This window comes from Dendrobates tinctorius, unplaced genomic scaffold (assembly GCF_039654945.1).
Source record: "Dendrobates tinctorius isolate UK_male_01 unplaced genomic scaffold, ASM3965494v1 ptg000069l, whole genome shotgun sequence".
NCBI lineage: Eukaryota > Metazoa > Chordata > Amphibia > Anura > Dendrobatidae > Dendrobates > Dendrobates tinctorius.
The window spans coordinates 2,983,871-3,055,959 of record NW_027361737.1 but is presented as its reverse complement, the minus strand read 5'-3'; positions in this window follow the sequence as shown (position 1 = coordinate 3,055,959).

The following is a 72,089-nucleotide window of genomic DNA, read 5'->3' as shown; positions in this document are numbered from 1 at the left end:
AGGGGAACAGGAGAAAATGGACCATACATTTTGTTTTGCAATTTATCCTGATCATGCCAAAACCTCATATGTGGGGGAAATGTATTGTTTGGGCATACAGCAGGGCTAGGAAGGGAAGGTGCACCATTTCACTTTTTGAATGTAAAATTTGCTGGCATAATTACTGGATGCCAAGTCATGTTTGGAGTGCCCCTGATGTGCCTAAACAGTGGAAACCCCCAACAAGTAACACCAATTTGGAAATTAGTCCCCTTAGGGAACATATCTAGATGTGCAATGAGCAACTTGACAAAATTGCACAACACATTTTGTGGTTTATTTTCTCCTGTTATCCTTGTGAAAATGAAAACATTTTTGGCAAAACCTACAATTTTTATATAAAAATATAATTTTTCATTTTCAAGGGTAAAAAAGGTCAAAATGATAAAAACTCTTTGAAACAACTGTGGGGTCAAGGTGCTCATCACACCTCAAGATAAGTTCCTTGAAGGATATAGTTTCCTTAATGGGGTCACTTGTTGGAGGTTTCCACTGATTAGGCACATCAGGATCTTTCCAAACATGACATGGCAGACCTGCTTTCGATTCCAGATAATTTTGTGCTTGAAAAGTCAAATGGCACTCTTTCCCTACTGAGCCCTACACCCATACAGTAGTTTTCCATCACATTTGGAGTATCTGTGTACTCAGAAGAACCTGCACAAAAAAAATTAGTCTCATTTCTCCTTTTACCTTTGTGAAAATTAAATAAAAAATCTAGACCCCAGAGCATAATAAATGTAGGATGTAAAAAACTTTTTCTTTGATCAAATGCATCATCTTCAATCCACTTCACTCTAGTTTTGTCAACACCTCTGAAGATGCATGTCGGTGACAACATTCTCTTTGACTGCATGCAGTGACGTTGGATGCCTGGTTGAGCCAGACACCCTGAACCAGAGTGAAAATGGGAGTGATCTGTTATAGTGAAAAGAAGAGCAGTGGACCAGCTGGCAGTCTGCAGTGGCGGAGGTAAAGGTGAGCAGTGAGGTATCATTATGTATTTTTTATTCCTTAACCCTGAACTCTGCGGCTCAGCAAAATCATGGCTGCAGCTGGTCACCAAGTTGCTGAATTTACACGGGATGAGCTACAGGAAAATCTGTATCCCCGACAATACAAATATTAAAATTCAATTCCAATGTAAAAAAATTTGCTCACCGCTGCCATCCAACTTTGACTATTTTAATATAAAAAATAAGTCCCATATTGGATATAGTGCATCAAATCAAGTGTAATTTAGATGGGAGAAAGTTTCAAAAAGCAGAAATGCAACAAATGCATAACAGTATGAAGAATCAAAGAAATCTGTTATATCTACTTTCACATGCTTTGTCCTGATGTAACTGTTTTTTCCTTTCTGTTGCAGTCTTTGTCCTGTTTTATTTCTGTATCTCTACATGGTGACCCCTCAACAATAATCTTCTGTGATGAGCCCAACTTTCCGACACTGTCTATATGGGTCATTCTCTATAGAGAGTGGCCAACAGCGAGCATGTGCTATGCAGCATATGACTGGTTTATCAACATCTCTTCCCAGCATAACTTTGAACCATGTGTTATAATAATATATTGGCTCATATAATTCCTTAAGAAAATAGAAATGTTCTGTTTAGTAACCTCGATTCATGATTAATTTTATTTTAAATCGCTTTTGCACACATCATAATTTTTGTAACTTACAAGGACTGCCAAACTTTAAACATGAAAATTGAGCCTTTTTCTAGTAAAATTACCAGCCTGTCATTTCCAGTATTATATATGGCAAATTTCTTCAAACAAGTGGCGGTGATGAGGTAATATCTACAGTAGTAGAAAGAAGGTGCTGTCAGTTTGGAAGCTTATTTAATATTTTCAAAAACATTTTGGAAAAACATTTTCATAGTACTTGTGCCGTGGGGTTGAAGATTCAAAAAAATATGAACAAATCTAATTTTTATGCTGCTATAATGTGTACAGCAGATATATTGCTGCATCTTACTTCATTGTAGTATGAGTGTCATGTTAAATTATGCAGTTTGTCTGTAAATATCAATAACTACTACATAATGAATATAATACAACTTTGAAGTTATTTGTGATTCAATACAGTACTGCTTTCCAGATGTCTTTTTGCTGTCCGTGAATAAAAGGTTATGTGATTACATTCAAAGCCCTTACAAACCTAATATTTCTCAAAAAAGTTGATGGTTTCCCTTAATCTTGTATGTAAAAGCAATCCAGTGTGAACTAAACAGCCTAGATTAATGGTTTACCTATTTTGAAACAAACTTTAGGGTCAAAAATACATTTTTGCTCTTCATATTTTTACTTTGAAAAAGACTGCAAAGTCTAGGACATTGGACCAGGAGAGGACACAGACAGAAGAGGGCCCTTGTGCCAGAACAACTACTGTATGGGCCTTTTGCAGTCCACCAGATCATGATAATGCCTAATTCTACCTGCTTTGAATGTAGGCCCCTTTACACCTTAGATTCCAGTGTGGATGCACACATTGCACCAATAATGTGACTGGACTACACATTTCAAAATATAATCATGGTTAAATAGAGGTAAATATTTTAAAATTGACTATTTTTTTCTTAGACTGTACACCCTGTGAGATACTGAACACTATTTTTATTATGTCTGCTTGCATCACACTGCTTGTTGGTATATAAAAGTTTGATTTAGAACATAGTTTGGTATACAGTTTGTCAAATGATTTTTCAGTGTATCTTCTGGATAAAATTGTTGCCTACTAATTACCATGCTTTCTTTTTTTCTGACAGACATCAGAGAAAATTTCCTTTAACCTCACTAGGCCCCACACTAAGATGGCTTTAATAAAACATGTGAGGTTACATCTACAGTGGATGCTTGGAGAATTCTATGATCTGATATATTCTTTATGTACAACTAGCCGAAGAGTCCGGCGTTGCCTGTGCATAGTAACTACTGTAACTGTGGTTAGTTATAACAAATTATAATGATCATATTGCCCATAAATACATTTTACATCATATATTCAACACTACAGATTTGCAACACAAATTAACTAAATTATTACCCAAGTATTGATAGTATTTTATTTTCAACTCATTCAAGAGCCTTTTGATTTCCTTCCGGTGCAAAGATGAACAATTTTTTGGCAGTTCCAACTCTTGAACAGGTCACGTAAAGTTGACCATGAGAAAAGCATGGAGTTTGCAAATCGATCTCTACTACTTTCAAGGACTATCCCTGAGAATTGTTAATGGACATTGCAAATGCCAGTCGAAATGGAAACTGGAGGCTTTTAAAATTAAAAGGCAAATCAGATGGATTGAGTGGAATTCTTGGAATGAAAATGTCCTCTCCTTTGGCACATCCTGTCAAAATGGTTGCTTCAATTACATGTGTAAACAGGTTCTTAATCAAGAGTCTTGTTCCATTACACAGCTTTGGTGGATCTAAATTTCTCAGCAGCAGAATAGGTGCTCCAGGTTTTAGAAAGTTTAGGAAGAGGAAGTCCTTGTGGTTCCAAGGAGTTGAGGAACTCTATTGGATAGAATAATGCTTGATCAGGATCTGTTTCTGTATCCACTGACTTGTAGGTCGTGCACATACCTGGAAGGAAACATAAAATTTGAAGATTGATCTTTTTTACACTATCATTTTTTGGAGCTAAAATAACCCTTTCACACAACCAGCCAGATTTTCTGAAGTTGCATTGAATGTTTGGAAAAACATTTTCTTTTAGCTCCTCAATTGATGTAATGATGTAGCAAAAGTTGCTTGGAAACATGATCTGTTCAGTGGTTGAGTTTATTGGTGCCTTGCCATCTCCAATAGTCAACAGCTGGCTTGAGAACAGTCCAGTAGAAACATCGGCTGTCATGTGGACCCTCATATTTGTATTCAGCGACATATTCTTCACTTGTCTCCAAAGGTATCAAGCTTTTAGGCAGGCATTGAGTACATCTGCAGGGGTTGATCTTGGTATAATGGGTAGTGTATAGTGTTTGTCGAAAGTCACCTGCCAAAACAACAACTTCACCTCCCAAGATAGAATTGTTTCCACGCAAGTATTGCAGAAGTCTGTTCACTGCTTCTAGAGCTCTCTTGTGTGACATCGTGCATCCCAAATGATGGCACTGCACTTTTGAAGCAGTTTGGCCTGTCCTGATTCTTTGGCAATGTTGCAAACCGGGCTGCCACTGTGAGACAGGTTAAGTCCTACCACCAGTTAAAAGTGTAGCTGTAATTCCAGAAGATGCCACTGCCAGTGCAATCTTTTGTTGTTGGCGAAATTTTGCCAGGAGCAAGTTGATTAAAAATGTCTTTCCTGTTCCACCTGAAGCATCTAGGAAGACAATTGCACTTTTGTTGTTTGCAGTGAAGCTTAAAATTTGGTTGTAGGTGTTTCTTTGGTCTGGTACCAACAGTGGCTCATCATTGTGAGAGACAAATGCTGTGAGTTCATCAATGTTATAGTTTGTTTCTCTGAAAATCTCCCTGGACTTTTGGCAAGCTACAAACCAGACAGGCACAAATGCATCTGCACTAATCCAGGGTGCAGCGGACCCAAGTAAAATGTCAGCTGCACAGGTGCATAAATACCAAATGAAACAGTCAGCCTACAATCAGGGATTGGCCGTGTGGTACACCAGTGCAGAAAAAATAATCTGCATGTGGCAGTGTTCACACAGGGAATGCAGGGCTTCTGGCTCACAACCTCTTAGTAACACCATATAGGGGGGCTGCCCAGTGCCAACTAGAATGCATCCCATGTGAACAGAGGCCACAAGTTTGCAGAACCATTTGGGCCCAACTGCACCCTGGAAAAAATATAAAAAGTGCACAGGTGCATAAATACCAAATGAAACAGCTAACCTATAATCAGGGATTGGCCGTGTGGTATACCAGTGCAGAAAAAAATAATCCGCATGTGGCAGCTGCACCGAAATGATACCCGAGTTGGATAAATCCATCTTGTGTTTCTTTTTTAAACCTGTGTTTGAATTTTTAAGTTAATGAGATGCTTCATGCCAAACAAAGAAGTTCCTGATTCTGGGCTCCCCCTGCAGTCTGTGTCAGATGGTGGTCTGCATCGGCATGGTAATAAATTGAGTTAGTTCCAGCTTTACCAAAGGACGATAACACCATGGAAATGATAAGAATAATAGGCCTCAGTTACCACAACTGTCTGCAAGGAAAATGGTTGCTATGAGCAGCAGATCACAGGTCAGCTTTCATCTTTTAAACAACTCTGGTGAAATGAAAGATGCTTAGTGATTGGTTGCTATGGGCAACACAGTCAATAAGATGTGCCTATGAAATATATATTAGAATATATATACTATATATATATATATAGATTAGAAATTTATTGTTTTATATATATTAGATATTATACGGGGATTTGCGTTTGGAGTGAGTGGGGTTATGCAGAGTGGGTGTGGCTTGATACATACACATGCACATACATACACTCAGTGTTGTATATAAATATGTCTTGTGGACCAAGGAACATCTGTCCGAGGTGTCATTGTGTGTCCCTAATCACCAGATATATGGAGCTGACTTTAAAACTGAAAACAGCCTGTTGATATGGTAGACAGGGACCCAATATTTGCAAAAGAAAGGAAACACTCAGAGGTATAAAAATAAATGGTTGTTTACTGAATGGATGAGTAGAACATAGTGTTGAGCATTCTGATACCGCAAATATCGGGTATCGGCGGATATTCGCGGTATCGGAATTCCGATACTGAGTTCCGATATTTTTACAATATCGAATACCGGAATCGGAAGTTCCCATAATGCAATGAGCCAGTTGAGGGTCTATGATGTCATCATGATGCGTTATAATGGAGTGTGGGTGGTGCGTGGGCGGAGACTGCGTGTCTGTGCGGGCCTGCCGGGGGTCTGTGCGGGCCTGCCGGGGGTCTTTGTGTCTGTGTGCAGGTATCTTCAAGTCCCATCGGGCTATACCTGCTACAATGACAGTGATTGACACATTAGCCAATGATGGGACAGTAGTAGTCCCATCATCCGGCTAATGTGTTTAATGTAAAAAAAAACAACAAACAAACATACATACTACATACATACTATATACACACTACATACATACTACATGCAATACATTCATACAATACATACATATAGACATACAGTACATATAACATAGAGTACATACTCACTATCGCTTGTCACTTTGATCCCCGAAGCCAGTGTCATCTGTAAAAAATATTAAAATAACAAACAACCAATATACTCCCTGATCCGCAGAAATCCACGAGTGTCCCACGACGATCTCCCCTATAGAACAGTGACATCTATAGGACTTTCAGTGACACACTGACAGGAGACAATGGCTCCTGCAGTGCATCACTGAGAGGTTACTATAGTTCACTAGTCTCACTTTATGGCAAAAGCTGCATGGGAACTTTCTCACATAGCAATGCCAAAAGTGAGACTAAGGACTATTTTTTTACAGTGGCGGAGGAATACAGTGCGGAAGGATACCTTCCTCCCATCATTGTATTTCTGGAGCCCCTAGAGAGTGGTCGCATTAGCTGATGCTGCTGTTCTCCACGGGAGATCGTCGTGGGACACTAGTGGATTTCTGTGGATCAGGGAGTATATTGGTTGTTTGTTATTTTAATATTTTTTACAGATGACACTGGCTTCGGGGATCAAAGTGACAAGTGCTCTATTTTATATGTACTGTATGTCTATATGTATGCATTGTATGTATGTAGTATGTATGTTTGTTTATGGGTTTTTTTTACATTAAGCACATTAGCTGGATGATGGGACTACTACTGTCCCATTATTGGCTAAGGTGTCAATCACTGTCATTGAGCAGGCTTAGCCCAATGGGACTTGTAGTCCCATCGGAAGATGCCTGCACACAGACACAAAGACCCTTGGCAGCCCTCACAGACCCCTGAGAGGCCCGTACAGACCCCGCCTGCACACACAGACACGCACAGTCTCCGCCCAAGCACCTCCCACACTCTTCCCCCCCCTCCCGAACTGGATGTGCAAGGAAAGAAATGGTTTATTTTCATTCTGATATTTGTGTCCCATTGACTTCCATTGGTTTCCGGTATCGGAATCGGCGATACCCAATATTTTTGGGGTATCGGTCTGATCCGATATTTCCCAATATCGGAAGGTATCGCTCAACACTAGTAGAACATATGTACAGTAGGTAGAAGTTATCAAACTTATTTTTTACATCTTCTACCCAATGCAGAGGTTCATGTTTTACATTTTCAAGTAGCATAAAATGTCTTGTGAACAACATTATGGAAATGCAGCATACGTCACTAGGGGCTTCTATCTCAACTCTTAACTCTTTGATTTCTCAACTTGCTCCCTAAAATACTCTTTTCCAAGACTGGCAAACCCAGTATTTATTCACCAATGCTCTCAGGTCAACCTCAGTCCCACTTCGCCTGTTGCAGTCTCAGGGTTACCCACATACACTGCTATCTCCTAGACATCTGCCTTTGCACTTCAGAATCGGAGCTCTCTAGTCTTGTTCTTCTAACACAAGGCACCTCAATCTACCTTCTATCTTCACATGTTTCTGCCACTTCTTAAATCCAGTTTCTGGCTTGCTAGTTGCATTTCCAGGTCTACTCTTTAACACACTCTCTTACCCAATTGTTGTCTGACAATATATCACCTTCTCTCTTCACTGCTGAATCTCAAAAGGTGTGGTAGCTCTCACAAGAAATGTTCAGAATAAAGACTTGTTGAGATGGGCATAGGAAGTCACTACTAGAGTTGAGCGATACCGTCCGATACTTCAAAGTATCGGATCGGAATGGATCGGCCGATCTTAAAAAAAAGTATCGGTATCACCGATTCCGATACCGGAAGTCCCATTCAAGTCTATGGGACTTCCGGTATCGGAATAAGAAAAACCCTGTTTTTGCCTTGTACAGCCTCTCTGGGGTCTGTACGGGCCTTTCGGGGGGCTGTGCCGGCCTGCCAGGGGGTCTGTGCAGGCTCCGGTGGTCTGTGCCGGCCTGCCCGGGGGCTGTGCCGGCCTGCCGGTGGTCTGTGCAGGCTCCGGTGGGCTGTGCCGGCCTGCCGGGGGGCTGTGCCGGCCTGCCGGTGGTCTGTGCAGGCTCCGGTGGGCTGTGCCGGCCTGCCGGGGGGCTGTGCCGGCCTGCCGGTGGTCTGTGCAGGCTCCGGTGGGCTGTGCCGGCCTGCCGGTGGTCTGTGCAGGCTTCGGGGGTCTATGCAGGCATCGTCCGATGGGACTACAAGTCCCATCGGGCGATGCCTGCTACCATGACAGTGATTGACACATTAGCCAATGATGGGACAGTAGTAGTCCCATCATCCGGCTAATGTGTTGAATGTAAAAAAAAAAAAAAAAATTACATGCTACATACATACAACATGCATACTACATACATGCTACATTCATACTACATACTACATACATGCTACATTCATACTACATATATACTACATGCAACATACATACTACATATATACTACATGCATGCAACATGCATACTACATATATACTACATGCAACATACATACTACATATATACTACATGCATGCAACATGCATACTACATATATACTACATGCTACATACTACATATATGCTACATACATACTACATATATACTACATGCATGCTACATACATACTGCATGCTACATACATACTACATATATGCTACATACATACTACATATATACTACATGCATGCTACATACATACTGCATGCTACATACATACTACATGCTACATACATACCACATATATACTACATACATACTACATGCATGCTACATGCTACATACATACCACATGCATACTACATACATACTACATACATACTACATGCATGCTACATGCATGCTACATGCTACATACATAACACATATTTACTACATGCATGCTACATACATACTACATGCTACATACATACCACATACATACTACATACATACTACATGCATGCTACATACATACTACATGCTACATACATACTACATATATACTACATGCATGCTACATACATACTACATGCTACATACATACTACATATATACTACATGCATGCTACATACATACTACATGCATGCTACATACATACTACATGCTACATGCTACATACATACTACATATATACTACATGCATGCTACATACATACTGCATGCTACATGCATGCTACATACATACTACATACATACTACATGCTACATACATACCACATATATACTACATACATACTACATACAATACATTCATACAATACATACATAGACATACAGTACATATAACATAGAGTAACATACTTACCAATACTTGTCACATTGTTCCCCGAAGCCATTGTCTTTTACGGAATAAATATTAACATAACAAACCACAAAAATACTCACCCACGATCCGAAGCAGTCCACGAGTGTGTCCCACGACGATCTTGGGTAGAGAACTGCAGCATCAGCTGATGCTGCCGTTCTCTACAGGCTGCAGGAATCCAATGACGGAAGGTAGGTATCCTTCCACACTGTATTCCTCCGCCACTTAAAAAAAAAAAAGTCCCTAGTCTCACTTTATGCCATTGCTGTGTGGGAATTTTCTTCGGATCGTGGGTGAGTATTTTTGTGGTTTGTTATGTTAATATTTATTCCGTAAAAGACAATGGCTTCGGGGAACAATGTGACAAGTATTGGTAAGTATGTTACTCTATGTTATATGTACTGTATGTCTATGTATGTATTGTATGAATGTATTGTATGTAGTATGTATGTAGTATATATGTGGTATGTATGTAGCATGTAGTATGTATGTAGTATGTATGTAGCATGCATGTAGCATGCAGTATGTATGTAGCATGCATGTAGTATATATGTAGTATGTATGTAGCATGTAGCATGTAGTATGTATGTAGTATGTATGTGGTATGTATGTAGCATGTAGTATGTATGTAGCATGCATGTAGTATGTATGTAGTATGTATGTAGTATATATGTAGTATGTATGTAGCATGTAGTATGTATGTAGCATGCATGTAGTATATATGTAGTATGTATGTAGCATGTAGTATGTATGTAGCCTGCATGTAGTATGTATGTAGTATGTATGTAGTATATATGTAGTATGTATGTAGCATGTAGTATGTATGTAGCATGCATGTAGTATATATGTAGTTTGTATGTAGCATGTAGTATGTATGTAGCATGCATGTAGTATGTATGTAGTATGTATGTAGTATATATGTAGTATGTATGTAGCATGTAGTATGTATGTAGCATGCATGTAGTATATATGTGTTATGTATGTAGCATGCATGTAGTATGTATGTAGTATGTATGTAGTATGTATGTAGCATGCATGTAGTATGTATGTAGTATATATGTGGTATGTATGTAGTATGTATGTAGTATGTATGTAGTATGTATGTAGCATGCATGTAGTATGTATGTAGTATATATGTGGTATGTATGTAGTATGTATATAGTATGTATATAGTATGTATGTAGCATGCAGTATGTATGTAGCATGCATGTAGTATATATGTAGTATGTATGTAGCATGCATGTAGTATATATGTAGTATGTATGTAGCATGTAGTATGTATGTAGCATGCATGTAGTATGTATGTAGTATGTATGTAGTATTTTTTTTTTTTTTTTAACATTTAACACATTAGCCGGATGATGGGACTACTACTGTCCCATCATTGGCTAATGTGTCAATCACTGTCATGGTAGCAGGCATCGCCAGATGGGACTTATAGTCCCATCGGACGATGCTTGCACAGACCCCCGGACATCAGCACAGCCCCCCGGCAGGCCGGCACAGCCCCCCGGCAGGCCGGTACAGACCCCCACAGGGTGCACAGACCACCGGCAGGCCGGCACAGCCCCCCGGCAGGCCGGTACAGACCCCCACAGGGTGCACAGACCACCGGCAGGCCGGCACAGCCCCCCGGCAGGCCGGTACAGACCCCGGGCAGTCCACACAGCCCCCCGGCAGGCCGGCAGAGACCCCCGGAAGGCCCGAAATGACGGCGCATCATGATGCGCACACACCGCGCATCATGATGACGTAATTTCGGCTGTCAATCAACTTTGAACTTCCGATTCCGATGCCGACTTCCGATATTGAAAAAATATCGGAAGTCGGTATCGGAATTCCGATACAGCAAGTATCGGCCGATACCCGATACTTGCGGTATCGGAATGCTCAACACTAGTCACTGCCATTAAAGTAACCCAAAGTGGATCAACTGCTCAGTGCTAAACAGCAAAGATCTCAATCCTCTTACATACAGCTTCCTATAAAGAGTAAATGGTAGACCATAAGATTTCAAAATAATGAAAAGGTTTAACATTTTAAAAAGACCTGTATATTCGCCTCTCTGCTCACCTCTCTGGCTCCTCAACTCCTCGCCATCACCTGTTTGGACCATGCTGTCTTGACCTTCTGCACAGAATCCCTGCAGGATCTTCATTTCAGTCACTGGGATGAGATATGGTGAGAACCAGACAGTAATGGTGAGGAGCAGCAAGGTTGTAGAGATGAGTGGTGAGGTGAATATAACAGGGTCTCTCACGCCAGCAGCACAACGCGTCCAGCCACAGGTCAAGCGCTATTCCTCTGCACCACCGGTGCCCGTCCTAAAAAGCGCGTTCAACTTCCCTGTGACACACGTGTCTCCCTGCCAGGACTGACCATTTGGATAATCAAAGCACCCACTTGTGGACATTCAAGCCTGTCTCAAACAATACAGGATAGTTTCCTGAACATATTACAGTGCAAATCTCTGGACAACCTTTCCATTTATTGGATATACCGATCCCTGTATAACTTAAGGTGTCAATCCCGTGGATCTAGTGATTTCCTACATGAATGGTAGCTGCTGCCTCTCAGACGTCTGTTTCTCCACATTTTTCATAAATATACCCAGTACTGAATAGTGCCTACTTATGACAGCTGTTCTTTAATAATAATATATGGAATTTTCCATTACAGCTCCTCTCAGTTAAAACCAACTGTGAAAAAATTCTGTTTCTGATGAAGGTCAATTGTATGACCGAAAACGTTTAAAGGAATGTACTCAACTGGATGCCTTTTACAATAAAGGAACTGTCAAATCAATTTTTCTTTTTGAGTGCCAAGTTTTTGTACTACACTAAGGATTTTAATAATCATAATAATAATATTTTTTTATTTTTATAGCACCAACCAATATTCCGCAGCACTTTACAATTTTAGGGGAGACTTGTACAGACAATAAAGACATTACAGAATAAGCATAATTCAGCAATCAAAAGGAATGAGAACCCTTCTTGATTTTCACTTGGTTTTTTCTTTGCTGTTCTTTGCACCTCTCTTCTGTTTAACTTTAGCAAGTAGGTTGTATATTTGTTAAAAGTAATGGCATTATCCTTTGGTATTTTGTTATTTACTATACTCATAACGTCTTTCCTTTGTTGAGGACACCTCTCCTCTTGTAGTTAATTCCCACTCTGCTCTGCCCTCCGATTCTTTAGGAGGAATGTGAAGCAACTCAATGGCCATTTAGGGAGTTTAGGTCCGAGTTGTCATCTAAGAGTTCTTTGTTTAGGGCTATCTCTGTACCCACAGGCACAACTAAGGACTATGGTGTCTGGATATCTGTTCTGTACAGTAACTGGCATGCTCGGTTGGGGTTTTTAGTGTCTTACCTATTAATGTCAATTGGGTTGCTAGACAGGCTTAACTTAAATGCTGCCTTCTGCTAATATGAACCATATCAGATTTTGGGGCTGGATGTTACAGCGTGCTGAGTAGCATTTTCCTCATTTCTGCCATGCACTAAGTGCAAATCCAGCCCAATATTACAAGCAGGGTCATCCATACACCCTTGAAGGCACTAACAGTACTGCCTTATTCAAATATTGTGAACAAAAGTGTAGTTATGGTACTCCTACTCTGATAAAGTCTTTGCACAAAGTGCAAAGTCAGGAAAAATATAATTAGGGTCACCCATGGACCCTGGAAAGCAATAACTGGTAGGCCTAATTCAAATATAGAGATCATATAAGGAGATGCGTAAGATGAAGAATTAAAGTACAATTCTTTATTAGAAATAATTTAAAAGACAAGCAATGTTAAAAAAGTACCCTGATGAAGGCACGCTGCTGAAACGTGCGTAAAGACAAACAATGTTAAAAAATTGCCAATATAGTGCAGGGTGTTGAGCCAAAGAAAGTAAGTGGCACCACCAGATGACAGGCAAGAACAAGATATTATGCTAATAGACAATGTAGTCAAAAATTGAAAATACACAAATAAGTACCAACATAGAAAAAACTTGCATCCAGAGACTATAAAATTTTTTATAGTGTATTGACTATATTCCCATAACCCTAAAGTGCCTTCAATACACATTGAATAGAACACTGGAGCATAGATGTGAAGACCATAGTATCCTACATTGATGTCATGAATGTAATAAACATATCTTACCTCATCATGCGATGGTGCCATTTCCCCTATGCACGTTTCAGCAGCGTGCCTTCATCAGGGTACTTTTTTAACATTGCTTGTGTTTTAAATTATTTCTAATAAAGTATTGTACTTTTATTGTTCATCTTACGCATCTCCTTATATGCTCTCTGTTGTAGCGTAGAACAGCTTTTTATACAGTCTGATCTGGATGCTAGAAAACTTTTTATCCCACTGGACCATATAATTATTTTTGATTATTATTAGCATCATTCACTAGGGATTCAGTCTCTGCTTTTGTCTAATTCAAATATAGAAAATTAAAAACACTTTATGGGATGCTATCATCTGGTGGTGTGAAAAATTTGTGTCTAAACAAGACTTTATTCATTGTGATCAGAGTGAGCCTGTTGTAGTAGCTACCAGCTCCTGTTTCTTCTCTTCCTCCTCTTCAGTGTCCACCTCCTCATTGTTAAGAAATCCAAGCTGAGCAGATGAGATGAGGCTGGGATATGAGTATATATTTCATGTTCTTTCCCCACCTATAAAGCTCAGGGAATATAATATACACCTGTTTACATGGGATATGTGTTCATTTCCTAATTATCTACATATATATCATGTTCATTGCCCACCTATAAAGCATGGGGAATATTATATACATCTGTTTATATGGGATATGTGTTCATTCCTCTTTTATCTATTCATTCCTCTTTTATCTATATACTGTATTCATTCCAAATGAAGGCAGCACTCCATGGTATATATTTTAAGCAATAGTGAATTTATTAGACCCACATATCAGGGCAACGTTTCGGCTCAAAGTGAGCCTTCCTCAAGCCTTTTATATACTGTATATTTTATGTTCGTTCCATATCCAAGATGCAGAAGAAATCTATAAAACCTTTTTATTTTTGGACCTATAAGTTAATATGTTTATTCTTTTTATTTATTTCTTTTCTTCATTCTTTTTAGTACATCCCACAAAATTCATCTTCGGTACAGCCTTACTAGCTCACTGTCCACTGGTGACAGGCCCCTTATTCACCAAACCCCACTTGGCAAGTCAGCAGAACTGTTTTTCACTCTAAGCTCAGTGGTTACTTGACCAGGCAACCTCCAACCACATGTTCTCAAAGGCCACATAGTCATGATTAATACACTTAAACCATCTTCCACTTCCTTTCTACTTCAGTGTCTTGCTTAAATCAATAATATTCAGAACTTCATGCAGTACACCACAGTCTCTGGTCAATGCTGCTCTATCTAACCAATGCCCCTCCTGTTAGCATGGCAGTTCAGCATTTCAGTGTCACCTTATTTCATTGTCATGACAATACTATGCACATTCTAGGCCAGGCTAAACATCTTCTCTGGGAAAGGCAGTAGGAATGCTTATGATAGGAACACCGTACCCTGTAATATTCTTTACAGGTGAGGAAACTGTCTTATACAAAAAGAAAAATAAATAGCCAGCTCAACCATCCCTGTAGTTCTGAGCAAAACCTGGGAAATGGTCTTCGGCACTGCCTTCGCTTTTGATGTTACTTGTGGAAAAAGAAGCTGGCCCAACTCACAGAAATCACATACAATCTATTTTTCATTGCGGCATCTTTAAAAAAAAATGCAACTGTACAGGTGTCCCTTACGTGTGGAAGTTTTGGGCTATGTACATACAATAAACAAGTAAACATCCTGCGTAAGTAAAATAATAGTAATAATACATCTACAAAACATAGGAAACTTTGACAAAATGTCTAGCTCAAAAAAGGGGAGCTACGCCCCTGTTTGTACAGAATACAAAAAATACTACAGCAGAACCAATGAAATGAGCCAGAACATGTCGGTACAAGAGCAATGTGTAGGTGTACATTTACACTGCAGACTTTAAATGGACAAATCCTAAGATAAAAACAAAAAAGAAAAAATACCCTGTGTTAAGTAAATTAATAGCAATAGTACATAAAAAGAATATACGGCACTTAGTTGACACTAATTTGATAAAGCATAACAGCCTTCCCACCATGACAATTTATGCCTTATTGGGACAGACTCTAAGGCCAGCGTCACACACAACGTAGAAATATATGGACCGTATTGTATGGCCGTAACATGCATAAATGGTCCGTAAATAGTGATTCGTATGTCATCCATTGTCAGGGTGTGGCCGCGTATTTTTCCCATGTAAGCATCCGTATGTAATCTGTATGTGATCCGTATAGTGTATTTTTCTCGCAACCTTGCAAAATGGACATTTAACGGTCTTGAGGCCTGCACATAATTTAAATCATCAGCACCAACCCTATTTATTGCATCAACATCAGGTGGCAGCCTCCAATCTGCCCATTTTGGTGCTGTGCTTGTGTTGGTGTATTGGTGGTTGTTAGCAATCATGTCAGACACACTTCAGTTCACCCCAACTGACCGTGTTCTGTTCAACTGGGTTTTGTCCCACCGCTTTGGCCAGCCATACCCAGTGATTGTGGATCCGACGAAGAGGAGACAAATGTGGGTGCATCCGCATTTGAGACAACGCCTCACTAAAGGCCATTTTCACAGGCTTTGTGCAACTCTGAGGACACATCCTGACAAGTTTTTCCTCTATTGTCGGATGACCGTTTCTACCTTTGATGTTTTGTTGGAGACAATGCGCCCAGGGATCACCTTCCAGGACACCCGGATACGCAAATGTATCTCTGCGGATGAGCTGCTTCTCCTTACATTACGGTATGTATTCCTCAGCTACAGAATGTATGTAGATAATTAGTTTCAAAAATAATTCTCTTTCTCAGTCACACCTTTTTGGCTGAGTCACATTATGAATTGTTCCCAAATATATGCTCTAAAAGTTAGAAGACTTTGATGGGTTATTCCACATTACATAGCCGTGGTACATGTGTATATGTATTGATCACCTATCTTCTTACTTACCCACTGTTCTGGTGATCTATATGTAATGTGTGCATCCTTTAGCATGTAGTAATGTATATATTTTCTACATTTGTTTAATTGTAGGTTCCCCACAACTGGCCTTTCTTATGCCGCACTCCATCTGGAGTTTTTGATTGGGCAATCGACAATATCTGGCATTGTTCGGGCTAAATGTTCGGAAATCTGGTCCAGACTTAATCAACTGGTCATGCCAGAGCCTAAGATGGGAGACTGGTTGAGGATTGCCAGGGGATTTGAGTCGCACTGCCAATTCCCCTATTGTATTGGAGCCCTGGATGGGAAGAACATCCGTGTGCGTAAGCCGCCGAACTCAGGATCCCTATTCTATAATTATAAACAATATTTTTCTGTAGTTTTGTTGGCTCTGGTTGACAGTAACTACAGGTTTATAATTGTAGACATTGGAGCTTATGGAAGAACTGGAGACTCTCGAGTCTTCAATTCTTCCATTATGGGTCGGCCGCTGCGCAATAACCAGTTGGACCTACCACCACAATGTCAGCTGCCAGGCTCAAATCAAGAAGCGGTGCCTTATGTCCTAGTGGGAGATGAAGCCTTCTAATTGACCAGGCATGTAATGAGGCCATACCCGCGCAGAAACCTTGACCACCGGCGCAGGATTTTTAATTTGTGCCTTTCACGTGCCCGAAGACTGGTGGAGTGTGCCTTCAGCATTCTTTGTGCCAAATGGCGTGTCCTCCAGTCTGCCATTCAGCTGAGTGAAGCCAACGTCAATGAGGTCATCAAAGCTTGCGTGGTCCTCCTTAACTTCACTAGACTGCATGATTGCTCCTCATCTGATATGACTGAAGGTGTGTTGGAGAATGGGGATATGCCTAGGCCACATGTGCTCCCTTTACGGCGTCCTCTCTCAGGACTCAAAGTACGTGATGTGTTCACCCAGTATTTTGTTTCACCTCATGGTGCTACTACCTGGCAAGATCAGGCTGTATCTATGTTGTGATGTTCTTAAGTGTGTGTATATCAATAGTATTTTTTACTGTCCTATGATTTGTGTGTTCTGTTTATATGGCCTAAAGTTGTCTTACTTATTCGAATGCCTAAAATAATGAAAGAAGAGGCCCAAATTGCATTTTCAATTTTTTATAAATGCAAAAAATAACATAGAATACTGTTTACCATATTTTTGTCATATGGCAGATATTGCCCTGGCCATTTAGGCTTTTCTGTATAGCATATTATATTATTTGGACACCCAAATAGGTAACTAGAAAGAATCATTTGGTAACGCAAAAACATAAACAACTTTTTGGTTTTATAACTGCTGGTAGCTTGGTGGGGGTAATGGCGGGAGGCCTTCATCTCTTTGTTGGGGGTTGGGGTGCCCAGCTTGACCATCACCCTGTTGGGTTGGATGCTCTTGGCCCTGTGGTAATATGTGGCCATGGTCATGTAGCTGCGCTCCAAAGAGACCATAAGGAAAATGGCGATTAAAATCCTGTGGCTGATTGTAGCCATGTCCATCATACCCCCAATATGACCATGTCATCCAAACCCAGGTTGGGGCCAGCCTCCAACACTGGGTCTGTTCAAGTGGCCATATTGGGCAGGTTGGTTATAGGCTGCCATTTGGCCCTGTTGTGGCCAAGGTTGGTTTGGGGGGGAAAGGGTGGAGGTGTAAGTAAACGTGCAGGCAGAACTTCAGATCCTAATTGAGCATGCACATCTGGTTGTCGGGCAAGGCGGAGATGGTTACGGGGTGAGAGCTGCCACCTCTCAAGATACTCAAACAACTCATATTGGTCATTGGGGTATGTGCATGCATCGATTAGGATCTGAATGGATCCTCGCACATGTAGCCTCACCTCACGGGGTAGGGGATGGAGGTACCGGGCCAGGCTTTAGGAATATGCCTCTTCACCCTCATCCTGGGCAGCCCTGGACAGGTAATTGAGGACACCTGTGTCTACATGCCTCCGGGCATCAGAGGCAGCGTTGTCTCTTCACCGTCTTCCACGGCAGCCTACGGCTGCAGGCTGGGGGGACCCCTCAAGATGGCAAGTAGGGTTCCTGCTGTTGCCAGGGTCTTCGACATTGCTGGGTGCTGGTGGCTTTGCTGGTTCTGGACCAGGTCCAGAACCTTATGCTGGTCCTGGTGCTGGTGGAGCTTGGGGGTTGCAAATGCCCAGGTCAGAACATGGGCCAGTCACCTCTTCACATCCCCCGTCCGGGTCCATAATGGGCTTAGTATCTGACCCTGTCTCCCTCTCTGTGAGGTTGGACTGAGTTCTGTTAGGAAATGTAATAAAAAAAATGTAGCTCTGACCCCAAACAGCATATGTGTCATGTGGTGTGATGTCTGTACTTACGGTCTGAGAACCATATTGGGTGCCAAATATGACAAGCGGTCAAAATATACAGTATGTATTTCCGCTTGGTCGGTGCTGCTTCCCCACTCCTGGCCCTCTGCTGTCTTTCCGCCAGTACTGGTCACGGATGCTGAGCCAGCATCTCATCACATCCTCAACTGCAATGTGAAGTGAATATGGACTTTAACCTTTGGGAAATGTGCCAAGCAATATTCCTAACATATCACATAGTCATGTGGCCTAGTAGGGGCTGCTTTTTAGCAAAATTTTTCGTTAGCAAACAGGGATACCTACATACACAGTATAGGATTGTAGGGGCTACTTTTAAAAAGCTCACTTCTGGCCTTTAAGATGATTGGTAAAAAAGGCAATCACTTACAAATTTGTTGCTGCTCCTCACGTGGCCGTTGGGCAAAGTCTGGAAACATCTGCACACAGTTGCACCTCCATGCCACCTCTTTTCTGGCCCTGTCGGAATAATGGGCATCCCGTTGGTCCCAAAGTTCAGGCTTTTCCTGGACCAAAACAATCAACAGCTCCACATTAATGTGGGGTAGACATGCTGCTGTACTCTGTGGAGGCGTACTTCCTGGATGCCTGCAGCATGTCTAAGCTTCCTGATGATTAATTGGCCCATTTCCTGTCACCAGGAGAAGTCTTGCGTATTTCTCGCAAGTCACACATGTGTTCCGTGTGTAATGCGTTTTTTTTTGCGCACCCATAGACTTGCATTGGCGTAGTACGGTCATAGTACGCTGAAAATCGCAGCATGCTGCGATTGGCTCGGCCCGTAAAAAAATGCGCACCAAAAATACGGCTGATGGGTGCTTCCCCATAGAGAATCATTGGTCTGTGTGCAATGCGTTTTTTTAACTCCTCTCACTCGTCCATATTTCTCTCTAGTGTGACGATGGCCTAACTCTAGTAATTCAGCTCAATATGTATCAGCAAACCACAAAATAATTGGAAGCAGAGCAGGAACCAGACCCGTATATGATGATGCTCCATTCATCCTTAGGCTATGTGAAAACAATGCAGATTTGTTGCGTTCCCACAGCGTTTTTTCCGAGCGAAAATGTTCCAAAAACGCAAGTGATTATTGAAGCAATGTTAATCAATGTCACTCCTGAAGTTTTGTGCACATGCTGTGGAAATTTCTGTCCTTATTTGCAGCGTTTGTTTTTTCGCAGCATGTCAATTCTTTTTGCGGATCTGCAGTGTTTCTGCACCCATTGACTTCCATTGAGTCAGTCAAATCCGCAGCAAAACCGCAGGTGTAAAAAAGTTTGCTGATTTGCTTCAGATTTGCTGCCAAAAACGCTGCAGAAAAGGAAATGATGTTAGAATGAGGAAGAGGTGGAGAATATGGGTGGAGAATGTGTGAGCAGAAAATATGTGCGTGTATGTCTGCAGGTGTCTGTGTGTGTCTACGTCTGTCTGCGTGTGTGTGCAGGTGTCTGTGTGTGTGGCTTTGTGCGGTTGTCTGTGGGTTTATGGCTATGTGCGGTTGTCTGCAGGTATCTTTGTGTGTCTGTGTCTGTCTGTCTGCGTCTGTCTGTCTGTGTGTGTGTGTGTACCCATGCAACGAACAGCACATAGTGATTGTACTTAGGCAGCTTCTGATGGTCCTACTACTCTTATCTGACTATGTCTGCTGTCACACATAACAGAGAGAGCATGAGCCGATGATGGGAGAATAGTGTCATCATTCAGTGCCTGAGTTCAATTGTAGAAAAAAATTAAAACATTGACAAATCACATACAATATACATACTCACCGAACACCTAATCCCTGACACCCGTGTTTCCTGCAAGCAATCAAATATAGTAAATCAACATATACTCCCTGCACGCTGTAGTCCATTTAATACTGAGTGTCCCAAGTCAATGTCACCCAGCCTCCGATGAAACACTGACAGGAGGTAATCGCACCCGCAGTGTATCACTGAGCTGCCGTGAGAGTTCACTGGAGTACATGAGCTGACAAGCTCTGGTAAATTTTCATGGCAGCGCAGTGACACACTGCGGGAGCAATTACCTCTTGTCAGTGTATCGCCGAAGGCTGGGTAGAGCAGTCACATCTCCCTGTTCTACAAGTGAGATCGCCGTGGGACATTCAGTAAATGTACTATATCAGACAGGATAGTATTATATGTTGGTTTATTTTATTTTTGTTGCAGGAGATGAGGTCGTTGGGGATTAGACGTTCAGTAAGTATGGTAAATTAAGATTCAATAAAGGAGTCTGTGTGATTATTTCAAATAAAGGACTTTATTGTGGCTGTGTCTTTATTTACCATGTAACTATAGGATTAGTAATGGATAGGTGTCAAATAGATGCTTCTCCATTAATAATCCATGGGCTTGTTGTCACCTGACAAATCAGAGGTGACACATCAACCCCACAAATATGAACTCCACTTGCCACTGCTACAGGTCAAGTGGGAAAAACAAGGCTAAGTGCCAGAATTGGTGCATTTATAAGATGCGCCATTTCTGGGACAGCTGAGAGCTGATGTTTTTATCCTGGGTGGGGTGCCAATATCCATGGCCCCTTCCCAGGTGATTAATATCAGCGCACAGCTGTCTGCCTAGCCTTTGCTGGTTCGATATTATAAGGGGACCCAATGTCAATTTTTTTCTGGGGTTCCCCTGTAAACTAGCCAGTAAATGCTAAGAAAACAACTGTGAGCTGATATTAAAAGCCTGGTAACCTTTAGGGCTATTGGCGCCTTCCTAGAATATTAAGATAAGCCCTCAGCAGTTGGCTTTCCCTCTGCTAGTTATAAAAATTATGCAGGAGCCCACACAATTTTTTTTTCATTTTTTGAAAAATGAACATGTATTGTATTTCACGCAGATTTTGAATGTGTGTGTCTTTATTTAACACATTATATACTGTTTTATTAATGAGGGTATCTGGCCGACACCTGTTCATTACTAAACCTCTGACCTGGTATTACATTATACAGGGTGGGCCATTTATATGGATACACCTAAATAAAATGGGAATGGTTGGTGAGATCAATTTCCTGTTTGTGGCACATTAGTATATGGGAGGGGGGAACTTTTCAAGATGGATGGTGACCATGGTGGCCATTTTGAAGTTGGCCATTATTGATCCAATTTTATTTTCTATGGGAAGAGGGTTAGGTGACACATCAAACTTATTGAGAATTTCACCAGAAAAACAATGGTGTGCTTGGTTTTAACAAAACTTTATTCTTTCATGAGTTATTTACAAGTTTATGACCACTTAAATGTGTTCAGAGTGCTGCCCATTGTGTTGGATTGTCAATGCAACCCTCTTCTCCCACTTTTGACACACTGATAGCAACACCACAGAAGATATGCTAGCACAGGCTTCCAGTATCCGTTGTTTCAGATGCTGCACATCTCGTATCTTCACAGCATAGACAATTGCCTTCAGATGACCACAAAGATAAAAGTCTAAGGGGGTCAGATCAGGAGGCCTTGGTGGCCATTCAACTGGCCCATGACGACCAATCCAGTTTCCAGGAAACTGTTCATGTAGGAATGCTTAGACCTGACATCCATAATTGATGGTATGGTGTGGTATATGGGGTACAAAGATAGTGGGGCCATTCTTCATCAATGGAAACCTCAATGCCACTGGATATCTGAAATTGCTGCATGATGATGTGTTGCCCACTTTATGCACTGAAGATGGCACATTCCCTGAGTTTTTCCAGCAAGATGGTGCACCACCACATTATGGGTGTCAGGTCCGAGGATTCCTACAAGGAATCTGGCCCCCTTAGACTAGCATTTCTCAATAAGTTTGATGTGTCACATGACCTTCTTCCCATTGGAAAAAATAAAGTTGGATTCAAAATCGCCAACTTCAAAATGGCCACCATGGTCACCACCCATCTTGAAAAGTTCCTCCCCTCCCATATACTAATGTGCCACAAACAGGAAGATGATATCACCAACCATTCCCATTTTATTTAGGTGTATCCATACAAATGGCCCACCCTGTGTGTGTGTGTATATATATATATATATATACTAGTTGAAGAGCCCGGCGCTGCCCGGGCATAGTAACTAACTGTGGTTAGTTATAGCAAATTATAATTATCCTCCATCCCATAGTCCCATGCCCATATACCCATCATACATATCCACCATCCCATAGGCCCATGCCCATATACCCATAATACATATCCTCCATCCCATAGGCCCGTGCCCTTATACCCTTCACACATCCTCCATCCCATAGGCCCATGCCCATATACCCATCATACATATCCTCCATCCCATAGGCCCATGCCCATATACCCATCACACATCCTCCATCCCATAGTCCCATGCCCATATACCCATCACACATCCTCCATCCCATAGTCCCATGCCCATATACCCATCATACATATTCACCATCCCATAGTCCTGTGCCCATATACCCATCATACATATCCGCCATCCCATAGTCCCGTGCCCATATACCCGTCATACATATCCTCCATCCCATAGTCCAGTGCCCATATACCCATCACACATCCTCCATCCCATAGTCCCTTGCCCATATACCCATCATACATATCCTCCATCCCATAGTCCAGTGCCCATATACCCATCACACATCCTCCATCTCATAGTCAACCATTATGACATCATAATGAGCGGCGGGGCTTGCAACCTATGATGACATAAGCGTCGCCATGGAAACCATTCTGACATCATAATGAGGGGCGGGGCTTGATACGCACACACTGTTTCCCCATTATGTAGATAGGGGCATTATGACATCATAATGTGTGTAGGTGGGTTAAGAGCTGGCTCAGGGATAGGAAACAAAGGGTGGTTATTAATGGAGCACACTCGGACTGGGTCACGGTTAGCAGTGGGGTACCACAAGGGTCAGTTTTGGGCCCGCTTCTTTTTAACATATTTATTAATGACCTTGTAGGGGGCATAGAGAGTAGAATTTCAATATTTGCAGATGACACTAAACTCTGCAGGGTAATTAATACAGAGGAGGACAATTTTATATTACAGAAGGATTTATGTAAACTAGAAGCTTGGGCTGATAAATGGCAAATGAGCTTTAATTGGGAAAAATGTAAGGTCATGCACTTGGGTAGAACGAACAAGTTGTATAATTATGTGCTTAATTGTAAAACACTGGGCAAAACAGTCACTGAAAAAGACCTGGGTGTATGGGTGGACGACAAACTCACATTTAGTGGCCAGAGTCAAGCAGCTGCTGCAAAGGCAAATAAAATAATGGGATGCATTAAAAGAGGCATAGATGCTCATGAGGAGAACATAATTTTACCTCTATATAAGTCACTAGTGCGACCACACTTAAAATACTGTGTACAGTTCTGGTCTCCGGTGTATAAGAAAGACATAGCTGAACTGGAGCGGGTGCAGAGAAGAGCGACCAAGGTTATTAGGGAACTAGGGGGTCTGCAATACCAAGACAGGTTATTACACTTGGGGTTATTTAGTTTGGAGAATCGAAGGCTTAGGGGTGATCTTATTACAATGTATAAATATATGCGGGGACAATACAAAGACCTTTCTAATGATCTTTTTACTCTTAGACCTGTGACGGGGACAAGGGGGCATCCTCTATGTCTGGAGGAAAGAAGGTTTAAGCATACTCACAGACGTGGATTCTTTACTGTAAGAGCAGTGAGACTATGGAACTCTCTGCCATATGATGTTGTAATGAGTGATTCACTACTAAAATTTAAGAAGGGACTGGATGCCTTTCTTGAAAAGTATAATATTACAGGGTATATACACTAGTCTCCTTAATATTGCGTTGATCCAGGGAGCTAGTCTGATTGCCGTATGTGGAGTCGGGAAGGAATTTTTTTCCCCAATGTGAAGCTTACTGTTGCCACATGGGTTTTTTTTGCCTTCCTCTGGATCAACATGTTAGGGCAAGTTAGGATAGGATATGGGTTGAACTAGATGGACTTAAAGTCTCCCTTCAACCTTAATAACTATGTTACTATGTTACTATGTTATAATGAGGGGTGGGGCTTGATGCGCACACACTTTTTCCCCATTATGTAGACAGGGGCAAAATTGTTTGGTGAATTGGAACACGCGGGGTTAAAATTTCACCTCACAACATAGCTTAGGACGCTCTCGGGGTCCAGACGTGTGACTGCCAAATTTTGTGACTGTAGCTGCGACGGTGCGGATGCCTATCCCGGACATACACATACACACATACATACATACACACTTTGAGCTTTATATATTATATATATATATATATATATACATATATATATATACACAGTATATATATGCACAGTATATATTTATATATAAATATATATATACACTGCTCAAAAAAATAAAGGGAACACTTAAACAACAGAACATAACTCCAAGTTAATCGAACTTCCTTGAGTTCAAACTATCCACTTAGGAAGCAACACTGATTGACAATCAATTTCAGATACAGTTGTGCATATGGAATAGACAACAGATGGAAATTATTGGCAATTATCAAGACATACTCAATAAAGGAGTGGTTCTGCAGGTGGGGACCACAGACCACATCTCAGTACCAATGCTTTTTGGCTTATGTTTTGGTTACTTTTGAATGTTGTTTGTGCTTTCATACTCGTGGTAGCATGAGACGGACTCTACAACCCACACAAGTGACTCAGGTAGTGAAGCACATCGAGGATAGCACATCAATGCGAGCTGTGGCAAGAAGGTTTGCTGTGTCTGTCAGAGTAGTGTCCAGAGGCTTGAGGCATTACCAGAAGACAGGCCAGCACACCAGGAAATGTGGAGGGGGCCGTAGGAGGGCAACAACCTAGCAGCAGGACCACTACCTCCGCAGGAGGAGCACTGCGAGAGCCCTGCAAAATTACCTCCAGCAGGCCACAAATGTGCACGTGTCTGCACAAAAGGTTAGGAGCCGACTCCATGAAGATGGTCTGAGGGCCTAACATCCACAGATGGGGGTTTGCTCACAGCCCAACACCGTGCAGGACGCTTGGCATTTGCCACACAACACCAGTACTGGCAAATTCGCCACTGGCAGCCTGTGCTCTTCACACATGAAAGCAGGTTCACACTGAGCACATGTGACAGATGTGACAGAGTCTGGAGACACCGTGGAGAGCGATCTGCTTGCAACATCCTTCAGCTTGACCGGTTTGACAGTGGGTCAGTAATGGTGTGGGGTGGCATTTCTTTGGAGGGCCGCACAGCCCTCTATGTGCTCGTCAGAGGTAGCTTGACTGCCACTAGGTTCCGAGATGAGATCCTCAGACCCCATGTGAGACCATATGCTGGTGTGGTTGGCCCTAGGTTCCTCTTAATACAGGACAATGCCAGACCTCATGTGGCTGGAGTGTGTCAGCAGTTCCTGCAAGATGAAGGCAATAAATCTATGGACTGGCCTGCCCGGTCCCCAGACCTGAATCCGATTGAGCACATCTGGGACATCATGTCTCGCTCCATCCACCAACATCACGTTGCACCACAGACTGTCCAGGAGTTGGCCACCTCATCAGCACCATGCCCAGGTGTTGTAGGGAGGTCATACAGGCATGTGGAGGCCACACACGCTACTGAGCACCATTTCCTTGTCTTGAGGTATTTCTACTGAGGCTGGATCATCTGTAATTTGATTTTTCACTTTGATTTTGAGTATCATTCCAAATTGATATCTCCATGGGATATTAAGTTTGATTTACATTGATCATTTTTATGTTTTATTGTTCTCAACACATCCCATTATGTAATGAACAAAGATTTGCAACTGGAATATTTAATTTAGTAATATCTAAGATGCAGTATTTTAGTGTCCCCTTTATTTTTGAGAGCAGTGTGTGTATATACATAATTTGTTTTGTGTGTATAAGCATTATATTTGAACATGGTATGTAATGATATTGTGGCCGAGTTTGAACAAGGAAATTATGTAACAATTCTTTTTTTTAAATAATATAGCTTTATTTAGCTGCATGTATTTACAAAAACGCATACAAAACCGCATGAAAATCCGCAACAAAACCTTTTACAAAAATGCATAAATTTTCCACTGCGCTTTCTGCCAAGAGATACAGAAACCAAGCAGAAATTTCTATAAGCAAATCCGCAACATGCGCTCATAGCCCTATAGTTGCTATTGAACTACTTTTCAAAGAAAACGGTTCACTAACAGCAGTAAATGCACAGCATGTTGGTTATATGCTACTTTCTCCAGAAAACGGCATCATCTCTTTAATGAATTGCTTAATTTAACTTTTAATGGCAGCAATAACAGCAATACAACGCTTATTTCATACAGGTAAGCATTAATTTGCAGAAAATACTGCAACACCTTTAGCTTCAGGAGGGATTAGTTCTACTATTATCTAACAAACCACCAGTGCACTCACTTTACTGTACATCAAAATGCTTCGGGGCAGTCAGTCTCTTACTATTCCTCTACATCACAGGCTGGTGCTTCTCTTGCCGATACTGGCACAGCTATGGCTCCAAAACTTATACAGTTTTTTTTCATCGCTTGCGTACAGTCTTTCTCATCAACAAATCTTAGACTTATAGCTTCTTTATCCACTTAGAATTTTCTTACCAACATTTGCAATGAGAATTTTGGAACATTTATGCCTCGCTCCCATGAACACTCTGGATCTCAGGATGTTAAACCTTTGATTGCAATTTTTAATACGTTAAAAATTATTCTAATTTGTGCATCAGCTTCAAGTGGTTTCCTGGGTTCAAAAACACATTTGTCTCCAGGCATTGCTTTTTTGAAAAACAAAAAAAGAAAGTATACTTTACTCACTCTTCCTAGGTTCAGCAGTGATTCTACACTATTGCACCTGGCATTTGTTGTCTGCAGCCAATCAGTAAGTTCATTGGCTCTATGGGGCTCATGCCATCTACCCGGACAAAGCCGCTGAGTTCATTTATAGGCATCAGCTCTGTTGATGTGACATAAGCGCTGCAGACACTAATAGGAAACCAGGAGCAGCACTGAATCCAGGGAGGAGAATTAAGCACAGTTTGCTCTTTTTAAAACAAACTGCTCCTGAAGAAACTTAGTTTCTGAGACCAGAAAACTCCTTTGAAAATAAATATATTTATAGCATACATATAATGAAATTACATTAATTTTAAATTTGAAGCAAAATAAAGATCTATAAACTGGAATTCATACAATTAGCCAATACAACTTTCATATGTCTTACTGCAAGGTATTTTTGCATATTTGTTATTCTGTGCTCTTTGTTTGTGTTTCAGTCAGGGTGATGTGAACATTGTCCAACAGACTTGTTCACATTTGTGCATGTCACATGTGTGTTTTTAATCCAGTTTTTTTCGTGCTTATGCATGATTTGAGAGACCCCACCCCTCTCTTATGTGACATGCACATAAGGAGCTGTCTCACGCCACGAGCCCATACAGGTAGCGCCTGTCTTAATCCTGCTCATTTAGACACTGTTCATATGTTCAGGTTTTAAATACATTAAATAGGGACTGCTTCGATACGGGTTACCTTGACGAGGAAGAGCAGCTTGGCATACATTTTTTTGCAAAAAAACGTATCGACTAAATGCCCTGTATTTGTTATTACCTTTTATCAGCACTTGCTGACTACTGTCATATGTCTTACTGCAAGGTATTTTTGCACATTTGTCATTCTGTGCTCTTTTTAAAACAAACTGCTCCTGAAGAAACTTAGTTTCTGAGACCAGAAAACCCCTTTGAAAATAAATATATTTATAGCATACATATAATGAAATTACATTAATTTTAAATTTGAAGTAACATAAAGATCTATAAATTGGAATTCATACAATTAGCCAATACAACTTTCCAAAGCTATGAATTGAGTGAAGAAATTTAAGACTTTATTTAGAATGTATTTGTATTACATCTGGAATGCTGGAGATAGGTTTAATCCATTTAATGCAACGCTGCACATAGGGCAATCCATCTGGCTTGTTGAGCTTATACATTTATTACTAATCCACACCATAAGTAGCCTGTGTCTCCTCATAGAAGACATATAAGCTGGGCTGGATGTAGCAAAGCATATTATATAAAATGACACAGGACCCATTTGGTCTCTTACTGATTTTTTTTTGTTTCGTATAGAATTTGTCATCAGCAGCGTGTTTTCATTATGAAAAAGTATTGGAAAACTGTGTCCTTGAAGAGGTGTCAAAGTGAGTTTCTAAAGTAGTTAGGAAGTCAAAATCCACAGTCCAAACCGTGTATTCTGTCATTGGTAAATAAGCTGTAACGAACCTGGAACATTAGAGGATAGACATGATGGAGACTGTTCAAAAAATGTCTGAAGAAACAATTCCAGAATTGAAACAGCAAATTCTATCATCTCTACGTAAATCATTGCACAGGCTTTCCCAGGAGTCATACGTGTCATATACAACATGTCAACGAGTGTCCATAAGGTCGTGTTTGACCATACAGAGTCACTGTTATTCAGGAAAGAATGGGCCGGTCAAGAGAAAAGGATTCATTATTGTTGGATTTTTTCCTTTGTGGCCATTTGAAAGGTTTGGTTTACAGTAATAAGCCATAAACATTACAAGCACTCTGATAGAACAAACAGCGAGAAATTCAGGCCATGACTCTTGATGTCCTGTGAAATTCATTCAACAATATGAAATGGCACATGCAGACATGTTTGGATGTGAACGGTGAGCATTTTCAACACCTACTTTCAAACATCGGTTTATCATGAACCAAGGTATATACAGTCCAATTTTCAGCACAATAGACTGTCTCGTTTAGAAAATACAGCAATTTTTACGGGTAAAAAAAGCAAGTGAATCACCCTCTATTATTTCTGCTCTTTATATAGAGAGCAAATCAGAGTGAACTGAATTATAGGAAATATGCTTCACCTGTATTAATAGCTACACTTGGTAAGGACACTTTGACCTTACTGAGGCTGTGTTTACATTAAAGCACTTAAAGGTGTTCAATAATAATAATAATAATAATAATTTTTATATATATAGCGCCAACATATTCCGCAGCACTTTACAATTAAGCAGGGACATGTACAGACAATAAATTCAATACAAGTTAAGACAATTTAAACAGTGACATTAGGAGTGAGGTCCCTGCTCGCAGGCTTACAATCTACAAGGAAATGGGGGGGACACAGTAGGTGAAAAGTGCTTGTTAATTCAGGTCTGGCAATTATAATAAATTTATAATAAATAGGGATTTTCATATAAAGCTGCATGATCCGGTCATCAGCCTGTGTGTTTAAGTGCAATAGTCAAGTATCAAGTGCAGTTATCGTGTGCATGGAGGGTGTGGAGACAGATGAATAGTAGGGTGCAGATTCAGAATAATATTTGGAAGGAGGGAACAGGGCAAAGTTAGATTACTGAGTAGTTGATGTGGTAGGCTTGTTTGAAGAGATGGGTTTCAAAGCGCGCTTCAATAGGTCAGGGCTAGGTATCAGTCTGATCGTCTGGAGAAGTGCATTCCAGAGAGCTGGAGCAACATGAGAGAAGTCTTGGAGACGGAGGTGTGAGGTTCGGATTACGGGGGATGTTAGTCTTAGGTCATTTGTAGAACAGAGGGCACGTGTAGGGCGATAGACAGAGATGAGAGAGGAGATATAAGGTGGTGCAGAACAGTGGAGAGCTTTGTGGGTGAGAGAGATGAGTTTATACTGGACCCTGTAGCGAATAGGTAGCTTGTGTAATGACTGGCACAAGAAGGAGGCATCGGTGAAGCGGCTGGACAGAAATTGTCATGGTTTATTCAGGATCCTGGACAGGTGGTACAGGGGTTAATAGGGAGAGCCTCTCTTTGGGGCCAGGGAGGGTTTTTATAGCTTTAGGTGAGCACCTCTCCCTGTCGTTTATACTCCTAGTGTGCCCGACCCTGCACCGTTTGTGCCTCTCGCCTGTGCATCTAAGTTTGCCTGGTGTATGACCTGTTTTGGACTCGGTTTACGTCTCTTGGATTCTGACTTGGTACCTGTCTGCCCGACCCATGTATGACCCCCTGGCTTTGTCTTGACCTCTCTACATTTGCTCCTCTGGTACCTCTGCTGCTATCTCATGTTCTGACCCTCTGTTTCTTCTGACTACCCGCTGTTTCTCGCTCCTGTACTACGTTGCCTGACCCATGTATGACCCCTTGGCTCTTCTGATTACGGTTATTGATTAATCTCTGCAGCGTTGATTCCTCTGACCAGCGCTGCTGCATCACGGAGGTGAGCTCCGCCCACTCCCCTGACGTGCGGTCACATGGTAAGAAGGTCCTACGGGCACTGAGAGCTTCTCTGCCGCTCCTCCCCTCCCACAGGTCCTGGAGCAGGATTTCTCACCTGACGCCGTTCTCCTGCTGGCTTCTGTGACTACTGCGCCTCCAGTGCACTATCTATCTGAACAGGGATCTCTGCCACCTGACAGGCACACCACTCCTGACTGCTGTCACGGTAAGCGTGACAGAAATATGACCCTGGCTGCCGCATTCAAGATGGATTGGAGAGGAGAAAGTTTGGTAAGAGGGAGACCGATCAGAAGAGAGTTGCAGTAGTCCAGATGAGAATGGATAAGGGCGACAGTAAGAGTCTTAGCAGTTTCAAAGGTGAGAAAAGGTTGGATTCTGGAGATGTTTTTAAGATGCAGGTGACAAGAGCTAGTGAGTGATCGAATATAGTGAGTAAAGGAAAGTTCAGTGTCGAATATGACCCCAAGACAGGGGGCATGCTGCTTGGGAGTTATGGTTGAACCCTCCAGGGTTATTTCGATGTTAGGTAGAGTGAGGTTAGTAGAGGGGAGAAACACATTTGTTCAGTTTTGGAGAGATTTAGTTTCAGATAGAGGGAGGACATGATGTTAGAAACAACAGACAGACAATCCTTGGTATTTTGAATTAGGGTAGGGGTGAAGTCAGGGGAAGAAGTGTATAATTGGGTGTCATCAGCATAGAGATGATACTGGAACCCAAATCTGCTGATTGTTTGCCCAATAGGGGCAGTGTATAGAGAGAAGAGGAGGGGGCCTAGGACTGAGCCCTGCAGGACCCCGATAGTAAGGGGATGAGGAGAGGAAGAGGAGCCGGCAAAAGATACAGTGTAGGAGCAGTTAGAGAGGTAGGAGGAGAACCCCGATAGTAAGGGGATGAGGAGAGGAAGAGGAGCTGGCAAAAGATACAGTGTAGGAGCGGTCAGAGAGGTAGGAGGAGAACCAGGAGAGGGTTGTGTCCTTGATACCTATAGAGCGGAGCATAGTGAGGAGGAGCTGGTGATCCACAGTATCAAATGCGGCAGAGAGATCCAGGAGGATCAGCAGGGAGCAAAGACCTTTCAATTTAGCTGTTATTAGAAAATTAGAGACTTTAGAGAGGGCAGTTTCAGTAGAGTGTAAAGAGTGGAAACCAGATTGTAAGGGGTCGAGAAGAGAGTTATCCGAGAGATAGCGGATTAGACGGGAGTGGACCAAGCATTCCAGGAGTGTAGAGATGAAGGAAAGGTTAGAGACATGTCTGTAGTTAGCAGTGCAGTTCTGGTCCAGGGATGGCTTTTTAAGTAAAGGGATTATGATGGCATGTTTAAATGAGAAGGGAAATATACCTGAAGAAAAAGAGTGGTTAAATATTTTAGTCAGGTGAGTGGAGACCACTGGTGAGAGAGACTGCAGGAGCTGTGAAGGAATGGGGTCACTGTTGCACGTTGTAGGCCGAGCGGAAGCGAGGAGCTTGGAAACTTCTTCTTCTGAAGCAGGCTCAAAGATATCTAGTGACCTTGAGGTGCGGCAGGGAAGGGGATCCAGGCACTGAGAAGATTGGGCTGAGATATCCTGATGGATGTGATTGATTTTTTCTAGGAAATAAGTGGCCAGATCCTCACCGCTGAGGTTGGTGATGGGGGCCTGTACTTTAGGTTTCAGGAGGGAGTTCAATACAGTAGTAGGAGACCTAAGAGTTTTACATGTGCATTTTCAGGGAAATTGGAGGGTTTGCAAAATTGAGATTTTCAACAAATCGATTCATGGCAATTGAATGCTTTTCACAAAAACTTGAGAAGCTGCCAAATTACAATTTCAGAAGATTTGGTCACCTAAATTTCTTATGTCTCACTTTGCAATTCCATGAAAACACATTTTCTTTAATAAAGCTAACTTGGTTAACCATTGGAAAATGATCTGTTTTTCTCACTTGTAGTAGAGAAGAGTCGATAGAACAAAATTTGAATTTACCTGTTCTGCAGATTTTCACAGAAATATCAATTAACAAAAAAGTTATCCTCATCTAAATTCAATGTCTCTTATTATGCTCGATGGTCTTTACAGATCCCAGACTATAATGAGAGTATGACATAAAAAAATTAAAAAATAGCACTTTACATTATTAGGGGCTATTGTCTCCTATATAAGTCATTATGTTAACACTATCAACATGCTACATGACATTTTCCTACACTGACATTGGGTTCCTTTATTTTTTGTAACCTTTATGCTTCTATTCCTCAATTTCTTTGTTTGGTTACTTGCAATAATGGGTCGCTCTCCCAGGGCTGTGGGATACTCGGCACTGGGCCTGCAACTCAGGGGGGAAGATGTCACAGCAGCAGTGACCCGGTCCGTGGCCCTGGGCGCCCAATGTAAAAAGGGGGATTGAATGGTGGAATGTAGTTGATTTACCCCTTAATGTCCAATGACGTGCACAGTATGTCATCAGACATCTCCCCTGATCGGGGGTCGGCGTCATGTTGCCTGGATAACCAGAGGTCTCTATAAGACCTCTATGGTTGTTCCAGGCATATGGCTTTCAGCCCCACCCGGTGGTCGGCGCTGAAAGCACAGCAGTAAATCTGCTACATATGGGCGATCTGCTCTTCGCCCATATGTAGCAGAGCCGATCGTGTTGCGCATGCTTCTAGCCTCCTATGGAGGCTAATGAAGCATGCCAAAAGTAAAAAAATAAATGTTTAAAAATAAAAAAATTGAAAAAACCTAAAAGTTAAAATCACCCCCTTTTCGCCCCAATCAAAATAAAACAGTAAAAATAAAATCCCGCATACACATATTAGGTATCGCCGCATTTAGAATCGCCCAATCTATCAATAAAAAAAGCATTAACCCGATCGCTAAACGGCGTAGCGAGAAAAAAATTAAAAACGCCAGAATTACGTTTTTTTGGTGGCCAAGACATTGCATTAAACTGCAATAATGGGCGATCAAAAGAACGTATCTGCACAAAAGTGTTATCATAAAAAATGTCAGCCCGGCGCGGAAAAAATAAGCCCTCACCCGACCCCAGATCATGAAAAATGGAGATGCTACGAGTCTCGGAAAATTGCAAAAAAATTTTTTTTTTTTTTTGCAAACTTTGGAATTTTTTTTCACCACTTAGATAAAAGAGGACATAGACATGTTTGGTGTCTATGAACTTGTAATGACCTGGAGAATCATAATGGCAGTTCAGATTTAGCATCTAGTAAACCTAGCAAAAAAGCCAAGCAAAAAACAAGTGTGGGATTGCACTTTTTTTTACAATTTCACCGCACTTGGAATTTTTTTCCCATTTTCGAGTACTTTACATGGTAAAACCAATGATGTCATTTAAAAGTACAACTCGTCCCGCAAAAAATAAGCCCTCACATGGCCATATAGACGGAAAAATAAAAAAGTTATGGCTCTGGAAAGAAGGGGAGGGAAAAATGAAAATGCAAAACCAAAAATACCCCTGGTCATTAAGGGGTTAAATGAATAGTTCGTGACGCCACCTGTGGTGTTCGGCAATGGAGATGTAAGCCAACGCTGCAGACAGATCCTCTGGGACAGATGGTGTGGTGCAGCAATGATGTTATAGCCCTCCACAGGCAGGGCTGTAGTCCCAGGGCAGAGTAAGTGAAGTGACACGTAGATGGTGTACTGTCTGGCGCAATGGATGTGGCAGTGCTGGGCAGGTTCTCGTAGGAATGAGTGGAGGACACTGGGGCATGTAGTTCCAAAGCTTTACTCACAGTCTGTTGTACAAACAGGTGCCTGCCTCCGTGCCGTATCCTCCGGGTCAGGGACTCAGTCAACCTCCAGGCCAGATGGAATACTCCTTTCCAACACTCCGCCAACATGTGCCTTTCTGAACGTCTCCTCTTATAGCGCCTTTAAATGAAGTTCTCCTAGTACTGAGTTACACTGGAGTTCCTCCTGTCCGATATTCCTATGAACTCTACTTGTACGGCAGACAGCTGTAGCCTGCTTCGGGGACTCCTTGCTACTAAGTCCCGGCTCACTATCCAGTTGCTGTTGTGCCCCCAAGTCTTGTGTGGGAATAAAGTGGTCATTACTTCTATTCCTCCGGTGTCTGCTGCAGGACCATTAGTATCCATACAATCTCGGGGACCGGGCCCAGGCCTTGCGCTTAGAACTTCTAGGAAGGGTTCTCTTCTAACCCACATCCTCTGTTCTCTTTCACTCCTCACATTCCGTACTGATCTTCCTCTCTATGGAGAGTCAGGCTTTCAGTCTATGTTGTTCTCTCTCTCTTCCTTTCCCGTGCCAGCAGACCCAGGTCACTGTGACCTGCTGCAGCACTTCCATCCATATATCCCTCTCTCTGGGGATCTTCTTCTCTCTCCTTCCTCAGCAACTGGCTGACTGCTCTCTTCCCCCAAACTCTTCCCTCTCTTTGTAATCTAAACAAGCTCCACCCACCTCCCAGCACATTTCATGTTCCAAGCAGGGAGCCACCAATGGGTGCTTTGCTGAACTCCAAGCAGGGAGCCGCCGAAGGTGCTTTGCTACACTACTTTGTGGTGTGGGGTGCAGGTGTTGGAGTGTGGTCAGGTGTCTCCACCTTACCTGGATGGTGGGGCACTACACCTCAGGAGGAAGTGCAGTACCTCTGTGGCGACTGAGCCTCAGGGGCACCACAATAACATGCTCAATACTTTCTGTCTTCTGCATCGGCCATTAACGCATTTGCAGGCTTGTCTCCTGCCTGGATCTTTGGCTCAGCTGGATGCCTCACACCGAGGTGTGTGTGCATCACTAAGGCTAGTTTCACACTTGCTTTTTTTTGCAGCGCGTTTTTCCCGCAAAAAAACGCATTGAAAAAACGCATACATAAGCATACAACTGCTGCGTTTTTTTCAAGCATTTTTATGAGCATGCATGAAAAAAAGGCAGCGTTTTTATGCGTTTGTATGCGTTTTTAGCGCGTTTTTACCGCGTTTGCGTTTTTTTCCAACATTTTTAGGTGGCCCCTCACACTACCCAAACCATGACTTTACTAACCCTAACCCTGACCCTAACCCTAACCCTAACCCTGACCCTAACCCTAACCCTAACCCTGACCCTAACCCTTAACCAAATCATACTTAACCCTAACCCAAACCCTAAACCCTAACTAACCCTAACCCTAACCCTAACCCTAACCCTGACCCTAACCCTAACCCTAACCCTAACCCTAACCCTGACCCTAACCCTAACCCTAACCCTGACCCTAACCCTTAACAAAACCATACTTAACCCTAACCCTGACCCTAACCCTAACCCTAACCCTAACCCTGACCCTGACCCTAACCCTTAACCAAACCATACTTAACCCTAATCCTGACCCTAACCCTGACCCTAACCCTAACCCTAACCCTAACCCTGACCCTAACCCTTAACAAAACCATACTAACCCTAATCCTGACCCTAACCCTGACCCTAATCCTTAACAAAACCATACTTAACCCTAATCCTGACCCTAACCCTGACCCTAACCCTAACCCTAACCCTAACCCTGACCCTAACCCTAACCCTAACCCTAACCCTGACCCTAACCCTTAACAAAACCATACTTAACCCTAATCCTGACCCTAACCATGACCCTAATCCTTAACAAAACCATACTTAACCCTAATCCTGACCCTAACCCTGACCCTAACCCTAACCCTAACCCTAACCCTGACCCTAACCCTAACCCTAACCCTGACCCTAACCCTTAACAAAACCATACTTAACCCTAATCCTGACCCTAACCATGACCCTAATCCTTAACAAAACCATACTTAACCCTAACCCTGACCCAAACCCCAACCCTAACCCTGACCCTGACCATAACCCTAACCCTAAACCCCCTTAACTAACCCTAACTCTAACCCAAACCCCTAAATTCCATGGTTTAAAAAAAAAAACGCATATGCAAAAAAACGCATACATGAGCATGCCAGTGCGCACATATGCGCATCCATAGGCTATAATGGCCATTTTTAGCGCAAAACGTGCGCATATGTGCGCATGCGCTTTTTTGCAGGGCCAAAAAATGCAACATGCTGCGTCTGGAAAATCCCAACGCACACCCCAAAAAAACGCAGCGCATGAAAATCGCATACATGCGCTTACCAGCGCGCAGGTATGCGCACCCATGTTAAATATAGGGGAAAAAACGCATGCGCAGGTGTGCGTTTTTTTCCAGCGCTAAAAAACGCAAATGTGAAACCAGCCTAAGGAAACAGTTCCTCTGGTGATGACAAGCGCATCAGTCTCCTGTCCTATTAGGTGGAATTTATCCACAGGGCAGGATGTGAACCGTGCATGTGTTGCACACATGGTCTCCACAATGGATAACACCCTCCACCTCCTATTGGACCATGCTCCAAGGTACTGTTCCTTCCTCCTTTTTCATCACAGTGACATATATACATCACATCAGCCGGAGGTCCTCTCCTTGTGTTTCTGCTCCTGATTTAGTATAAACCTTCTGATAGGCTGTACTCTTTATACATATCAGTGACACATCACGCGATTGGTTCCTATGCATTAAACATACATGCACATCTATTACTGGTTCACAAGATATATATATCTATCAAGCCCATAGGTCATTCTCTTACTGCTTCCTCTATAAATACGCTCAAATTGCCCTTAACTAGACATGCCCCCTGACAAAGCTTGGGTGAAACACATGTTAGGGCTGGGGAATCACACTATACATTACCCTATTTGGGTGCACCACTTGATGTAAGTATTATGCCTGCTCTATTGTCCTGTTTCCTTACTACATAGAAATATATTTGTAAAAACTATGACTCCCGGCTGACACTTTGTTGTCTGTGTACCTAGTACATTTTTTACATATCATCTATGTATAGTTGTGACCCTTTTTGTAGATACTCTGCATATTCTGTACTCATACACATTAACATGGTGTGTAATGAGACATGTAGCTAAACTCACTATCTTCTTTAAGAAAAAGAGGCTGTAAAGTTGTAACTTTCTTTTATTGATAGTAGATTGTGACAGAAAAGGGTGAAAATATAAGGCAATGTGGGCGCGACGCATATTTGATGCGTTTTCGGGGCATTTTTTATGCACGGAAATGCTCCAGAAATGCAATGGAATACTAAAGCAAGATAATGCAATGATAATACTGAGGTGTTGTGCACATGATCCATAAATTTCCGACATGCTGCAGCTTTTTATTTTCTGCAGCATGTCGATTCTTTTTGCATTTCTGGAGCGATTTTGACTCATTGACGTCAATTGAGTCAGTCAAATCTGCAGCAAAACCGCAGGTATAAAAGGTTTGCATATTTGCTGCGTATTTTCTGCCAAAAACGCTGAAGAATTGTCAAAGAAAATGGTGTCAGAAGGATGAAGAGTGTGTGGGCGGAGAAGATGTGTGAGCAGAGAATATGTGCGTGTCTGTCTGTGTCTGTCGGCAGGTGTCAGTGTCTGTATCTGTTTGTGTCTGTTTGCGTTTGACTACATCTGTCTGCATGTGTCTGCGTGCGTATGTGTGCATGTGTCTGTGTCTGTCTGCGTTTGTCTGTTGTGTCTGTCTGCATCTGTCTGCGGGTGTCTGTGTGTGTCTGCCTGCAAGTGTCTGCGTTTGTCTAAATCTGTCTGTGCCTGTCTGTCTGAGGGTGTCTGCGTCAGTCTGCGGGTGTCTGTGTGTGAGTACCCATGCGACGAACAACCTATAGTGATTGTGCTTAAGTATCATCTAATGGGACTATTACTTCCATCCGGCTATGTCTGCTGTCACATATAACAGAGACAGCTTGAGCCAATGATGGGAGAATAGTCTCATCATCCAGAGCCTGAGTTCAATTGTAAAAAAATCAAAACGTTAACATAATCACATACATATTTATTTTAAATATACAAACTTACCGAGCACCTAATCCCTGATGCCTGTGTCACCTGCAAGCAATCAAAAATAATAAACCAACATATACTCCATGTTCGTCATAGTACATTTAATACTGAGTGTCCCACGTCGATGTCACCTGGCCACCGGTGATACACTGGCAGAAGGTAATCGCTCCCACAGTGTATAACTGAGCTGCCGTGAGAGTTCATTGGAGTACATGAGCTGACAAGCTCTGGTGAATTCTCACGGCAGCGCAATGACACACTGCAGGAGCGATTAACTCCTGTCAGTTTATTGCCAGAGGCCGGGTACAGCAGTCACATCTCCAGATATGACTGTTCTACACGTGAGATTGCCGGACTATAGACTATGCTGGACAGGATAGTATTATATGTTGATTTATTATTTTTTGATTGTTCCTAGGAGACAAGGGCATCGGGGATTAGGCATTCAGTAAGTATGGTTAATTTAGATTCAATAAATGAGTCTGTGTGATTATTTCAAATAAAGAACTTTATTCTAGCTATGTGCTTATTTACCATGTAACTATAGGATTAGTAATGGATAAGTGTATTATAGATGCTGTGGGCTTGATGTCACCTGACAATACCAAAGGTAACATCCACCCCACGAATATGAACCCCACTTTCCACTGCTACAGGCAAAGTGGAAAGAGTGAGGCTAAGTGCCAGAATTGGCACATCTATAAGATGTGCCATTTCTGGGGTGGCTGGGAGCTGTTGACCTATAAAAGAAATGGCAAATGGCAGCTGGGGTGAAGTACACGATAAGAACAGTTCGTAACAGGCTCCTATAGGCAGGGCTCAAGTCATTTAAAGGTAGAAATATGCCTTAAATCAATGAGAAGCAAAGGAGAGCAAGGCTGAAGTTTGCCAAAGACCATAAGGATTGGACTATAGAGGACTGGAGTAAGGTAATCGTTTCTGATCAGTCTAATATTCAGCTTAGCCAACACCTGGTCATCTAATGGTTAGACAGAGACCTGGAGAGGCATACAAGCCACAGTGCCTTACATCCACTGTGAAATTTGGTGGAGAATCTGTGAAGATCTGGGGATGCTTCAGCAAGGCTGGAATTGGGCAGCTTAATCTGTGCGAAGGTCGTATGAATCAAGTCGCATACAAAGTTATCCTGGAAAAACAGTTGATTCCTTCTGCTCAGGCAATGTTCCTCAACTCTGAGGACTGGTTTTCCCAGCAGGACAATGCACCATGCCACACAGCTAGGTCAATCAAGGTGTGGATGAAGGACCACCACCTCAAATCCCTGTCACGGCCAGCCCAATCTTCAGACCTGAACCCCATTGAAAACCTCTGGAATGTAATCAAGAGGAAGATGGATAGTCACAAGGCATCAAACAAAGAACTGCGTAAATTTTTGTACCAAGAGTGATATAAGGTCACCCAAAAGCAGTGTGAAGACAGGTTGAAAACATGCCAAGACACGTGAAAGCTGTGATTAAAAATCATGGTTCTTCCACAAAATATTAATTTCTGAACTCTTCCTGAGTTAAAACATTAGTATTGTTGCTTCTAAATGATTATGAACTTGGTTTCTTAGCATTATTTGAGGTCTGCAAGCACTGCATTGTTATTTTGACCATTTCTCATTTTCTGAATATAAATACAAAATTTAGTGCTTGGAAATTCGAAGACATGTTGTCAGCAGTTTATATAATAAATGAGCAATTTACATTTTACTCAAAAATATACTTATAAAGAGAAAAATCAGACACATTGAAAATTTTGCAGTGGTCTCTTAATTTTTGCCAAAGCTATACACCGTATATACTCGAGTATAAGCCGACCCGAGTATAAGCCGAGGCCCTTAATTTTGCCACGGAAAACTGGCTAAGCTTAATGACTCGAGTATAAGCCGGGTGTACATTGTCCCCTCATCCCTGTCCTGCTCTGTGTGGCTCTTCTCCCTCCCAGTACGTGTGGCTCGGCCCCCCTTCTATATATGGCTCAGCTCCCTGTCCTCCCCCGTGCAGTTCCGTGCTTCCAATGCCCTCTGTGCAGCCCCCATCCTCCTCCATGCTGCCACCGTCCTCCTCCATGCTGCCCCATCCGCCTCCTTGCTGCACCCATCCTCCTTGCTTCCAACGCCCTCTGTGCAGCCCCCAGCCTCCTCCATGCTGCCACCGTCCTCCTTCGTGCTTCCAATGCCCTCTGTGCATCCACCGTCCTCTTCCATGCTTCCCCTGTCCTTCCCCAGTTCTCCTCTGTGCTGCCCTTGTCCTCCTTCATGCAGCCCCCGTCCTCCCCTGTGCTGCCCCGTCCTCCCCTGTGCTGCCCCAGTCTTTCCCCGTGCTGCCCCTTCCTCCTCCTTCATACTCACCCTGCTGTGCCATAGCTGAATGTCCCTGCATCCTCCGTTGTCCAGCGCTGACAGCTTCTTCTTGCCTTCAGCGGTCACATGGTACCGCTCAATAAGGTCATGAATATGCTTCCACACCCATGGGTTTCCATATTCATGACCTTAATGAGTGGTACCATGTGACCGCTGAAGGCAGGAAGAAGCTGTCAGCGCTGGGACAAGGAGGATGCAGGGGACGTTTAGCAAGGCACGGGAGGGGTGAGTATGACTTCCCAGCCACCGGCTCCTGCCGCCGCTCCCCCTCCCCCTCTGGTTTCTGTTGAAAGACTCGTGTATAAACCGAGGGGGCATTTTCAGCACAAAAAATGTGCAGAAAATCTTGGCTTATACACGAGTATATATATATATATATATGTTAGGGCTGGCGGAATGCACCAAATAATAAAATAATAATAAGGTGCGTTCACAGCCCAGGGTCCACTGTGCAGAGGTGGTGAACTGCTGCTTAGTAATGGCGGACACTAACTGTGCACCGGCGGGATAACCGCTGACCCGGTGTGCACAGGAGCGAACTCTGTTACTGCACAGAGCAACAGAAGCCAACGCCGGAGCCTGTTAACTTCACAGGGCTTGGCAGGGTGAGCGCTAGTAAAGGGACACAGGACTCTGCCCCAAGGACACAGAGTTGGAGTCCCTCTAGTCCCACTAGCGTTTGACACCGCAACTGCGATGTCAGGACTGAATAAAGAAAGGTAGCACCGCTACTGGTGCACGCAGCGCCGCATTGGCGGATGCCACTAACCAGCTTATGCATAACTGGAAAGCGCTCTATCAGTGCACGGCGCCGCACTGACGGACGCTGCAGTATGCGGTACAATGTGCCTCATGCTGGATGGCACACTCTGGCATTACTTTGTGAAAGGAGCTTGAGACACTGCGGTGCTAGGCAGTGCCACTACTCTGCGCTGATTCTAAACACTAACCCTGAACACAAACACAACCAAGGGTAGGGGTTTCTTAATGAGTCAGTCACCAGTCTCAAGCATCCATCATCACACACACACACAACTATCCATTAGAGTCTTTACCAGCGCATGGCCGAGCGGCCATGCGACTCTTTTATAGCAGCGTCCTTCTGGGACCTTCCCAGTAGTGGACCAATCCGAGCAGGAACGGAACCTGCGCATGTGACCTCTGACCTCCAATGAGAGGTCATCCCACAAGCATGCTTGGTACCCAAAAGACAGGACAGTCCCAGAAATGTCTTCTTCTTGCTGCTGACTCAAGCCTGGAGTTATAGCAGAGCCACAAGGAGCAACCAGACACCTAGCATCAGCCTGGGCAAGACACCTGGAGCGACATCTTTGCTGAGCAGGAATCTTTGTGGCTGCAGAGGAATGGGAGACCACAGAGGACATGGCTTGAGATTCCCCCTGTGCAGTGGGGGAAACGCAATGCCTTTTATATATATATACAGTATATCTATATAAACATGCTTACAGTGGGTACTGGAAAGTATTTGGACCCCTTTAAATTTTTCACTCTCTGTTTCATTGTAGCCATTTGATAAGTTCAATAAAGTTTATTTTTTCTCATTAATGTACACTCTATATCCTATCTTGACTGAAAAAAACAGAAATGTAGAAATTTTTGCAAATTAAAAAATTAAAACTGAAACATCACATGGTCATAAGTATTCAGATTCTTTGCTCAGACACTCATAATTAAGTCACATGCTGTCCATTTCCTTGTGATCCTCCTTGTGATGGTTCTACTCCTTCACTGGAGTCCAGCTGTACTGATAGGACTTGATTTGTAAAGACACACACCTGTCAATATAAGACTTCACAGTTCACAGTGCATGTCAGACCAAATGAGAATCATGAGGTCAAAGGAACTGGCCATGGAGCACAGAGATAGAATTGTGGCAAAGCAGATGGTGCTGTTAACTTACAATATAAAAATATAGAAATCATAAATATACACAGAACAATATGCCTGCAATAACTGTGAAACACAAAATGGCTAAACTTTTTAGACAGCAATTTTACGCTATCACAGAACACTACATTTATTCAAATCTTTATTTATTTTGTATTGTTTTAATATTTTAAATAAATTGTATATTTTATGAGACTATTCAGCACTTTTGTTGCTTTTTGACGGTATTGATTATTTTATGGTGCGTCTCTGAATATGGTCTTTACCTATGCGCACGATTTTTCTTGGTATTACCCCATGGCACTCTAGCTAATTTCCCTATATGTGGATGGTAGAGAAAGGTTGATGAAAAGTTGCAATGCAGGATAAGCTAGATGGTGGATAAGCATCATTAACCAAGTTCTAAAAAAATTCAAGCTGTCCTGCGGGCTCAGGGTGCATCAGTGTCAGCTCAAACTATCCGTCAAAATTTCAATGAAATGAAACGCTATGACAGGAGATCCAGGAGGACCTCACTGCTGACACATAGCAAACATAGCAAAGCTAGATTGTAGTTTGCCAAAGTATACATGATTAAGCCAAAATCCTTCAAGAATAGCGTCTTGTGGACAGATGCAACCAAGGTAGAGCGTCTTGGTAAAGCACATTTGTGATGACAAAGCATTTAATCTTAATTATGCTAGATGTCTATTTTCAGTAGGCTAGGAGACATATGCTATTGTCTGAATGTTGTCTATTGAATTGATGTGTTTTTCTTTGATGGATCAAGAAACATAAACTGTTGTCATATGAGTATGAAAGTTGACTATTAAAGTTGATTTTTGTGAATTGTTGAATGGCTACTGTTTACAATTAATATCTGCTCTTACAGGTTATTGTCTGCTATCTTTGGAGGACAGGGACTCAATGCCATTGAACAATTGATGTTTGGTAATATGTTGATTGCTCATTGCATAAGTCCATGTAGCTTTTTAACCTGCAAAACAGTGTATGACAAACTATGCAGACTGATTAAATACTCATTCATAGAGAGTTAAGCTCATTCCACCTTTCACCTGACCTATAAATAATGACCTGAACTACAGATATTGGTATAAAAAAAAAGATTTCTATCATTCTGCAAAAAACTACAAAACAACCTCTGGGACACCATGGCTCCATCAAGAACAATTCTGCAGAACAACAGCCAACCAAAGCACCATGGCACCATCAAGTGGAACACAGATTTGACATTCTAGAGAATGCTAGCTTTAGTCTACGTCCCTAGCTTGAAGAATACAGGTTTGCTCCAATCACCATCACTGAACCTATGGAGATATTTGGGGAAGCCAGTTTTGGATCCATTGGTCACCTGGCCCAATGGAGACATTCAGAGAAGCCAGGTTCAAACTCTCTGGTCACCTGACCCCATTGAGATGCACGGAAATGCCAGGTTGGACCCTCCAGTCACCTGGCAATGTGCCTCAATAGACTGTTAGTTTCCTAAGCTTGTCATTCCATCCTTTCTGTGGGTGTCCACCAAAAGTGGAGTGCTACCTGTGGGGGTAGTCAGCCCTGGAAGTCCCAATGTCACAACTGCTCTAATCCCAGTAAGTCAGCGGAAGACTGAGACTCTGTAATTTTTCACCATCTTGGGTATTTTGATAGGACTGTTCTATATGTTATTGGCTGTTGGTGGTTCAATAAGTTATTGCCACATTGTTTTACTCTCACCCTGTGTTGTCTGAGTAGTATTATGCCCATGGAAAAAGAGTGGGTGTTCAGTGGGATGAACCCTGGTACATTTAGGCACAGGCCAGCACACAAGAGCACCCACTGACCCTTGTCTCTCTACAATATCATTCTATTGTTTGCAAAAACAGAATGAGTCTTACAAAGAAAAGAACACAGTACCCACAGTCAAACATGGTGGAGGTTCAAAAATGTTTTATGGTTGCTTTGCTTCCTTGGGAACTGGTTGCTTTTACAGTGTGAAGGGCATCATGAAACCTGAAAATTACCAAAGAATTTTGGGTCACAATGTAGTGCTCAGTGTCAGAAACCTGGGTTTGCATCCTAGGTCATAGGTCTTCCAGCAGGACAACAATCCCAAACATACTTCAAATATCACCCAAAAATGGATGAAAATGGTGCTAGAGAGTTCTGAAGTGACCAGTATTGAGTCTGGATCTAAGTGCCATTGAACGTATGTGGAGAGATATAAAATTGCTATTGGGAGGAGGCACCCTTCAAATATGAGACACCTGGAGTAGTTTGCAAAAGAATAATGATCCAAAACTCCAGTTGAGAGGTGTAAGAAGCTTGCTGATTGTTATAGGAAGAGACTGATTGCATTTATTTATTCCAAAGGGTGTGTAACCACATATAAAGTTGATGGTGCCAGGAGTTCTGTCCGGGCCATTTTTTGGGCTATGTTTGTCCAATTTGCCTTTTTTTCTTTGCTTTTTTTTGTGTTGTTATAATATACACAATGGAAATAAACATGCGTATAACAAACAATACTTCATTTTCTGGAACATTTTCTAGGGTGTCAACCCTTTCAGCCATGACTGTAAGATAAGTGATTATTCTTTAACTCTTTCTCCAATTAATCAACAGTAGGCCTCCTGACTGACAGTCACTTATTATTTGTTGTATCCCTCTTCTTTGAACTGACTCATTGACTACTCACACTGAGCCAGCAACAGCTGCAAAATTAGTCTCTCAGAGCTTTTTATCAACAGTAAAAATTTGAAACTAAAACTACTGTAAATGAGTGCTAAGTTGTAAAATTTACCCATGCTATTTTCCTTCAGCTACATAATTTCACACACTATAGTTAAACTTCAACAAATATTTTTCAATAGTTACTATGTTCCAGAAATGTAAAGTCATGGGAGATGTATAAAACTGAGCTGCTAGTGGCGCCCATTGATTCTTATAAAGTAACACATAAAAACAATCTATTTTTTCTCATTTAAGTAAGGTTCAGATCCAAACATTTAAAAGAACAAAATAACTAATTTTCAGTGTTGGTGCATTGTCCCAGCGGTGTGCCATATGACATACTACTACATACTACAGATAGCATGCACATCAGAGGCACAGATGCACACTCCAAGACACCATAACCAAAGTGAAACCTCTCTACTTTACCCCTCCAGGGACTAACAGCACCTTTGGACAAGCTCAGCACACCAAGAGCTATCGACTTTGTGAACAAGACCCAGGACCGGGTCGATGGTCACATTCACAATTTGCTTTGTATGCCTACTCTGAGTTTATCTTTTCTGCATTTTAATTTTGAAATTAAAAGGAACTGCATTTGATACAAAAGTGTGAGGTGAATTTATCCCACTAGATGTCACAGGGGCTCATTTGCCACTTCCACCTGCTCACCGCCTGTACCACTATGGGCATGCCAATTCTCCTCCATATGACATACTACAACATAAATTAGTGAGAACTGAGTATTAGTGATATCATAAGGTAAAAGTTTTTAAATTACAGAAGCACTCCAAAAAACTTTTTATCCTCAAAATATATTGCAGTTATCATATTATATGGTATTGTGTACTTACAATTGCTGAGTTTGTCCTTCTGCCCAGTTAATTCTCCTGTCTTCCACTAGGTCTATGAAATTACGTGATTAAAAACTGACTAGTTGAATTATTCTAAGCTCCTTGCATAAGTCATTGCAAAAGACCCTAGTAGAGGGAGTGGAGGGAGAATCTGAGTCAGGAGCTGAAGAGGGGAATGATTTATGAAGGGACAAGAGACTTCTTTTTTTTATATAATGCAGAGAAAAGTGAAGAATTTCCTGGGTAGAAGGGCAAAATGAGCAACTGTAAGTTTTTGATGCTATATAACATGATGTTTGCAATATAATAAGAGGATAAAAACTTTCATGGGAGAGCTTCATTAACACTCAGTGTTATGAATGGGCACCGAGGAGGATAGCAGGCCCAAGCTAAGCCACAGAAAACCAGAGAGGTTAGTGACTAAGCAGATGCAGACCCCTGATCCTGCCTATACAACTAGCAGTAGCCGTGGAGCGTGCCTACGATGATCCTGAGCTAACTAAGCCTAAAGCAAGAAACGTAAAATCTAAACTGCCCCGGAGCAGACCCCAAAGGAATAGATAGCCCCCAAACATTATATTGTCGGTGAGACAAGATGAAAACACAAACGCAGGCAGAAAAATAGACTGAGCAAGCGATGGGGCCCACACTGACTAGACAGGACAGGAAAGGAAAGACACTGTCTACAATCACGCAAAAAACCCTGCAAAAAGTCCAACACGTCTGATGCACAAAAAACACTGAAGTCGCATGACTTCGCCCCCACTATATCAGCACTCTGGTATATTCTGAAAGCAAAGCAAAAAGAGACCAATATAACAGGGGACAAAACAAACTGGCACACTCAGTAACATATGGGGGGTGACTCAGCATAGCCCCAGCCGGAGCTGGCTGACCCGCGCAAAGCAGAGATAAACAAAACCAGATCAAATGAAAACAGAATAACAAATGAACCTGTTATGAGTTCATTTTCCCCTTCACCATTGAGGTCTGATGAACTCCCTCTTCTGGTGAAGGAAGGTAGTGAGGCTGATTACCAAGCACCTGAGCTGGGAGAGGATGACTGGGCGACGGGGATCTCTGACTGGATATAAGGCAGCTGACGCCCTTCTGCCTCGCTGGTGATTTCTCTGTGGAATTCTAGGAGACCAGTCTGATTCCTGCTCCTCAAAAGCTGTTTTCTGCTTTGCCTTTTTGCATTTGTGTCTTGGTTTTAGTTTGCCTTGCTTTTCTGGATTCTGCCATTCCCTGCTGGGGTGAGCTGAATTCCTTTTTGTCGCTTTGCTCTGTCTTCAGAAAATACCTGAGTACTGACATAGTCTTTTTGAAGCCTAGCGTCTTCAGGGCCTTTTTCCCTGTCAGTCTGTTGGCTCTTATTTTGATAGGGTTTTTCGCGGATTGCAGACAGCAGCTTTCCTATCCTGTCCTATCTAGTTAGCTTGGGCCCCATCATTTGCTCACTCTATCTTTCTATATGTGTTAGTGTTTTTTCTTCTTGCTTCACCGTCATTATATGTTGGGGGCTGCCTATTGCTTTGGGGTCTGCTCTGGGGCAGTTTAGATTTCCCTTTCTGTCTTTAGGCTATGCAGTTCTCCGGCTGTGATCGAGGGGTCTAGGGCATCGTAGGAACCCCCCACGGCTACTGCTAGTTGTTGTTGATAGGTTCAGGGGTCTGCAATCCGATAGCTGCCAACTTCTCTGGTTTTCTGGACTTAGCTAGCATTTCTGTTTTTGCCTCCTACGGTGACTCATTCATAACATGAACCACTTAGCTGAACCATGCAGGGAAAGGGCAGGAGACATCAGACCTCAGAAGGAACAGGAAGAAAATCACCAGCAGGGATAGAGGGAGTCAGCTGTCTTAAATCCCAATCAAAAACCCCAGATCTCCAATCGTCTTCCTCATTATCAGGTGGCAAGCCTCTGTCAATCAGATCAGCTCCACTACCTCCAGTAGCCACCAGAGGGAGTCCTGAAAGAGAACTCACAAACCATCTGTCAATCTGACCAGCTCCACTACCTTCAGTAATCACCACAGGGAAGCCAGAGAGAGAATTCACAACAACTCAGACTATGTTCATACCCTTTTTAGTGTACATACAGAACCAGTAGATGTATATTGACATTTTTTTCACCTGAAGAGAAAATCCCAGACCTGATGTAATACAGTCAGTCACGGCAGTAAACATTTTTTTCATGTAAAAGATATATGCTGCTAATTTGACTCCCCTGTGGGTCCGGTTGCCACAGGGATACTGTACTTCATCCAGGGGTGTGGTATCCCACTCTCAGGTAAGGAGGGAGCATTACTCAGGACTCTAACACTCACACCCAACACACACCAGCTCAGTCAGAGTGTCTGGGTATACCGTTAGGAGGATGGCCTCATCCCAGGCTGGCTAGGAAGGGGTGTTGGGGAGTGAGTGGGGAAGGTCAGAAAAAGGGGAGGAGCTTAGAAGGTTAGCGTGAGTGAGCAGTGACAGTTGTTGGGAGGAGTTAGTGCTGAGGTAAGAAGATTGTTCTGGAGTCAGTCAGTCAGAGGGAAGTGAGAGAAAGTGTGAGGGCTTACAGAGTCTGAGGAGAATTAATGAGAATGCGAGGAATTGGAGAAGGAGATGGACTGCAGTAGGAATAGCTAGAGAGAGAGAGTTGTGAGGGGAGCCTGAAGGAAGCTCCTGGGAGGACAGAAGGGGTCTTTCGGGCACAGGAAGTGCAGAAGCCACCCATGGGGCCCGTATCCAGAAGTGGAGGGACCAGGTCGCAGTTAGGGGACCGGCCCCTAAGACTAGTGGAGGACTACAAGATTCAGCTAGCAAGCCGGAGGCTGAGGTAACTGTATGTACCTCAGCCGCAACCACATCCATTTATCAAAAAGGCAGCCATATTGGAGCAAGGGGACTCAGAGAACGTTGCCCGACAAGGTCTGTGGCTGCCTGCTTGGGGACAATATTTGTGAAGGTGCTGGGCAGAAGAAGTGGAAACCAGAGCAGTGAGATGGCCAGGAGAGAAATACATAGAACGGAGTACTGGAAAGGTGTACCCCAATCTACCTGGGAGTTTGCTAGACCCCTCACCTGGAGGACACGGCACTAAGCAGGCACCTGCACACAAGAGAACTGTGAGTAAAATATTGGAAACTGCACTCTGCTGTGTCATCTGTGACATTCGCATCTCAGCTGCCTTGCACTGCACACACCACCACAGCCACCACCATTACTGATAACATCCTAACTGCCCTGGGACATAGCTCTACCTGTGGAGAGCTTCACCATCTTTGCTGCCCTAACACCATCCCAGAGGATCTGCATAGCAGCATTGGGTACCCTTGTCGAATACCACGGGTGGTGTTGTGACTAAATTCCCTACAAACTACCCTATCATCATCATCTTTTATTAATTTTACTGAATGCACAGGGCCACGGACCGTGTCTCTGTTGCCGTGACATCTCCTTTAAGAACTGACTGGCCTGATACCGAGTAACTTAAGGCCCTGTGGGGCGCTCCACTATGTTGTAAACAGAGTGAGAAGATTTTTTTGTAATTTATTATAAAGTCATCCAATAATCGAATTGCCTTCCTGGCCCCCTAGGACACTGTTGCAGTAGGACTAAGTCTTGTGTCAGAATATTTGAATATTGAAGAATTATTTACTACTCTGATCGATCAGTCTAAACTTTCTCTGATGTGTTTGCAGTTAGTTCTTTTACCGATATAGAACATTGATTTCATCTACGTTATTTTGTAAATTAGAGTAAGAGTAATTTCATAATATTTCAAGAACAGATTGTTAAAGGGAATGTATACTTTAAACCTTTAATGACCGGCGGTATTTTCATTTTTTGCTCCCCTTCTTTTCAGAGCCATAACTTTTTTATTTTTCCATCAAAATGGCCATGTGAGAGCTTATTTTTTTGGGACAAGTTGTTTTGAATGACATGATTTGTTTTAACATATCATTAACTTAAAAATGGGAAAAAAATTCCAAGTGCGGTGAAATTGCAAAAAAAGTGCAATTCCATAATTGTTTTTGTCTGTTTTTTACCATGTTCACTAAATGCTAAAACTGAGCTGCCATTATGATTCTCCAGGTCATTACGAGTTCATAGACACCAAACATATCTAGGTTCTTTTTTATTTAAGTGGTGAAAAAAAATCCAAACTTTGGTTAAAAAAAAAAGTGCCATTTTCCGAGACCTGTAGTGTCTCCATTTTTCATGATTTGGGGCTGGGTGAGGGCGTACTTTTTGTGCACCGAGCTGATGATTTTATTGATTGATTGATCTTTTGATTGCCCATTATTGCATTTTATTGCAATATAGCGGTGACCAAAAAAGTGCAATTCTGGCGTTTTAAATTGTTTTTCTCATTACACCATTTTGCAATCGGGTTAATTCTTTTATTATATTGATAGACTATTCTGAATGCAGTGATACCAAATATGTGTATGGTTTTTTTTATTGTTTTATTTTGAATGGGGCGAAAGGGGGGTGATTTGAACTTTTATATTTTTTTATTTTTTTAATATTTAGAAAAAAATGTTGTACTTTTTGCATGCTTCAATAGTCTTCATGGGAAACTAGAAGCTGCAGTTGTCTGATCAGCTCTGCTACGCAGAGACGATGATCAGGTCGCCTGTATGTAGCACAAATGTCCACTTGCTATGAGCGCCAACCACAGGGCGGCGCTCACAGCAAATCCAGCTATAACAACCATAGAGGTTTGATGGAGAATTTTGGCTGTCATGCCAACCAATCGATGACCCGCGATCACGTAACAAGTCACCAATGGGCGTGATTTCTGACCGCTTACCGGAAGCGCAAGTTAAATGCCATTGTCAGCTGTTGAAAAGATGTTGGCTAAGCGTCAGAGCCCACATCAAAGGGAGGGATTCTGACGTGGGTGTACTATTACGCCCAATGTTGGAAAGGGGCAAATGTGAATTGTATCTTGCTTTACGTTATTTAGATTTATGCAATACATTTTTTATTATGTTGTGCTCTGTGTCTAACAGTTCTATTTTAACATGATAGTTTGGTTTGATTTTGTTGGTATGAATATTCTGCATCATTTTTTCTATTCTTCTATATATGTGAAATATATTACATCTTCAAGAGCTTTATTCATGAACAAAATCCAATTTTCTGTTTAAATCGCAATGTAACAAAGAAACAGATGAAATATATTTACAATGACAGAAAAGTATTTCTGAAAAATTTCAGACTTTACTGATGGGTACAAAAGAATCTCAGAATACAGATGCTTAGGTACATCATACTTTCCCAGAAGCAGATTCTGATTCCTTGGCAAGGTTGATAAACAGTTGTGTTGGCAACTCAAGAAATTGCCGTTGGCTTCATAAAAGTGTTTTCCTGTGGATCATTTCAAAAACATTCATCTGACAATGTAGAGTCTAAGACTTGGAAGACTGAGATATTTTACAATTCTCAGAAGCTTTGTAAATTTACTGTTTAAGCAAATCTGAGACATCCTCATAAAAAAGTTATAAATCATCAATTTACACAAGGCATGACTTGAAACAGAAATGTGAAAGAAATGTACTATAGTGTCTTTCATTGGTTCCTATTTTCGAAATCAAGCTTCTTTATGGCCATGATCAAAATTAATTGCCTTACTAAAACTGAAATCATGAAATATTTCCTGTGTGCACAAGGGAAAAAAATCCAGCTTAAATATTTAGAACTGTAAGGTTTCCCGAAATTTAGATCATAAACAAGAAATGTACTCAGAATTATATTTATGAACCTGGACACTATTTAACTATGATGCAGTTCCTCACAAATCACTTATATTTAAAGAAGCAAAAAATGTTTTAGGAACATTAATAAGTCACAGCAGGGCATTAGACTTCTGTCTAGTGCACGCTGTGCAATACTCACAGGTCTGTAGAAAAAAGACACATGCGCAAAATAGTAATCATATGTTTTCAAACCCATAGCTTTAGCAACCTCATAGTTATCCTACTTTGAAAGTCAAAAATGACTGTTTTTCATAAAATATGAATGACATTAACTCTTCATTTACTGGAAAAGACATTACACTGTACACTCTGAGTTCATATAGTATGTAGGCTCAATTATTTCAGTGTAATATAATTAGTCACATCTACAGTCTACTTACGAAATTTCAAATGCATATGTGTTATACAGGACCAGGTTTCTCTGAGCACATGGGCATTGAATTTGCTACTGCCCCCTTTAAAATTGAACTGTCCTTAACTTCCCCCTTGTTTTCTGTGTTATCCCCTCCTTGGGTGTTTTACCCTTGTACCTCTGGTATTGTGTTTCCCTTTCTACCTGTTTGTCTGTAAAGGGTCTCTGGCTGTTGTCAGTGTAGAGAAGTTTCTTGCCAATTATTATGGAATAAAAGGAAAGGAGGAAAAAATGTCTGCCATCTTAGGAATACTTGTGATTATTTACAGTTTGCCATTTTAAAGGTTTACATTTTATCAGCTTCATACCAAGTAAATTATGCCGCAAAATTTGAGTAACAGAAAAACAGATGCTAAAAAACAGCTCTTTATTGAACATAAGCCAAAACTAAAGCATAGAAGATTGCCTTCACTCATGTTGTATGTTTCATATTACCATCGATGTTCTCACCTCAATATGGTGCAGTGCCTTAACTTGAATCTTGTTGGGAGCTCTAGGGGAATACAGAAGGGTCTTCCTCTTCTGCCAAGGGTGGAATCGGAAGAACCCCTATCCTTACTCTGTACACTCTGACAAGAGATGACATTGAAACATTTAACAGATTTATTTACAGGGGGATAAATGGTAACAATTGCAGGGGGAATAACAAGGAACAGAAAATAGGTATTACACAATCTACCAGACAGTTACAAGATATAGCGACCACAATATTGTACAGCTTCACTTGTCTTTCGCTAGGGGGACTTGTCAGGGAGTCACAAAAACTCTGAACTTTAGGAAGGCAAAGTTTGACCACTTTAGAGATGCCCTTAATCTGGTTGACTGGGACAATGTCCTCAGAAATAAGAATACAGATAATAAATGGGAAATGTTTAAGAACATCCTAAATAGGCACTGTAAGCGGTTTATACCTTGTGGGAATAAAAGGACAAGAAATAGAAAAACCCAATGTGGCTAAGCAAAGTAGAAAGAGGGGCAATTAACACAAAAAAGCATTTAAACTACTAAAGCAGAATGGCACCATTGAAGCTCTGAAAAACTATAGGAAGAAAAATATTTTATCTAAAATACTAATTAAAGCTGCTAAATAGAAACCAGAGAAGTACATTGCTAAGGAAAGTAAAACTAATCCCAAGCTGTTCTTCAACTATATCAGTAGTAAAAGAATCATAGTAAAAGTAAAAGATGACAAAGAAAAAGCTAATATATTAAACACCTTCTCCACGGTATTCACGGTGGAAAATGAAATGCTAGGTGAAAAGCCGAGAGATAAAGAAAACCCTATATTAAGGGTCACCAATCTAACTCATTTGTAGGTGCAAAACTGGCTAAATAAGATTAAAATAGATAAATCTCAGTGTCTGGTTGGCATACACCCACGAGTACTAAGAGAACTAAGTAATGTAATAGACAAGCCATTATTTCTTATATCTAGGGACTCTAAATTATTAACTGGGTCTGTTCGACAGGTCTGGCACATAGCAAATGTGATGCCAATATTCAAAAAGGGCTCTAAAAGTGAACCTGGAAATTAAAGGCCAGTAAGTCTAACCTCTATTGTTGGTAAAATATTTGAAGGGTTTCTGAGGGATGTTATTCTGGATTATCTCAATGAGAATAACTGTTTAACTCCATATCAGCATTGGTTTATGAGGAATCGCTCCTGTCAAACCAATCTAGTCAGTTATTATGAAGAGGTAAGCTATAGACTGGACCAAGGTGAGTCATTGGATGTGGTATATCTTGATTTTTTTAAAGCATTTGATACCGTGCCACACAAGAGGTTGGTGCACAAAATGGGAATGCTGGGTCTGGGGGAAAATGTGTGTAAGTGGGTAACTAGCTGGCTTAGTGATAGAAAGCAGAAGGTAAATAAACGGTATATTCTCTAAATGGGTCGCTGTGACCAGTCGGGTACCACAGGGGTCAGTGTTGGGACCTATTCTCTTCAACATATTTATTAACGATCTGGAAGAAGGTTTACACAGTAAATGCAAAGTTACACAGATTATGCAAAACTATGTAAAGCAGTCAATATAAGAGAAAATAGAACTCTGCTACAGATAGATCTGGATAAGTTGGAAACTTGGGCCAAAAGGTGGCCGATGCGGTTTAACAATGATAAATGTAAGGTTATACAAATGGGAAGAAGGAATCACTATCACCATTACACACTGAACGGGAAACCACTGGGTAAATATGACATGGAGAAGGACTTGGGATCCTACAGTCATGGCCAAAAGTATTGACACCCCTGCAATTCTGTCAGATAATATTCAGTTTCTTCCTGAAAATGATTGCAAACACAAATTCTTTGGTATTATTATCTTCATTTAATTTGTCTTAAATGAAAAAACACAAAAGAGAATGAAGCAAAAAGCAAAACATTGATCATTTCACACAAAACTCCAAAAATGAGCCGGACAAAAGTATTGGCACCCTCAGCCTAATACTTGGTTGCACAACCTTTAGCCAAAATAACTGCGACCAACCGCTTCCGGTAACCATCAATGAGTTTCTTACAATGCTCTGCTGGAATTTTAGACCATTCTTCTTTGGCAAACTACTCCAGGTCCCTGATATTTGAAGGGTGCCTTCTCCAAACTGCCATTTTTAGATCTCTCCACAGGTGTTCTATGGAATTCAGGTCTGGACTCATTGCTGGCCACCTTAGAAGTCTCCAGTGCTTTCTCTCAAACCATTTTCTAGTGCTTTTTGAAGTGTGTTTTGGGTTATTGTCCTGCTGGAAGACCCATGACCTCTGAGGTAGACCCAGCTTTCTCACACTGGGCCCTAAATTATGCTGCAAAATTTGTTGGTAGTCTTCTGACTTCATAATGCCATGCACACGGTCAAGCAGTCCAGTGCCAGAGGCAGCAAAGCAACCTCAAAACATCAGGGAACCTCCGCCATGTTTGACTGTAGGGACTATGTACTTTTCTTTGAATGCCTCTTTTTTCTCCTTTAAACTCTATGTTGATGCTTTTGCCCTAAAAGCTCTACTTTTGTCTCATCTGACCAGAGAACATTCTTCCAAAATGTTTTAGGCTTTTTCAGGTAAGTTTTGGCAAACTCCAGCCTGGCTTTTTTATGTCTCGGGGTAAGAAGTGGAGTCATCCTGGGTCTCCTACCATACAGTCCCTTTTCATTCAGATGCCGACGGATAGTACGGGTTGACACCGTTGTACCCTCGGACTGCAGGGCAGCTTGAACTTGCTTGGATGTTAGTGGAGGTTCTTTATCCAACATCCGCACAATCTTGCGTTGAAATCTCTTGTCAATTTTTCTTTTCCGGCCACATCTAGGGAGGTTAGCCATGTGCCATGGGCTTTAAACTTCTTGATGACACTGCGCATGGTAGACACAGGAACATTCAGATCTTTGTAGATGGACTTGTAGCCTTGAGATTGCTCATGTTTCCTCACAATTTGGTTTCTCAAGTCCTCAGACAGTTCTTTGGTCTTCTTTCTTTTCTCCGTGCTCAATGTGGTACACACAAGGACACAGGACAGAGGTTGAGTCAACTTTAATCCATGTCAACTGGCTGCAAGTGTGATTTAGTTATTGCCAACACCTGTTAGGTGCCACAGGTAAGTTATAGGTGCTGTTAATTACACAAATTAGAGAAGCATCACATGATTTTTCGAACAGTGCCAATACTTTTGTCCACCCTCTTTGTTATGTTTGGTGTGGAATTATATCCAATTTGGCTTTAGGACAATTCTTTTTGTGTTTTTTCATTTAAGACAAATTAAATGAAGATAATAATTCCAAAGAATTTGTGTTTGCAATCATTTTCAGGAAGAAACTGAGTATTATCTGACAGAATTGCAGGGGTGTCAATACTTTTGGCCATGACTGTAGTTAATGATAAACTTACCTGGAGCAACCAGTGCCAGGCAGCGGCTGACAAGACAAACAGGATCATGGGGTGCATTAAAAGAGGTCTGGATACACATGATGAGAGCATTATACTGCCTCTGTACAAATCCTTGGTTAGACTGCACATGGAGTACTGTGTACAGATTTGGGCACCGGTGCTCAGGAAGGATTTAATAGAACTAGAGTGAGTACAAAGCAGGGCAACAAAATTAATAAAGGGAATGGGGGAACTACAATACCAAGAGAGATTAGCAAAACTAGGATTATTTATTGTAGAAAAAAGACGACTGAGAGGCGATCTAATAACCATGTATAAGTATATAAGGGGACAATACAAATACAAATCCTCTTTCCGAGGATCTGTTTATATCAAGGAATGTGACAGTAACAAGGGGATATTCTCTGCATCTGGAGGAGAGAAGGTTTTTCCACCAACATAGAAGAGGATTCTTTATTGTTAGGGCAGTGAGAATCTGGAATTCCTTGCCTGAGAAGGTGGTGATGGCGAACTCAGTCGAGGGGTTCAAGAGAGGCCTGGATGTCTTCCTGGAGCGTAACGATATTGTATCTTACAGTTTTTAGGTTCTTTAGAAGGATATAGATCTGGGGATTTATTCTGATGGAATATAGGCTGAACTGGAAGGCAAATGTCTTTTTTTCGGCCTTACTATGTTACTAAGTATGTTACTATGATGGGCTTTTCAATAAATCTGAATGTTAGTGATAAAGCTTCATCTTTAAACCATAATAGGCACACTCCTAACTAATCACTCAGCCTACAAATGGCTGCAGCCATAAAAACTATACATTCCAATGTTTGGACGTTGTTGTTGCTGATGCTGGTGAGCTTACAGGAACCATTGGTGCACTTAATTATGCGTTGAGAACAAATCCCCTCCACTGCTGGGCCTATCATAAATCCCAGCACTGCTGCCTTATGAATGGAACAAGAAGTCCCAGCATTAATTACTCACTCCTTGATGTTGCAGTTCTATAACCACACATGGTTCCAGCTTGGGCTGCAGGATCCAAGTGCTTAGTCACACCAGGAATGGAAGGCAGGATTCTTATATGTGTAAAACCAGGCAGGGATGAGCATCTCATGATAAACAGAGATGATCTGTAGTTGTTGTACAGCTTCAGGGATCACTGTCCTCATACTGAATTACCGAACTGTCAGCGCACATCCTGCGCTTCTGTCCTCGATCATCATTGTCTCTTTTAATCAATGGAGGATAATTCCCTCTAGTACAAGTGCTATTAACTCCACTTTTCTTCTCCAACTCGTTCAGCCAATCAGTCATTTCCTCTGCTGCTGCTGCTCCTCCTCTAGCATGATTTTAAGGCAATGCAGCAAATGAGGAATTAATGTATTTTACTGTGAAGCACTGTCTGCCCCTATCCACACCAGTCTATGTACACTATGCTCCTTCTATAGAGGTTACATTTGTAATTTCCAGAACCCATGGTTTAAATGCAGATATACTGCCCAGATAATCACACTGTCTCTGCTTGGTTGCCTATTTCCCATAGTGAATTTCATGAGATACAGTAAGCAATGCACACAGACAGACCTGGCTATCCACATGATATAAGAAAATATTATTTTGACCACCCCACCTTCTTCCATTTCTTCGTGGTCCCACTCTGATGCTTACATGAATGCAACCACTTTCGGAGATGTAAAGTTGTCAGCATGGGGAATTAAAACCAGTTTGTTGCTCTGCAGCTCTGCTCGTGTGTGTAGAAAACAGTGATGTACTATTTATACCAACACCATTCTACCATAAGCAGCTTTTATTGGATGACTTTCAGTTATTAATGACTGCATACTAGTAACATAGGCTTTACCTACTAATTAACAGATTTTTTGACCCAGTCATCAAGCCATGTCAATTTGTCCCTTATCAAAGTTACTCTAATTCTTAATAAGTACCAAGCACCAATCTGAGCCTTAATAAAAAGTGGAATTTAATGAAAGAATGGACACCCAAAGCTAGTGATTTTTTTAAATATGTAGTAAGTTATTGACAAAGTAAGTGGAACAGTCCCTAAAGATCACCTAAGGGGTCCAGCTTTCTAGGCTCAGCTTCCAGTTGATGAATCCTGGCACGCAGCATGGGATCTCAGAACCCTCCGCTGACTTTCTTGTTAACATGAGATTTCACTCTTTATACTAACCATACGCTGTTGCATTTTTTAATAAGCGGTGACTGTTTCCATGTGGTCACTGCTTAATAAACAATCTAGTAGCACTGGGTAGATTAAAAGGGCAAGATTTCAAAATACTAGAACACTTTCACTATGAGAGGGACTGCTCAGCATGATGGAATCCCACAAACCACAAGCTCAGGCCCAACTTTTGCTTGAAAGTAAGGCTCTTTCTGTGGACATTATAGAGTATGCTCCTCACTTCCATCAGTCTGGGGCTGGCCACTCTTTTATTAATTAAAAAAGATAGCACCAGAAAATAGGTAATAGGAACTTTGTAATTTTGACCATTTTCTTGCCTTTAAACACATCAATTGCAAGAAATAATTGTTAGTTGTATTGCCTAAAACATTCCATTCTTTGAAAAGTGCTAACAATTTATTCATTTTTTTTCCATCTACATAAACATATGAGGGCTTGTATTTTGCAAAACAAGCTGTAGTTTTGAATTACAACATTCATTTTACCTAAACTAAAAAGACAGAAAATTATTTGCATCAATTTTTTTTTATTTTATCTACTACTGACATATTACACAATGGTACATGCATGGGGTCTCCTTGCTAACGTCTTAAATACTGCTCTCAATATCTGACAGTAGAATTTGCAGCACAAAAACAAGTAGATTATGTTGTCATTGGAGAGCTGAGGAATATGGTTGCTTATTTTTTATTTTTTACTCTTTTACAGGGGACATGGGCATTGGAAGATTATCTTCAGGTCAGACAGGTGGGGGATATGCAGAACCAAGATCAAAATGGTAAATATATAAAAAAAAAATTAGTCCCATGATAATTAATCAATCTCAGATTAGTACACATAGCTATATACATCTCACATGCCCATGTGGAAGAGAGAGAAGCACTGCAATAGATTAAATACCACACAATTATATGAATATCAATCACAATCTTAATAAAATATATGTGATACACAGAAGATAAGTCACAATTAATAATAAAATGCGTGATAATATAAAAAAATTATCTCAATATTAATTATTCCCTGGATACACTAAATCAGAACATATTATATTAAGTGCAAGTGCATTAGAAATAATTGAAAAAGTGGATAAGAAAAGGCAGTATTGATTACATCACTATATAAGTTGCATCAAAAATAGATGCATGTGCTATAAAGTGGCAGTGCAATTACAGACCCAAAACAACATGGCAAGAAGAAAACCTTGATCCCAAGTGGATGCTTTCCATATTACTCCATTAGAGCTAGTGCTAAAAAATAGGAGCAAAGCAATGTCCAAATAATAGATAACATAACATTAGTGAGATGACAAAAATGGACATATACAGTGGGGCAAAAAAGTATTTAGTCAGTCAGCAATAGTGCAAGTTCCACCACTTAAAAAGATGAGAGGCGTCTGTAATTTACATCATAGGTAGACCTCAACTATGGGAGACAAACTGAGAAAAAAAAATCCAGAAAATCACATTGTCTGTTTTTTTTTCATTTTATTTGCATATTATGGTGGAAAATAAGTATTTGGTCAGAAACAAAATTTCATCTCAATACTTTGTGATATATCCTTTGTTGGCAATGACAGAGGTCAAACGTTTTCTGTAAGTCTTCACAAGGTTGCCACACACTGTTGTTGGTATGTTGGCCCATTCCTCCATGCAGATCTCCTCTAGAGCAGTGATGTTTTTGGCTTTTCGCTTGGCAACACGGACTTTCAACTCCCTCCAAAGGTTTTCTTTAGGGTTGAGATCTGGAGACTGGCTAGGCCACTCCAGGACCTTGAAATGCTTCTTACGAAGCCACTCCTTCATTGCCCTGGCGGTGTGCTTTGGATCATTGTCATGTTGAAAGACCCAGCCACGTTTCATCTTCAATGCCCTTGCTGATGGAAGGAGGTTTGCACTCAAAATCTCACGATACATGGCCCCATTCATTCTTTCATGTACCCGGATCAGTCGTCCTGGCCCCTTTGCAGAGAAACAGCCCCAAAGCATGATGTTTCCACCACCATGCTTTACAGTAGGTATGGTGTTTGATGGATGCAACTCAGTATTCTTTTTCCTCCAAACACGACAAGTTGTGTTTCTACCAAACAGTTCCAGTTTGGTTTCATCAGACCATAGGACATTCTCCCAAAACTCCTCTGGATCATCCAAATGCTCTCTAGCAAACTTCAGACTGGCCCGGACATGTACAGGCTTAAGCAGTGGGACACGTCTGGCACTGCAGGATCTGAGTCCATGGTGGCGTAGTGTGTTACTTATGGTAGGCCTTGTTACATTGGTCCCAGCTCTCTGCAGTTCATTCACTAGGTCCCCCCGCGTGGTTCTGGGATTTTTGCACACCGTTCTTGTGATCATTCTGACCCCACGGGGTGGGATTTTGCGTGGAGCACCAGATCGAGGGAGATTATCAGTGGTCTTGTATGTCTTCCATTTTCTAATTATTGCGCCCACAGTTGATTTCTTCACTCCAAGCTGGTTGGCTATTGCAGATTCAGTCTTCCCAGCCTGGTGCAGGGCTACAATTTTGTTTCTGGTGTCCTTTGACGGCTCTTTGGTCTTCACCATAGTGGAGTTTGGAGTCAGACTGTGTGAGGGTGTGCACAGGTGTCTTTTTATACTGATAACAAGTTTAAACAGGTGCCATTACTACAGGTAATGAGTGGAGGAAAGAGGAGACTCTTAAAGAAGAAGTTACAGGTCTGTGAGAGCCAGAAATCTTGATTGCTTGTTTCTGACCAAATACTTATTTTCCACCATAATATGCAAATAAAATGAAAAAAAAACAGACAATGTGATTTTCTGGATTTTTTTTTCTCAGTTTGTCTCCCATAGTTGAGGTCTACCTATGATGTAAATTACAGACGCCTCTCATCTTTTTAAGTGGTGGAACTTGCACTATTGCTGACTGACTAAATACTTTTTTGCCCCACTGTATTTACCTATACACCCTTATACGCACACAATGCTTCCTCAGAAAGGGTTAGTATACTACCAAATACCTACCAAACCAAAATATGTTTTTAAATGCTAAGAAACATTATTTCCTTCATAATTACATGTATATAATGCAAAATAAAAATAGAAAAAATTATACCTCTCCATTAGCATACGTTCACACAAAGCATTTTGGCTTTATTTTTACTTTAACATTTGTGAGGGCTCTCACTCATACTTTTGGGAGGTTCCTCCCTCATGCCAAATAATTAGCCAGATAGTAGTATACATATTCCCTATTATTTTAAAATGCCAGTTAAAACATGCCCATTTGAATTTTTGGCTTTGTCCGCCACCACCACCATGTACACCACCATGTCATTATGTGGCCCCTGCTGACAATTAGCAGAGGGCCAGCAGGTGCTGTGAAACCTGTGGTTTCTAAGCTCCACAGTTCAATTTTGCCACCGGATCCCAATGGAACAACTGTCATAGCAGGTGAAGCCGCTAAAAGGTGAATATAATACAGGAGTTGGGGGATCTGTCTGATCAATTAGAATTGAATTCTGAATACAGTGTATGCAAGTGAGGGCCTGTATTGTGGTCAGTCTCTTAGGCCATAAACCCATGTCAGGAACATGACCAAGCAGACTCCTCAAGAGACAGGAGTGCCATTGACCAATCTGCACAAGCCTACGCATTTTCTTTTGGTTTAATAAATAGCTTATCTTTATCTAGCAGTTGTGTGACTGGCACAAAGCCTGCAAAGATATGCAAACGTGACTATTTATCTTTAATTTTTGTATGTCTGCTGTTACCTTGTGCAAAAAAGCTGATATCTTAAAAAAAATTGACGCACATTGTTAGATATAGTGAATTTGTACATAAAACCTCTGTGAGGATAATTGTCAAAAATAAAGCCAGGATTTTTTCTCATAAGCATAAAGCATTCATTATGAGAAACGGTGATGTTAAGGGACGTGGATGTGGTGGTGCCCTCCAAGGCCATGTTACAGATTAGAAGGTGACTGGATCTCATTCTAGTTTCCTGTCAAAATGTGGTCAGCACAGTATACCACTGAAAAATAGAGATGAGTGAATTAGTTTGGATTTTGGCCCCAAATCTGATTTTGACATATTCGTGCCGTATTCTAACACTATTCATGCCGAATGTATGTCTTATGATCGGTTCCGAACATATTCAATAATTTCTACTCCCATTGACTCTAATGACATTTCGGCAGTGTTTGACAAATATTGCAAAAACAGTTTTTGATTCTGATTGTATTCGGAACCGAATCTGAACAAATTCGCTCATCTTTACTGACAAAACCAAACAATTGCCAGGATATTGTGGGTTGGTTGGCAGACAAAGGCTCCAATGTATTGAAAAGCAGCACTACAAAGTCTTCCACACGGTCCAGTCTCAGTAGCCAAGAGGCTGGGCCTCTGAATCCTCAACATGGTCCTTCTTCCTCCCACCATCAAAAGTCCCAGGAGACATATAACCCCAACGTTGGCAACTCTGAGGACCTGTTTACATTCCCTAATAATTTGTCAAGCCTCTCAACATGCACCATTAAAGAGGGTCATGAGGAGGTGGAGTTCAGTGATGCCCAAACATTTGTGCACCCATGGCCAGGAGAAAGCCATGTTGGGGAAAGTCAATTCATGTCTGAAGAGGTAGAGGATAATCTTGATGCACAGTTGGGATTAGATCAGCCTAAAATTGCAACTCAGAAAGAGGATCAGATTGAGGAATTGGAAGATCATGAGGTCGATGATGAGGCCACTGATCCAACCTGGCACGGTTGCATGCCTAGCGAGCACAGCAGTGCAGACAGGGATTGGTCCTTAGCACAAAACAGGAAAGAAGAGGTAGTGATTTGACCAGAGGGAGAACTCAGTCAACTGTTCCACAGTGCCCCCCGCACTCGACTAGATAACAGGCCTAGGGTGCATTGTTCCCCTTTATGTCAGTTTTTTCTGAAATTCCTTCAGATAAAACAACTGTAATTTGCATCAGCTGCCAAACCAAACTAAGAAGAGGCAAGAACACTGACAACCTGTGCACCTCCAGCATGCAAAAGCATATGGCAGCCAAACACCCCACTGGGTGGGCAGAATGCCTGAGTACAAAATTTTTGTGTGACAGTGAATCACTGTGTTATAGCATTCCCAATCTGCTGTCCAAGAAGCAGGCGCTAATGCCCCCTGCCCATAACCTGCAGTTGCACAGACACAACATTCAGCAACCACGTCCAGCTCATGTTCCCAGCATATTATTCAGTTGTCCCTGCCCCAGACATTTAACAGAAAGCAGAAATATTGATCCACCCACACACAGGCTAAAACGCTCACCACCCACATAGCCAGATTGGTAGCCCTGATAATGTTGCCATTTAGACTTGTGGGAACTCAGTCTTTCCACCTCCTCTTGGGGGTGGCAGCCCCATGGTACTCGATTACCATGCGACCCTATTTTTCCCAGTGTGCTGTCAACGCATAACATAAGCACTTGTGTTAAACAATATCAGCTGTGCACTGGCCAACGCAGTAAAAGGGAAGATCTGCTTTACCACACACATATGGACAAGTTCTTGTGGACAGGGACCCTACACGTCTCTTATTACACACTGGCTGAACCTGGTGGAGTTTGGGATAGGGTCAGAGGCTGGAACATCACACATCTTACCCACACCAAGAATAACGGTCCCAACTTCCATCAGGGTTTCAGTCTACTCATATTACAGTTCCTGTCTCTCCTCCTCCTCCCCCTCACAGAAAGTAGCCTCCCCATCACTCCCCAACTGGGAGGTATGCGGAACTGCCTTGGAAAAGCAGCAGCATGCTTTGCTGAAGCACATCTGTTTAGGATAAAAAAGCTCACAGCGAAGCCGAGCTGTTGAAGGTGATAGAAGAACAGACCAATCAGTGGCTATCCCCACTGAACCTCCAACTAGGTCATGCTCTGTGTGATAATGAGTGTAACTTCGTGGTGGCTTTAAAGTTCAGCAAGCTGGTAAATACATTTCATGCATGGCCCATGTGCTGATCTTGGTTGTACAGTGTTTTTCTAAAACATACCCTGACTTGCCGGACTTACTTGCCAAGGTACGGTGTGTCAGCACACATTTCCAAAAGTCATTTCAGGCTTTTGGCGGACTAGCTTTGCTGCAGCAGCACATTAATTTGCCTCGTTACCAACTGATTTGTGATCTGCCCACATGCTATAATTTGACCTATAATAATAACTAATAAAAATTTAGATTTCTATAGCGCCAACATACTCCTCAGCACTTTACATTTTAGAGGGGATTTGTACAGACAATAAAATACATTACAGAGTAACAATAATCAAATAAACAACAGATACCAAGAGGAATGAGGGCCCTGCTCACAAGCTTACAATCTATGAGGAAGGGGAGACATTAAAGGTGTATAGTAAAAATTGTTTTCATTGTTCTGACTAGCCATAATGTAAGAAATCGGGTATTCATGTAATGCTGCATGAGCTTGTTACCAACCACTATGTGTTAAAGTACAGACACAGAGAGCTATTAAATGCATAAAGTGTGTGAGAACAAGATACAAGGATCGTGGTAATGAAGAAAATTTTGAATGGGCAACACATGTATAGTTAGATAAATTTGTGAGGCGGTAGGTGGTTCATATGTTGGCAAGGCTTAGTGAGAAGCAGAGAGCAGTGTCTGAATTCCAGCTTCACAATGCCCATCAGAGTAAGGCCGGCGTCACACTAGAGAGGAATACGGACGAGTGAGAGGCGTTAAAAAAACGCATTGCACACAGACCAATGATTCTCTATGGGGTAGCTTCCACCAGCCGTATTTTTGTCGCGTATTTTATACGGTCCATGCCAATCGCAGCATGCTGCGATTGTCAGCGTACTACAACCGTAGTACGCCAATGCAAGTCTATGGCAAGTCTATGGCGTAATACGCATTACACACGGAAATCACGTGTGACTTGCGAGAAATACGCAGGACTTTCGCAGGTGACAGGAAATGTGCCAATCCATCATCAGGAAGCTTAGACATGCAAATTAGCTCAAAAAGCACTCCAGACATTAAGGAAGTATGCCTCCACGGAGTCCTGCAGCATCATGTCTAGCCACATTAATGTGGAGCTCCTTATTGTGTTGGTCAAGGAAAGGCCCAAACTTTGGGACCAACGGGATGCTCATTATTCTGACCGGGGCCGCAAAGAGGCAGCATGGAGGTGCAACTGTGTGCACATGTTCCCAGACTATGCCCAACAGCCACGTGAGGAGCAACAACAAATTCGTAAGTAATTGACATTTTTACCAATCAGCTTAAAGGCCAGAAGTGAGCTTTTTGAAATGTAGCCCCTACAATCCTATACTGTGTATGTAGGTATCCCTGTTTGCTAAAGAAAAATGTAGCTAAAAACCACCTACTACTAGGCCACGTGACTATGTGAAATGTTAGGAATTTTGCTTGGCACAATTCACAAAGGTTACAGTCACTATTCACTTCACATTGCAATTGAGGATGTGTTGAGACGCTGGTGCAGCATCCGCGACCAGTACCGGTGGGAAAGACAACACAGGGCCAGGAGTGGGGCAGCAGCACCGACCAAGCGGAAATACATCTATTTTGACCACTTGGCATTTTTGGCACCCAGTATGGATCTCAGACTGTAAGTACAGACATCACACCACATGACACATATGCTTTTTAGGGTCAGAGCTATATTTTGTTTTTTGTACATTTCCTAACAGAACTCAATCCAACCTCACAGAGAGGGAGGCAGGGTCGGATACTGAGCCCATTATAGACCCGGACGGGGAATGTGAAGAGGTGGCTGGCCCATCTTCTGAACAGAGCTTTTGCAACCCCCAAGCTCCACCAGCATCAGGCCCAGCATCAGGTTCTGCACCTCGTCCAGACCTAGCAGAGCCACCAGCAGCCAGCAACTTAGAAGATCCTGGCAACAGCAGCAGCCCTACTGGCCATGTTGAGGGGTCCCCCCAGCCTGCAGCCGTAGGCCACCGATGGAGATGGAGAAGGGACAACACTGCCTCTGATACCCGGAGGCATGTAGACACAGGTGTCCTCAATTACCTGTCCAGGGCTGCCCAAAATGAGGGTGAAGAGGCATATTCCCGAAGCCTGGCCCGGTACCTCCGTCACCTACTCCGTGAGGTGAGGCTACGTGTGCGAGGATCCATTCAGATCCTAATTGATGCATGCACACACCCCAATGACCCATATGAGTTGTTTGAGTATCTTGAGAGGTGGCAGCTCTCAACCTGTAACCGTCTCCGCCTTGTCCGACAACCAGCTGTGCATGCTCAATTAGGATCTGAGTGTCCGCCTGCATGTGTGCCTACACCTCCACCCATTCCCCCCCTCAAAATAACCTTGGCCACAACATGGCCAAATGGCAGCCTATAACCAACCTGCCCTATATGACCACTTGTACAGACCTGGTGTTGGAGGCTGGCCCCAACCTGGGTTTGGACAACATGGTTGTGGGGTATGATGGACGTGGCTACAAACAGCCACAGGATTTGAATCAACAGTATCCTTATGGTCTATTTGGTGCGCAGCTGCAGGAACATGGCCGCATATTCCCACAGGGCCAAGATCATCCACCCCAACAGGGTGATGGTCAAGCTGGGCACCCCAACCCACAACAAAGAGAGGAAGGCCTCCCGCCATCACCTCCACCAAGCTACCAGCAGTTATAAAATAGAAAATTGTTATATTTTTTGTTTTTGTTGGTAATTATCATTTCTTGTTACCTATTTGGGTGTCCATCCCCCACTACGACATAAGGCACCGCTTCTTGATTTGAGCCTGGTAGCTGACGTGGTGGTGACAGGTCCAACAGGTTATTGCGCAGCTGCCAACCCATAATGGAAGGACTGAAGACTCTAGAGTCTCCAGTTCTTCCATAAGCCCCAATGTCTACAATTATAAACCTGTAGTTACTGTCAACCAGAGCCAACAAAACTACAGAAAAATATTGATTATAATTATAGAATTGGGACCTTGAGTTCGGCGGCTTACGCACACAGATAGTCTTCCCATCCTGGGCTCCAATACAATTGGGGAATTGGCAGTGCAACTCAAATCCCCTGGCAATCCTCAACCAGTCTCCCATCTTGGGCTCTGGCATGACCAGATGATGACCTCTGGACCAGATTTCAGAACATGTAGCACGAACGATGCCGGATATTGTCGATCGCCCAATCAAAAACTCCAGATGGAGTGCTGCATAAGAAAGGCCAGCCAAGAGGAACCTACAATTAACAAATGTAGAAAATATATACATTAAAATACATGCTCAAGGATGCACACATTACATATAGATCACCAGAACAGTGTGTACTTAAGTAAGAAGCTAGGCGAACAATACATATTCACATGTACCACGGCTAGGTAATGTGGAATAACACATCAAATTGTTCTAAGTTTTAGAGCATATATTTCTTACCAATTCATAATGCTTTTTGGCCAAAAAGGGTTTACTGAGTAACATAATTATTTGAGAAACTAATCATCTACATACATTCTGTAGCTGAAAAATACATACCGTAACGTAAGGAGAAGGCGCTCCTCCGCAGAGATACATTTGCGCAACCGGGTGTCCTGGAAGGTGATCCCTGGGCGCGACGTCTTCAACAAAACATCAAAGGTAGAAACGGTCATCCGACAATAGAGGAAAAACTTGTCAGGATGTGTCCTCAGAGTTGCATAAAGCCTGTGAAAATGGCCTTTAGTGAGGCGTTGTCACAAATGCGGATGCACCCACATTTGTCTCCTCTTCCTCGGATCCACAATCACTGGGTATGGCTGGCCAAAGCGGCGGGAGAAAAACCCAGTTGAACAGAACACAGTCAGTTGGGGTGAACTGAAGTGAGGTTCTTCAAAACTTTGAGTACTGCACCAAGATGGTGAGTGTTGATGTTGCTATTGTCAGTGTATTCATTCCGCTGCTCTGTCAATTAAAATGTTCGCTGCGGAATCTCAAAGATGAAGCTTTGAATGCATGAATGCAGAGCAGGTGGCTATGGAGCAAGATTGTACAGTGGCTGATACCACACAGCCCAGCCTCATACAATATTCTCAAGCCACATTGGGTGATGACGAGGAACAGGAGGAGGATGAGGAGGAACAGGAGTTTCTGGTCTGTGCAACATAGGGGACTCCCAATCCCAGCTTTATGCCTATCCAGCATGGATGGCCTGAAGAGGAGGAGAAGGAGGCTATGTGTCGTGAGGAGGAGAGGATGGTTAGTGTGGTTCCTCGTGAGGACACTGAACGTTTGCTTCTTTGTAGTCTGCAGATTTGATGTCCAGATGCCTTTACCAAGACCTTTACGTGAAATACTGTACATTTTGCCCATCATGAAAATACTGGCTATGCACCTTATTTGACCAACAGTACAAGGAGAAATTTGCTTCTCTCATGTCGGAAGCAGATGTGCCATTTTCAGTGCATGTATGCCAGAGGGCCGTTGTGGAAGACTTGCTAAAAAGATTACCCTCAGACACTGCTATTGGCAGATGTACCGGCTTTTTTCACCCAGAAGGATTACAGGGGAGGGTCTCGCACACCAGGAGCAACCCGGGGGGGGAAATGTCCACCAACTTACACATTTTCATGAGACTGTCACATCAGCAAGGGCTATCTGTGTGTGTAACTATGACGAGAAGGGAGAAGTTGACAAAGATGGTGAAGGACTACTTAATTGACCATACAAGCGTCCTTCCTTATTCTTCAGTGCCCTTTAGCTATTAGTTGCCAAGCTCCACACTTGACTCGATCTCTCCTTCTACACCTTAAAGGTGCTGCCATGCCCTGCAATTATAATGGATTGGTGCACACGCCTGTCATTGGAAAAAGCAGACAGGCTGATTCTTCTAAAATTGAACAAGAGCTTGATTTCCGGTGACTTTGTAAGCCCTACGGATGAAGGCAATGTAATGCCCATATGTTTTGTTTGGGAAGTTGTCTTAGCATTCATCCTTTACCATCCAAGCCCATTTTGTCCTGCTCCACCTCCTGCTTTTGCAACAATTACTTGGTGGTCATGTGTGTATACCCCACATGGCTAATTTTTTTGTACTTTGTTAAAACTTGGCACATTGTGCAATGGTGAGACTTGCACTTCATTTTGATTACCTTGCTGACACTCTCCAACAGCGGAGTAATGAAGATAATTGCACCTGCTAAATTGTCACATAAGATTATCTGTACCGGGATTGTGCAAGTCACACAACTGCTAAATAAAGATATGCTATTTTTAAACCAATAGAAAAATATGATTTTTTGTCCTATCGTCTGTCTGACATACTCTAAATGTGGAGTAAAGAAGATTATTGCCCCTGCTAAATTTTCACGTAAGATTATCTGTACTCTGTACCCGGATTGTGCCAGTCACATAACTGCTAAATAAAGATATGATATTTTTTTAAAACAATAGAAAATTAAGATTATTTTTCAATTGTCTTGCAGACAGACTCCAAATGCGGAGTAATGAAGATTATTGCCCCTGCTAAATTGTCACATAAGATTATCTGTACCCGGGTTGCACCAGTCTCAACACTGCTAGATAAAGATACTCTATTTTTTAAACCAATAGAAAATTATGGTGGTAAGCCATGATTAAGACTCCTTTGAGTTGAAATGCGTAGGATTTTTTACCATCCACTGGGGTATTCACTACCTGTAACATGATCTTTTAACGAAAAGAAATAAAGGAACATTTTTTATAACTACCTTCCTGCCTGAGATTGCTGGTGATTACTGTGTGTTTGGACTTGTATCCGCCAGGCCAGGGCGGCTCCGTGCGACAGTGTGGTTCCTGCTATCCGGAGGACGCTAAGGGGTGAGCTGAAACATTTCTTTCAATAGAAAATTATGATTTTTTTCAATCTCCTTGCTGACACACTCCAAATCCGGAGTATTGAAGATTATTGTCCTTGCTAAATTGTTACTTAAGATTATCTGTACCTGGATTGCGTCAGTTGCACAACTGCTAGATAAATATACGTTATTTTTTTTAAAACTATGCAAAATTATGATTTTTTTTAAAACATCCTGCTGACACACTCCAAATGCGGAGTAATGAAGATTACTGCCCCTGCTAAATTGCCACGTAAGATTATCTGTACCCAGATTGTGCCAGTCGAACAACCGCTAGATGCAGAAATAATATTTTTTAAAACAATAGAAAATTATGATTTTTTTTCAGTCGCCTTGCTGACACACTTCAAAAGCGGAGCAATGAAGATTGTTGACCTCGCTAAATTGTCACGTACAATTATCTTTACAAAGATTGTGCCAGTCGCACACCCGCTAGACAAATATTAGGTATTTTAATTGGAAATTAGCAGAGAGCTGCAGCATGTACTTCCAATGATGAGAACACTCAGGTGCCTGCCTTTGACCCACCATCTCTCCCTCCTATTAAATCTCTTCCTAAAAAATCCCCACCTAACAAAGAACTAATCTTGACAATCTTCAGCTCTTAAAAGAGATTTTTTGAATAAATAATGCTCACTGTAACCTCCTATCACTTTCCCTACGCTTCTTTTACTGTCCCTACCCTGAAACTACACTCTCCTTATGCTGTTTCTGGCTGCAATGTGCACAAGATAGCACTGGCAGCCTTTAAGTAGTCCCTATGATGCTGGAAGGCCAGTCAATCACAGTAATGCCACACCAAAGATGGCGTCAGCATTACTGTGATTGGCAAGCCAACCCAACATGTTCATTGGATGCAAATAAAACACCAAACATTCTGGGTGGGTCACTCGAATATACCGAGGCAAATATCTAATTACTTGCTGAGTAACGAATACCATACTATTCGTGTGAGTAAACGAATAGTGACAAATGTATTCACTCATCACTATTTAATATTTTAATTCTTTTAAAGCGAACAAGGGCTTCAATGAATTAGGCATTAAAGTGAGTATAACTTTGCTTTTTTAAATTAAAAACAGGTGTCCATGTCTCTATTTCAATTAAAGGAATTTATTTAATGTGTTTTCTATTTACAATATGAATATGGGTTTAGTAATAGGGGCATCTTATACGAGATGCCTCTCCATTACTAATCCCTGGGCATGATGTCAGCTGCCAATGCAAAGTGGACATCAACTCCAATACCATTACCCCTCTTGCCCATACACCAGGGCAAGT